General features: G+C 42.1%; 2 protein-coding genes across 2 annotated transcripts; one reads left to right on the top strand and one right to left on the bottom strand.

Moving 5' to 3' along the window:
* The first annotated feature begins 414 nt into the window (after positions 1-414).
* Positions 415-46531, top strand: LOC132992199 (synaptic vesicle glycoprotein 2C-like). Its single transcript, XM_061061383.1, has 13 exons — positions 415-761; positions 10181-11072; positions 22168-22348; positions 25989-26140; positions 34177-34310; positions 35814-35903; positions 35998-36108; positions 36202-36290; positions 37611-37775; positions 39207-39340; positions 41219-41422; positions 41572-41731; positions 42846-46531. Exons 2-13 carry the CDS (start codon positions 10475-10477, stop codon positions 43027-43029), a joined length of 2202 nt encoding a protein of 733 aa, XP_060917366.1. The 5' UTR covers positions 415-761; positions 10181-10474; the 3' UTR covers positions 43030-46531.
* A 2501-nt stretch (positions 46532-49032) lies between these two features.
* On the bottom strand, positions 49033-51892 carry LOC132992264 (proteinase-activated receptor 3). The gene is made up of 2 exons (XM_061061467.1): positions 51767-51892; positions 49033-50494 (listed from the first exon to the last, which is right to left on the bottom strand). Exons 1-2 carry the CDS (start codon positions 51831-51833, stop codon positions 49425-49427), a joined length of 1137 nt encoding a protein of 378 aa, XP_060917450.1. The 5' UTR covers positions 51834-51892; the 3' UTR covers positions 49033-49424.
* Positions 51893-55514: the final 3622 nt, after the last annotated feature.

Genomic DNA, 55514 nt, shown 5'->3' with positions numbered 1-55514 from the left:
TTTAATAATAATAATAATAATAATAATGCATTTAATTTGTAACGCACTTTACATTTTTGCAAAAAAAAGTGCTACAGGAAAAAAATATATATTTATTTTCTTGATTTCAAAAAGAGGCGGCACCTAGAATGTCAGTCTGTTTTGTAACCAGCTATCAAACTCCTCACAGGAACTTGAACTAGGGGGTCCAATTGGTGGATTTAAGTGATACATCCAGATTAGTCAATTCAATTAACTGCATCCTCTTGTATTGTCTTCTGTTGCCTTGGACTCTGGCATTAGTGTAGTAGCTACTCTGTTGGTTTTTACAGTTTCCACTGCAGATCCAGCAGCAGTCCTCCTCATCCCTAAACTTCTTCACTCCTCCTCCTTTTTGTTCTCATCATCTCAGCAGTCTGTGACTCTACCAACCAACCTCCTGCATCACTGCTGCTCTGTATTACACGGAAATGCTCACTGTTGTCTGTAGGATACAGGCCTATTGATTTCAGTCTGCCTATTACTCCTGCTATCCCCCCCCCCCCCCCCTCTTCCTCCCCTCCTCTCCTCTCCCATCGCACTCACGCTTCCCACCTCCCCTCCTTCTCTCTCTCCGTCTCTTCCTTGGACTGCAGCAGAGAAAACCGCTGCATCGCACACAAGACAAGAAAGAAGAAATCTCCGGCGCGATGCCTTTCCTCCCTGTTGCTGTTTAAAGAGAGGCAGAGAGGAGACTCACCGGAGGCTGGGCATGATGCACCCATGGTTCCTCTCAGTACGCTGTAAGTGTTTCTTTTTTTTTTCTCTGTTTAAACGTGCTGCCAAACTAGAACTTCATCATCTCCCTCCGCACTCCGCTATAGTGAAACATAGATCTCATCTTTTAAGATCATTTAAAATGCAAAATGGAAACTGCAGATAAGGGCGGATTTAAACTGTTTTTTTTGTTTTTTTTTTTAAATTATGAATGGGCGCGTGATTGACGCAAGAGTTTGGGAACTTTTTTAAGAGTTTGTCAGAATGAGCATCAGAAAGTGAGTTTACTACATACCACACATGAATGTTATTTGATCAAAATATGTTGGTGCTATTAGGTCAACGTCCATTTGAAGAACCACACCCGATTGATTTTCCTTTTTTGTTTCATATAAATTCAGCAAAATGTTACAAATTGAGAAAAAAATACAAAAATTGCGAGTTTTTCCAAGCTATTTTTTTTTTTTTTTAGACTTTCTACATCTTCCGTGTGTGAGCTGGTCGTGGTGACTGTGTTACGGGTTGTTATCCATCCGGTCGTGCTCCAAAAAAAAAATCGTGTTTAAAATGAGTTGGCACACGCATATAAGCGGCGGTGGAGTGAATCTGCAGTGAGCAGAGAGCGCGCGCACACACACGCACACACACACACACACGCACACACACACACACACACACACACGCACACACACACACACACACAGAGAACAGATCCATCCATTACTCCGGGGCTTTAATGCACGGTGCAGCGCGGAGAGTCATCCAAACTGTACCGATTGATTCTCAGTCTGCAGGACAGCCCCGAAATCTAATTATGGGACGCGACTTGCGTCAAAAGACTCCGCGGTGATTGATGCTCCTTCCTGTACGTGGTCTGTGGGCTGAGCTCTGAAGCTGCAGTAGTGGAACAAAGGGGGAGGAGGGGGGGAATTGACGGATGAGTTTTGCATATAGCTGTCCCATGACGCCGAATGTAAAGTTTGATTGGATCAAACATGCAGAAATTCCAAACCAGGTGTTCGCTTGAAGGCAGTTCTCCGACCGGATAAAAGGTTCACTTTGAATAGTAAGTAAATGAATGTTTGCCTCGGGGCGCTTGTATACCTCAGTGTTTGCTTTTAGCTCAGCATGATGACAATCAAAGCGTCTATTCGCTCTATTTAACCTTTTCTTATTGTGTGTTATCTCTGCTTCATCTATATTTCACTGGAAACTGAACACACAAGAGAGGGGTTTTGGGCTTGCACGGGTCTGCACCACATGTCACAAAGGGGGCCAGGAGGCAATCTGTCAGCCAATCAGTAGCCTGGAAAGAAAGGAGAGGGGAACACCGTCAAGCTGTTTCAACTGTACTAAAACTCTGCCTTCTGCTTTTTGCTGGTCAAAATTGAAAGAAAACGCAAAGCAGTAGGACTTTTGTTAAGTTTCTTTCTTTCTTTTTTTTTTTTAACTTTCCTGCCTGGATTAAAGATGAGGTGGAGATTGTGACCCGTGGCACATCAGGTGCTCAAGAGAGCCGCAACGTTTGCAGGTTTTGACGGAACATTAAGTCATCAAGATCGAGCGCATAAGTTCATGGAAGGAAGTCATTAGATGCTAATTTGCTAAACAGTGGCGTAGCTAGAGTGGTTGGACTGGGGCGGCTGAACATGGCCACCGACTTCTGCAGGACGGCCGGAAGTGTTAGGAACGCACACATTCAAAAAGCATTTATTTCCTGTCTTCAGTGTGAACGAAGGAAACCACTTTTTACAATCTCTCACTTTCTCTGTTATCCACCTACACCACACACACACACACACACACACACACACACACACACACACACACACACACACACACACACACACACACACACACACACACACACACACACACACACACACACACACACACACACACACACACACACACACACACACACACACACACACACACACACACACACACACACACACACACACACACACACACACACACACACACACACACACACACACACACACACACACACACACACACACACACACACACACACACACACACACACACACACACAAATACTTTCCATCAAATTTCAGTTTGGGCATCCACACAGGGACCCCCCACAGCTGCTGGCCGGACTCCAGCAGTCCCTCACAGCCATCATTATATACAGGCAATCAGGCAGCTGTGTGTGTGTGTGTGTGTTAGTTTTTTGCAGCAGCACATTTGAGAATTCATGAATTTATGTTTCTGCTCCTCGTTTGTGTTCGGGGTATCTCTGAGCTCTAAGGCATGATGCTGCTTTATAATGTACTGCGTCTTCATTACTTTAATCTAAACCCCCTGAATCCTCTACTCCACCCCCCCCCCTCCCCCCACACCCCCTGCAGTCATACTTCTTCTCCTCCAGTCTCTTGAGGCTGCACGTTTTAAGTGCTCGTTCATTAGCCATTAGCTTTTTTCTTTTTCTTTAGAGAAGCGCAGAACAAGTTTTTTTTTATCTTTTGGAGGCTGATTTTTTGTTTATTCTAATTTATTTGTTTATTTAACAGGGACACATCCACTGAACAAAAATACAAAGTAGATGCCATCGCTAATTTGCTTTTAGGTTTATAACAGAAGCATTATTGTACAAAATAAATGCATCATAAAAGTTAGCTTGCTTAATCCCCCCTCCACTTTATGCTTATACTGTATTCTACTTTGACTTTATATAAAAGGTGGACAACTCACTCCAGTTGTTCAAAAATGAAGCCAAAATACTCCCAATGACGATTGCTCACATGTTGGGCTGGTGATGTAATTTTGGAGCCAGATATGCACAGTAGAATTTTTTGACTTGCCGCTGCTTTAGCTTACCAAAACACACTTTTAATTTACGGATAAAATTACAAAGACTCCTCAGTCGAGTCCACAACATGACAGATTGTTGTGTCCGTTTGGAGCTGACTCTACGGTTTTTGGAAAGTTCAATGACTCTTGTGTTAGTGTTAATTGCGGTTCTCTCCCTGTTGCTCTGCTACCCTGACAGCTTCTTTCACCTTCTTTGTCCCTCTCTGAATAAGGTACACTGTCCTGCGAAAGTGTTCTCTGTTCTTGGCGTCAACAGCCCCAGAAGAAGTAGAGGCTATTTCAGCCTTTGCTTGTTTTGCAAACTAGCAGCACAGGAGGACAAAATGAAAAGAATGCATTTTACAGTCTTGCAGCTGACGCAGATACTCAGCTGTATTAAGCCTAGTCAGAGAGTAGTAATACAGCAGAGCGAGGCCAGGCTTGGATCTGCACGTATGGGATGCATCCTGGTGCATTTTGACTCTGCAGGCATCGCCATGATAGGAGAAAGAACTCAGTGCTTTTTGGTCACATTGCTAAACTCAAACCCTTGCCAATCGATCTGTCTAATGTCTAGATAAAAAAATATCTCAGTAGACGTAATTAAAGCCACATTCACCCAGACAAGTCCAGATAAACATCTTATTTCAGGAACCTACACAAGGAAAACAAAGCCTGAATTGTTTGTAAGATGTTTAAATAAATGCCAGTGCAGCTATTAATATTGACTTTATAACTAGAAATGTGACAAATACACTTGCTAAGATGTGAGTTTTGACTGCTAAAGTGGTAATTAATAGCTTGTTTTGAATTCATTTCTCATCAAAAATAGGGCTTTAAAGATTCTCTTTAAAGGCTTTATATGTGATTTTTCACACTTAAATGTAGAAATCAAGTATATCCTCTGAAAATAACTCTGTGAGTCATGACTGTCTACAATGGGTGTAACACCCGAGTCCCACTGTCTGTGATGTTTTCAGAGTCCTATCTTCAGTTTGTTTACATCGCCTGGACGGCCGGCTGACTCCTCCCCTCGCGTATAAAAGTTGTTTAATTGAGGGACTGGAGAAAAGAAGAATAACATACTGTACTCACTGCTTAACTGTGTTTCTAGATCACGCTCATTTCAGGTAAATTTACATGCAGTGTGAAGATACGAGCATAATAAAGATCGCTAGCATTAGCATGCTAACACAACAATGCAGCGCAAGTTGTTTTGGTTTCATGCTGGTGCTCAAGGGCGACATCTGATGGATCAAAAAAAATCACATGTAAAGCCTTTAATACGGCTGTTAGCATGTGCAGCAGCTCTCTTGAGTTGTTCACAAAGTATTTCTGAGCTGTTGTACCTTTTCTGTATTTTAAATGTTGGAGAGCATTTTGGAGCTCTCAGCGACCAGAGAAGTAGTAAAGGTGTAAAAAGTAACAATGATGAAAGCTGCAGCAGATCATCTTCTGTGTTCACATAGCTGAGCTAACCTTTTCACTACAGAGAACAAACTCAGGTCTCCATTGATTAAGAAGTCACGAGCCACAAAGAGGTTACATCCAAGTGTAAATCTTGTATGCTTTCTTAGGAAGTCCTGCGTTTCTTCTGTCCAAACTCACAACCTGACTTTGTGTAGCATCTGCCGAGCTTGGCGTGTACTTCCATCCACACGATGTGCATTAGCAAACGCTCACTGCAGCCATCTGTGGGCACCGCAGAAAGCCTGCAGGGCTCTGCACACACCGCTTGCATTTACATATTGCCAACCAGTATGTGGTCCCATGCAGATCACTGGATGTTATGCGCCTTACTTTTCTTTAAATACTGCTATGCCGCACTTCATGATGAACGTCTAAAAAAAATAAATAAATAAGAATGGAACAATGTCCTGCAGAAAACATTTACTCAATCTCACCGTGCACACTGTGAGAGCAGGCCTTCCACTGTTTCAGAGCATGCACCTGCAGAGTGTATGCGTGTGTGTGTCCATGCATCTATATGTGTGTGTGACTCTCTGAGTGATTAATGAACGTAGCCGGACGGCGTCAGCGGGCCATGACAGCAACGACAGCAAGGAAATCATTTCTTCTCTCTCCGCGGACTGCTGATTCAGAGCTCGCAGGAATTTTTTTGCTGATTGCTCACATCACATCATAAGGGTGCTGTTATAATAACCCCCAATCTGTGCATCGCAGCACAAGGCGCCTTCAAAAAGGAAATAAAAAAAAAACGACCGTAAACGATATTAGGGAAAAGGGCAAGGTTGTGAGTAGCTTTTATGTGCATGTATCCCCAGCATCAGCAGGATATGTTGTGTGAATTCTCCATATCTATAGGTTTTTCCTCAACAAAGGGACCGGACATTTGGACCTGACTTTTATGAATTATCTCCGGAGCTCAAAGACTTCTAAATGTCAGCAATAATGACCATTTGCATAAGGAGGAGAGGAGTTAGCCTATCATGAATAATGAAATGTCAACACAAGAGGGATATCTTTCATTTTCTGCCCTGCCATCGAGATGATAACTTTGAAATGTACTCGGTTGAGAGAAGGAAGACAGAAAGAAGGAGGAGAGTGAAGAGATTGGCAGGGATGGAGGAAAAAAAACCACAGATCAAACAGGGATTAAACACAGGTCTTTTCTGCCTGTTTTCCACCATTATTCACTTTTTTCCGCTTTAATAAAAAGGGTCTCTCGGCGTTGCAGCACGGTGAGCTGATTGGCTATTTTCTTCCCAGCCATTTGGTGCAAGAAAAGTCTCCGAGCAAATCATGAGGTCTAACACAGAGTTCACCTTTAGTCCCTGCCGTCAAACGCTAAGTTGGAAGGGTTTGCGTTGCTGGAAATGAGTTTCTGGGAAGTTTTGCATGGAGGGGATTTGATTTGGTTATGAGAAAGAAAAAGGTCTACACAATGTAAGCTCTTTGTGCTGTGCTGAATCACTTCCATGACTCAGGCACAACACTGCATACATGCATGTATCCAAACACTGAATTGACAATTGCTGTTCTTCTTCCAATGAGGCTCGTATGTATGGTTTACTATATTTAAAAAGAGAGAGGTGATGAAAACAAGTAAGATCAAATCAATATGAGCTCTCAAGCAGCACTGGTTTAAAAAAAAAAAAAAAAACTCTGTCTTGAGAAACTTCTAAAACTATTCACTTTTGCTTTAAACAATCATCGTAGGTAATGATGCAGAGTGAACAACTCATTATTGTCCTGAAGACGCAGCATGGGGACATTTTTCTCTCTCTCTTCAGCCTGGTGTTTAGATGCACCCGTGGCCGGCGGCAGTCAGTGTCTCATCATCTGGCCGCGTTTAAAGTTTAGTTAGAACCCCATTTCTTTACTTCATTTCTTTGCTGCATTGCACCAAAAAAAAAAAACCTCTCTCTTGGGCTGCTTTGTGAGCCTCGGTGCTTACGTCCAGATGACGGATTCAAACTGATGTTTTATCTAATCCCGCGGAGCAAAGGTGAGCGGAAACACCATACATCAACCTGCCACTGTCTATTTGGGCACTTAACCCAGTCCCAACACCTCAGTGTATATGCTTTCCACCACAGGGACTGCAGATACTAATAGAATAGCGGGATGAGTCTCATGTAGGTCGATGAAATATGGTTTTTGGACCTTTCCATTTGCAGACCTAATCGTGTTAGACTCGATTGGCTGTATTGTGTTATTGTGCCACTATAGAAATTTAGAAACTTTAAAATTCTAGTACAGAGGTATTTTCTCTTTCGATTCATTCTAAAATACTCCTGACTAATACTAAATAAGAGCTCGGGATGTGTGTTACATCAGCTTTCATGTAGAATATGTAAATGCCAAACGATAATATTAGTAGACGCAGAGTATATAAGATCAGATTTTTCCAGTGAAATGACCGATAATGATCATGTTACTTCCTGTGTTTTTTGCATGTGCAGTGATTTTTTTTTATGTGATCTGTAATTGGCTTGTCAATACCAGTCTAGCTAAAGGGCTTTGGAGTGTAATTCTGTGCAACCAAAGCTTTGCTGGTGTTTCTCCTGCAGCGGTCTCGGGGGCCTGCGGGGACCGCTGGCTGCAGTCTGGAAAGACATGACGGCTCGCGCCTGATGTGCTGACAAGTCTTCTGAGAGGCCACAGCGGAGGGAGCCCTGAGGGGAGTCAAGTCATACATGCTGACATGTACTCCCAGGCTTGAAGTATAACCCCAGATATGATAAGCTCTGACAGAAAACATGGTCCCAAAAGCCTAAATTTCCAAGAATGGAATATTAATGAATCCATAAAACAAATACATTACGGCATGGCAAGAATAGTTTACTTCAGTTTGACTTGACCTGAAACAAAAGTGCAATAAAAGAAGTCTTTGCAGTGTACCACAAACAATGAAAAGGCCGGACATTAAAGCTATACAAAGCAAAACAATGTAGTTACATAACTCAGTGCCGACATACTGCTCCCAAAAACAAAACTTGGATTTACTAAATAACAGAAAAAGGGGATATTGCAACAAAAAAAAGTGCCAGTCTGCATCCATTGAGTCTTTAATTTCACAACTGAGATGCATAGAACTCCAAGAAATCCATTCTGCTTTTATTGACTTTTCACACTCACCCAAAATTTCCTGAATTTAAAAAAGTGGTGCTGTGCAAGTGAACACACACGCATTCATTTTTTTCAGACTTTTACCTGCCAGCCTCCTTTAAAAATGTCTGCAAGCTGTCGGGGTTAGCTGACATGTGAATGCAGCAGGAAAAAGTCTGAGAAATTCCCTTCAAGTGAGTGGGAGTTAGTGGTGTCCTGCGTCCGCTGTGTGACTGGTGCAATCATTGTGCACCAAGCTGCCTCATATCTCATTCTCCTCGCCATGCATGTTGTTTTCCACTTTTTCATTTATACTGTGAATACATCCAATAACACGTAGCACTGATATCAAACTAACCTTGTAGACTCAAAGGTCAAAGTATTCCTGAATTGAAGACTTGGATCTAATGCCTTCTATCTGATGCTTAAGGTCACTGATACGAGCTTTCCGCTCCCACAACTCAGTAAAAGCTTTCACATGGGTCAGAGACGAGGGGGGCGGGAGACGCACTGATGCATTTATCACCTCTTTGCAAGCCACTGTGTTTGAGGACCACGAGGTCCAGAGCAGTGTGGCGGAGGTAAAGGGGTCATCGTGACCTTTTTCTCGATGCAGAGTCGTTGCAGGCCTTGAGATGTCATTATGGGTGACTCGTGAATGTGCTCCTGTTAATGAGGACAGTGATGATGACAAATGCTTGTTTATGTCTAACCGATGGATGTCTACACACCAGGCTTCAAGGTTTTCCAGCCCCCACAGTCCATGATTAGACCTCCTACTGGTATGTCATCAGCAAACTTACAATAGGAGGGGGAAAAAAAGGTTCATCGATAGACTGAGGGCCAATTACTGGAAGACAAAGCTGGAAATACTCAAGATGTACAGGATGCTGTTAGAGGCGTGCAGTTGATAATTTGCAAGCTGATGGTTTACAGACTTATCCCTCCTACCAGTAAGGAGCTTTCAATTGCATTCATTTGGACTAATTTACAATCCTTCTGGATCATCGATTGGTTTGTCTTAAAAGCAGGCAGCAACCTCCATGTTTGAAAAAATGGCGCCAGTGGACCAGTGCAAATAATTACAGTTCCTCGAGGGTCCTTGAGGACAGCTGGGGCCGGCTGCAAAAGCCAAGGAATCCACATTAGGTACTTTAAACAGCGATAGGTAATGCTGTTTTTTTTATGCTTGTGTATTACTTCGTTTTTGTGTGAGGACCCCCTTGAAAATGAGATGGTGCATCTCAAGGGGGCGGGGCTATCCTTTACTAAATACATTTTTTAAAAACTCTCCACAAACAAATTTCAGCAACATTTATTCAACAGGAGTAAACATGGGATCAAACATTATTGATCCTAATTACTTTTTTTCCCCACATTGGACAAGAACAGTAGTCTCCTGGTTAGAAAAAAAGAGCTTTCTGGTAGATCGCTTTGAAGCCAGCTGTGCAAAAACAAATAAATAAAATCACGCTACCATCATGCAATGTGGTCGTGCTGACTGACACAGAAATGCTCTTGTGGTTTGCATACACACAATCTACTCCTAATTGATTGACATATGTGGTTGATTAACTTTTTTTAAAGGTTATATGTTTATGTTTTTATGAGCGGCTCTGCATTGTGTTCATATGTACTGGTATTTGTTTTATGGTTTACAAAGTTGTTGATTGGATTTGAGCTCATCCCTGCTCTGTGAAGCTGGTGAACCACAATTATGAAATGTATTTTTGTCTGGATTTGATGCAAACATTTGTGATTCTTTGACCAATGTTACAATAAAATATCCCAAAACTGAAGAAACTTGTGTTCGGATAACATCCAGCAGCATTGCCCAGCTCATTATCAATGAATACTTTGTGTCATTTCCCTTCTAGTGAAGCTTTTTCTTCTTCAGTAGCAACAGCATTTTGTATCGGCTTCAGAGGGAAGCTTGGCCGACTCAGTGTCCAAATGTTCTTTTTGAAGTTCCTCTCGGTGTGCCAAGAAATCCTGCAGTCAAGTATTTGTGACAGACAGCTTTTACTCCATGCTTTTTCTTTTTCTGTCCCCGCAGGCTGATGGTCTCTTCTGCTGAGCTCTGACAGGACTGAGGATCTGTCCAATTTGAGATCAACCGTCTCCATTTCAGCAAAGTCTGGCCACTCCCGTCCAATGGAACTACAGGTCATTACTTAATCATTACTTTCCTGGCAGCGGAGTGACTTTTCAGCACCAATAAACCGTCTTAAGTCTTGATTTTACTGGGAATAGAAGACCATAAAGAAAGAACATTGGGTAGGGTTGTCGGAGTAAAAGCTCAAGAGGGTTGAGTTAAAAGACTTTTAGTGCCTGATCTCTTTGTGCCAAGATGGATGAAACACAAAACAACAGGACTTCCTTGGCTAAAGGTGCCAAGGACATCGCTAAAGAAGCCAAGAGACATGCCTCCAAAAACTTAAGCAAAGCTGTCGATCGCGCCTCGGACGAATACTCGACTCACCGCAGCTACAACCGCTTCCAGAACGAGGACGAAGACGAGAACAACTACAATTCTTACAATCAGCGAGACGGTCACTACGCCGACAACGCCGCCAACGACGAGGACGGGGCCTCCAGCGACGCCACGGAGGGCCACGACGACGAAGACGAGATCTACGAGGGGGAGTACCAAGGCGTGCCGGCCTACAGCGACGGGAAGGCGCAGGTGGCTCTGGGCCAGCCGGTTTCCGACAGCCTGAAGAGCCACAAGGAGCTGGAGAACGAGAGGCAGTCGGACGAGGAGGAGCTCGCCCAGCAGTACGAGCTGATCATGCAGGAGTGCGGACACGGCAGGTTCCAGTGGCAGCTGTTCTTCGTGCTCGGCTTGGCGCTCATGACGGACGGCGTGGAGGTGTTCGTGGTGGGCTTCGTCCTGCCCAGCGCCGAGACGGATATGTGCGTCCCCAACTCTGGAGCTGGATGGCTCGGTAAGTATTTACACCGAGTGATGAAGCATCAACACTCGTTAAAGTGGTTTGTCCTCTAGAGCAGATCCATTACACACATTACCGTTGGGTTGTCACGATATCACATTTATAAACTTCAATACAATTCTAGGCTAATCAAACGATATGGATTCCTGTTTTACCACAAATAGAAGTCTTAGACGCCCAGTATTGAATCATTTCTTGTTTTTAATAACAGAAAATTGAACGCAAACTCCTACACGATTTCTAATTTGCACAAATAGGTTGGCAACTTACCAAAACATTGTATTTGTGCAATTTAGAAAATGCTCCCTCTCTCTCTCTCTTTCGCTCATGGCAACCGTTTTTGTTTAAGCTTTCATCAGCTATCATGGATCATTAACATAAAGGAGATTGTGTTGTTTTATGAAATGTGGTATTGAGAAATATCAAAGTGTTGAAAATGTTGACAACCTTAAAAATAAGTTTCTCATATGTTGGTAGTGATGATACTTCTCCGACATCAAACAGGAAATGTACATGACGTAATGATAAATGCAGAAGCCTTAAGAGAAACTTACCTTCTCGCAGGTATGTTTTTTAAATGTTTTTATTTAACCTTTATTTAACATGGAAAGAAACTCGTTGAGATTAAAAATCTCTTTTTCAAGAGTAGATGTGTACCTCAGGATGTGCCAACACTACTTTTTCTCTAACAGAGATGGAAGTAGAAAGTCTATAAAAGTATTATTCTCCTTTTTAATTTGGGATGGGGTCCCAGTTTTCCATTTTTTCATATTAAAGTTTTTTTTGTTTCTATTTTTTTTCCCTTAGTTTTCCACCATTTTGAATAGCGAGGCAATGCCACCTTCCCTTGCACCAATCCTACTCCTGTGACCTTTGAATCAAAAAGACAAATCCACAGTTTCACCAGGGAAATGTCAGTGATGTTGTGTCTGCAATTTGGGTTTGTTCTGTCCTTTAATGAGACTTCAAACCCAAGAAAATAATACGTGGAGCAACTTGCCCAACCCATTGGAAAACCTTTCATACGGGGGAATCTCAGGCTTTAAAGGTCCCATATTATGCTTTTTCTGGTTTTATATGCTCTTTAGTGTGTTTTCCAAGTGTCCTGTGCATGTTTAGGCACATCTATGTGCAAAAATTCAAAGTCCGCGGAAACACTCTTCTCCTACGTCCTCCTGTTAGCTGTAGCATTAGCCTCATGTAACGCTCGGTTCTAGCCCCCCTCGATAAAAATTTGTCAGTGCGACGTCATTGTCAGTGTGATATCACTGATCTAAGACCATTGGCTCGTTGTGGCAAGCCCTGCAGCTCATGTTGAAATTTCCGAGACGCGTGCTGAGCAATTGACCAATAAGGACAGAGCGGATCGGCAGACCAATCAGAGCAGACTTGGCCCACGTGGGGTCTAACAGTGTGGGCTCAACAGAGTGCAGCTGACGGACTCAGAGCGGAGAGGGAGCAAGGAGGAGCAGTACATGAAAACAGACACTTTTTTCGGACTTTAGCTATTGTGAACGTACAAAAGTAGGAACATAGATTAAATATACAAACCCCCAAAAAGGGCAGAATATGGACTCTTTAAGGTAAACAGAACATCATGGGTCCACTTTAAGATGCTATAATGAAAATATTACATACTGGTGAACAGAGAGCAGTTTAACTACGGACATCACATAACGGTTGAGTGCATTCAGCCAACAGTCATGCACCGACTGCAGGTAATAAACGACATCACCCCCCCCCCCCCCCCCCCTCCTCCCACTCGCTCGAGATTTCTCATGAATATATTCTGCTGCATTCTTACATTAGCTAACTTGAACTTCCTGCAGAAAAAAATCTACCAACAGGAGAAACTCCAGGTGAAGTCAGACTGAAAAATTAAGCTGTTTGCCTTCACACACGCGGCTCACCCTGAAAACTTCAGTATTTCAGGAGTTTTGTGCAAAATAGACGATATGCATTTTATTAACAGCATTGCTAATTTACTTATAGGGATACACCGACAATCACAAGAAGCTTTTAGTGTGTTCAAAAAAAGCATCTGATCTGATAGATTCCACTGACAGCAGCAGCTTAATTGTATAACTGTACAGAGTAATTAAAGCAACAATTAAGCACAACAGGAAGTGCTCGTCTTCATAAATTAACTTAATAAAGGAAGCCAGCAAGATATGTTTATTACAGAGAGAGAAGTTTAAGGCATGATCTGAAATCAGTGTGGGAACTGACGGAGATTTGGATTCATGGTCATGAAAAGTGCAGCTGTCACACAGTCGACATCCCGACGCACTTATCGGTGAGTGACAGCGAGAAATCTTGACGTGAAGGTGGATAATGAGGCACCTGAAATTCAGGATTCACTGCTCACAGAAACCAACAATTCAGCTGAAAGTTTTCGAGCCTTAAGCATTGAAAGGAAGCAAAAAAAATGATTTGGTAGAGATATTTGCTCGTTCCTGCTAATGATGTGTGTGTGTGTGTGTGTGTGTGCTTTGGGACGTGCTGGCCTGTGTGCATGGAGAGTTCTGGTGGGTGACACTAACAGCAGTAATCTCATTGCTCTAGGAGCTCGCCAGTGGGTTGTCATGGCACCAGGTATTCGGATCCACGAGTAGGAGGCGTGTTAAGCGAGATGGATCTCTCCCACACGAGGGGAAAGTTGTGCGTTTGTTTGAATGTGTGTTGTGTGTGATTTGTTTGCGCACAAATAAAAAAAAATGATACTGGCAGTTTTTCTCATTTTACTGTTTCCATGCTCAGTAATAAATTAGAGCATTAGTCACTGCCCATGCAAACATGTTGATGTCTTCACAGTTTGATTTGTGGTTGTATAACATAAAAACTAAATGTTTGGGTTTTTTTTGGGGGGGGGGAGCAGGATGGATTATTTTTCGTCCATATTTCAGTCGTATTCTGACTCATCTCTCAGCGGGAGACGGCAGGGAGAGAATAGAAAGAATGACTCATTTTAGCAGCTCTCTCTCTCTCGCTCTCACACAGAATAAATAATGTATGTGTGTATATGCTCACTCGTGGATGTACTTAGAAGAGTAAACCTGACACAGTAGCACTGATTGGTGTTTTTTAAGCACAGATTCTCGGTGAAAGTGAAGTGGTGGATAAGAGTGGACATGTGGCTCCAAACAAGTGAGAAATAAAACAACAGGGGAAATGATACAGTCACCATCCTATTCAGTCACAGCACATTCTTATAACCTAATCATTTCAACATAAGGGGCCTAAGTGTAATTATAATTAATGCATAATTACACATAATTAAATTAGAGTCTTTGTGCATATTAAGTAGCAAAAAGGGCTGGATTAAACCCTGCGCAACCCCACTTCAGAAATACTTAACTATCTCTGCAGACGATCCAAAACACAGCAGCGCAACTGGTCGTCAATGTACTCAAAAAAGCACACAAGTCACTCCCCTGTTCATATCCATCTACTGGATCCCAGTTGTGGCTCGCATCAAATTCAAAATAGGGACAAAAACGTCTCCTCCTAACCTCCGGTCTAGTCTTCCTCCCACTACGCTCTGCCAATGAAAAGCGCCTGGTCCTACCTTCACAACAGAGCCCTAAGTCTCCAGAAAGTCTCTGAGGTGGAAGGAGTTACCAAACTTTAAGTAAAAGCTAAAGACCCGGCTCATTTATGTTCACCTATACCCTAAATGAGATTAACAGGATATAGGAAGTGTTAATAAATAAAACGTATTCTTGTGTATGTGCACACAAACGTCTTGACACCCCCTGTTGGACCTTCTTAGTCAGTTAAGTCTAGATCCATCTGCTCCTGTTTGACATGTTGAAATTCTGGTCTTCCATACATCAGCAGTCCTTCGCTTTTCTTATTATTTTGTCTTGTTTTAAATATCAACACATGAATCGAACATGTGGGAATGTCAGTTGATTTTTGATTTTAGAAAGTAAGTGAGTTACCTTCTTCTAAAAGTCGTGTTGATGCAGCTCCTCACTGATGTAATGTCAGGTGTGTGGGGATTTATTTAAAGCTCTTTTATCTGAAATGATCTGTAGAAATGTGTGGAAATATTCCAAGTGTTAACAACTTAGAACATTATCGTTAATCATTAAGAATCGTATGCAGAGAAAAGCTTCTGTGTAACGACCAAACTAAAAAGCTAAACTGATAAAATGTTGACTTCGTCTTCTCTCTGGGGATTGTATGAAGTTCTGCTTTCCTCCTTATTGTGACTAATCACCTTATTTAAGCAGCTTATTCTCCGACCTTGTGTTGAACAAACCTAATTTAAGCAAACAAGATTTACTGGTTCATTAAGCAAATGTTTTAAATATAATGTGTTACCTTTACAATATATCATGAGGGGCGGAGTCAAAGGGGAAAACATTGTAAGGTGGCTCAGTGGTAGAGTCGGTTGTCGCTAAACCGGAAGATCGGGGGTTCGATCCCAGCTCCTGCAGCCACATGCTCGACGTGTCCTTAGGCAAGACACTTAACCCCAATTCCTTGCTAAGTGAATGTGTAAGAATGGATCGTTTAATACTGACGGACACTTTACACAGCGGCCTCTACCATCAGTGTGTGAGTGTGTAGGTGTGACCTGCGGTGTAAAAGCGCTTTGAGTAGTCAGAAGACTGGAAAAGTGCTATGAGCTCAAGTCCATTTACGAGGGGATTCCAGCTTTGGACAAACCAATTTAGTTCTAATTTAGGGAAGTCACTGCTGCTAAGGGATGGTTGCCAACCCTACGGGTGTCGTATCAGAAGTCACACTCATATTCCCACTCCTACTTGATAATGCTTCAGTTTCCTCCAGCTCTCCTTCACTCATCATCATGCATAAATATCAATTCTTTTGAATATGCTGTTGGGATACCGTGCCTTTTCCACTCAAACAAAAAAAGGATTTCCCTGTGATATATGTGCTAAAGGTGAGATGCTATCCAGATTTGGGACCTTCCTGTATTTTTCGCTCTCTGCTCCCGTCCTGTCCTCTGTGTTCCCCCCCCCCCCCTCCCGCTGTAATCCCTCTCTTACACTCTTCTCTGCGACTCATAGCCGTGCAGCCGATCTGGAGATATGTGCCGGAGTTAATCTCTGCAGCATTGTGCTTCACTGCAGTTTAGCCATGGTAGACTGGCTCACGTAGCTCCCCGGAGGAAGAGACGGAGGGAGGGTGGTGCTTTTATACACCTCCTATAAAAGCCCCCCCCCTCTTCCTCTTTTTTTTTTTTTTTTCTTGCACAACATATGGCTTGAATTTGTCTGTGGGTGTTTTTGTGCACCACATACACACTTCTGAGGAGGTTTGGTGATATGGGTTGCTTGCTGGTGTGACTTTTTTTGCAGCTTTTTGTGTGTGTGTGTGTGTGTGTGTGTGTTGCGGGTTATTCTCAAGCACATAAAGCGTCCACGCCTGACGTGATCCAACAAAAAGAAGTGATGAATAGCCTCTGATGCAGCCAGAGGTTAGCTAATTAAAACATCCAGGGACACCAGCCACCATCTCGTCATCCCCTGTCCTCTCTCTCTCTCTCTCCTTTCACAACAAAAAGCACCACCACAGGATGTATTCACACTCTCACTGTCCAGGCAGAGAGGTCACAACTCAATGTGGATATAACATAAAACAAGCTTCACTATCAGGATTACGAGATAAAAAAAAATGGAAATAACTGAAATGAGTTAATGTAAGTCAAAATGAGGCATCTGTAAAAAAAAAAAAAAAAACTTCAACAACAAAAGTTGCATTTTTGCTTCTTGCTTTGCATCCACAGTGCGGCAAGATATATTTCCCATCTCCTTTCTGCACCAAAACACAAAAATTCCCGACTGATCCTGAACTCATCATAATCTGCTCATCTCTGTGATAATTCAATTTAAATTCAGAAAACTTTTTCTATCCGTTAGGAACATGACTTGTGTAAAACATAAAGTTCAGTAGGCATCAAATAAAAAAAGAGACAACATGCAGGTGCAGTTTGAAAAGCTTAAATGTCGCATGATGAGAGTTGAAGCTCTCAGTGATGTGTGTGAGGCTTTTGAGTGAAGTACAGCATTACAACAACAAATCAGCAGGTGTTGATGTAATTAAAACTAGAGGAATGTGCCCTGCTCCCACGGGTGTACCCTCCTCCCCTCCCTCTCTTGTGCTCTCTCATTCTCTGCCGCAACCCACCTGTCAATCACACACAGTCCTCCGGGAATCCCCATCAGCTGTTGAAATCCTGAAGCTCTCACAAAATGTCCTGAACGTCCCGCTGAGGAAATTAGCGGCGGATTCTACCGACTGACTGTCTGAGCGCTCCTCTCATCCATGCCCGGACTCTGAGAGAAAAAAAAAAAAAAAGAGGAGAAAGATGTCAACAGAGAATTACACTCACACATAAGAGCTAATTACTGAAGGGAAATAAAAAAAAAACACAATTTAAGAATTAGCTGAATGAATCCCTCTGGATGGAGAGGAAAGCTGCACAGTGTACCGTTGAAAAGAGAAGACACTGTCTGCTGATTCAGAAACACACGAGCAGCACTTTAGCTCATCAGGTGAGCTCAGTGCAACTTAACTGAGATTCACTTTGTGTTAGCATCAAACTACAATGAGTCTGCTGAAAGGCTTTTATGTATTTAAAAAATGCAGTATCAACAAGTAGGGATGCACAAGTTATCTTAATAATCATAATCATAATAGTTATTGTTGTAAAGGTCTTGGTCTTTCTCGCTCAGCACGTTTACATTTTACCCACAGGATCTGAACCTGGTTCAGCTCAAGATAACTATAACAACCCCTGATTCATTGGTGTTAATTAAGGGGTGGAAAAATAATCTTTTTTGAATGGTTTTGGATTCAGGAGGGACTAATTGCAAAGCTAGGTATTGTGTAAACATGAAGGACAGCAGATAGAGGTAGAAGCTGTGTCAGGATGAGTTTCAGTCGCCGCTATTCACACAGTTTGTAGTGACTCACTTCTCCACATGTGCTTTTGCCTGATGCAAACACCACAGTGCTATACGCTCACACTAACATAGAGCTAAACGTGTTGATTTAGTTGTTTTTCTAAAGTTACCAACGTACATGAATTGGCTTAACAACATCAAGATTACGTTCTTCACCTCCCATCCGAAAAGGCTTCTTCAGTTCTAAACTAACCGGTGGACGGAGCTAGAAATGTTCCTCAAGGATGAGTCACATGAAGAGTCGTTGACCTTCCTGGTCATCTGTGGGGTCGTCGGGGGTCACATGTTCCAAGGTGGGACTGGGGGGGCTTCAGTTGTTTTGAGAGAGAATTCAACACAGCATTGTAGGTGGGTGAAAGATGGTGTCTCAAATCACCACATCGGTTAAGGGATGCTTTTTCCACTCAAACTTATATGGCTTCTTTGACATCACTTCCAAACCAACGGCTTAGAGCAGTTTATTAAGAACGGGGAACCCAGCATCTTCATGTTTTACACACAGAAATGTTCACTTCATGTGCCTTGTCCTCTGAATGATTTTAAAGGATGACCACAAAGAAGTGTGGCTGAAAACCTTTCCTCTGGATACTGATGGAGATTCAATAAATCGCCTGTGGACTCAGTGTTGGAGACGTCCTTCAGCTAGAGCTTTTAAATGAAGATGCAGTTGTCTAATTGATCTCATTGGTGGTGGACATCGGTTATTTAGTTGTTAGTGTGTTACCGGCACAAGGCTAAACATTTAAAAGCATCTATTGTCCCTTTTTCTGCTCCGATGAATTTAACTGACCCTCCAATTTAAATAAAAGCCGCGATCTTTACGCAAGAGGAGGTTTTAAAGGTCTGACCCGAGTTTGAACCCTGCAGGAAATCAAAAATCCAATCTCGGTAAGATTCATGCTGCGTCTCGGATGCCCCATCACCCCTGCTCCCCTCCCCCTTTATTACAGATACAAACCCAGGCTGCAAGGGGGGAGCCATAAAACAAATGAGCCGCTCTCACCCTGATAGCATCTTGCCTTCACATTGCAGTGTTTGTGTAGCTACACAGATCAGACGATGTGACCGGTTTGTGCAGAATGCAGCACTTTTTGATGTTCACTTTGATATTTGGGAGCCGGCAGTGGGGGCTTGTTTGCTCTTCTTTTTTTTTTTTATCCCGCTGCTTATAGGAGAGTCTCCTCTGCAGCAGCTTGTGCGCAGATAGATCCAGTGGCTGTCACCTGTAATGAATCACCGGCTCTCAGCATCATGTCTGCGCTGCTCGATAAGACCCTCTACTCTCAGCGTATCTGTCCCATCACCTCAAACACGAAAGGGAGGGGGGGGAAAAAAAGAAAGAGGTAGAATAAAAGAGTTCCTTTCCTCCGACTGCGTTCTTCCTACCGCCTCGTCAAACAAACACATCTCCCCCCTTCCATGCGCATTAGCATTTTTATTAGCACGTAGAGAGTAAAGTGAATTATTTACTGGCCTGACAACCCCCACCTCTCTCCGTAAACCCTTCCTTTTATGCTGCATGGCGCGGGGACAGGAAGAGAAATGACCCCTGGTTTCCTGCGGAAAAAAAAGAAGCAGCAAAAAAGACACGAGCGCTCGGATTTTATGAGAAGAGCTGCAAGGTGAAAGACGCAGAGGTTTTCTCCTGAACTCCATTGCCACACCATTAAAAGTAACTTGTGGTTGTTTTCCTAGAGATCTCCACTTGTTTATCTCGTATCCCCCGGAGTTGCAAAAGTGCAAAACAAACAAATGGAGTTGACTTACTTCAGTGGTGTTGTCAATGGCAGGACGTCATATTGTTCTTTTATTCTATATCGTTTCAGAATGATCCTGCTTTCATGTGAATACCAGCTTTATGATCCAGAGAGGACAAGAAATATGAATCAGGATCTCAAGAAAACAGCTGAAATTACTCGTTGCCTCGGTAACACTGAGTAAATAAAATGTTTGGATGCATGTCCACATAGGGCGTCGGTAAAATGCTGCTTCATCATTCACTTAACAATTAAACCAGAGTTCCATAACTTAAAGCCTTTAACCATAACTATGAGTGCGTTCACTCAGGGATGCCATTTCTAGTGTCAAGAGAACAACTAAAGGAGAACCAACAGACTTTACAAACCTAAAAATAAATACCTTCTTTGGCCTAATGTATAACAACCGTAGACTGTGATTTTTAATGTTTGAAGCCTGAGTGACGTCAGCCATCTGTTCCTGCAGGGGGCTCCGGAGGCTCATCGGCAGCAGCCGCCATGCTGGAAATCCTGTCTCAGCCTAACTTTCAGTCAACCTAACGACAGGCTGAGAGCTGGAGCTGAGGCGGGTTTTAAGCCTCTTGAATGAACCGTTACATCGCGCCCACCTGTCAATCATGTCAGCTAGGCGCCTAACTATGGATAACACGTACCGTTTTCACTAATCAGACCTATGTTGTTTTTTGTAACAGGCTGTTAACATGTTAATCTATGCTGTAAAAACTGCCAGTCATGTGTATGAAGCTGGCTCCAGGAACACTCAATGAACTGCAGGATTATGCACTTCCGCCTTGGCTTCATTTTTCAAGACCGCTCGGTAACAACCAAATAAACTTTGAGATGCATATCATTACTTAACATATATCGCAGAATCTTGTTCTAGGTGTTTGTGAGGGGGGAGGACCTGAGGGATAAAGGAGGTGTGTTCAAAGTGAGCATTGTTTTGATCTGAAAATCTGCTCTGAAAGTGGCATAACAAGCCTTAAAGAGTGGGGGGGAAAGGAGCTCTAAAAGACTTTATAAAACAACATCCATCACAGCAGTCACTTTGGCTTGAAGTAGAAGAACGCAGAAATCTTGTGATCGTTTTATTTCAATGAAGTTAGAATACATGAATACAAAATGTAAACAAAGTTGCCCTAAGTGGGGGTTTTATTGTGACAAAGTTATTTGATTTAAAAAAAAGGACTGCCTGTTCAAGTGTTTATAAATGTTTTCCGGAGAGTAATTTCTTGAGACAGGATTAAGCTGGAGTCTAATCTGCATCATACCGCAGGTGGTGTTTGGTTTAACAACTGAAATCTCATATTACCGTTTTAGATGCCGGTCAAAGATTAATGAAACACAAACACACCTCACGTGCTTAAGCACATTATCGGCTGTACACAATGAGAAGTTTAGCAAGCAGCTGTTGTAACTCAATCCTTTTTACACTTTTGTTTTTTTTCATGCAATGTGGATCCACAGTGTTTGTTCACAGATCCTGACTCCACCCCCCCCCCCCGGACTGTGGAGCGCAGACGCAGCGACCATCATAATTAGGAGTTGGGAAATGGAAAACTACAGCTCCAGTCGGGGTTGATGTACAGTGTTGAGCTAATCGATTCCAGCTCTGCTATTTTTATGGACGTACACTTTATGTGACCTCTCAGCGTTCTGTCGATAGCCGGGAAACAACACAAGCAATTTCTGTCTGAGCTCTGTGTTACTCAGCTGAAGTAACCGGAACGCACAGCAGGTTAATGTGGCTGCTGTGTGTGTGTCTGCGTACAACACATAAGTTCGTGTTTGATATGCTGTAATGACCGTCATCCATGTGTCATTTTTGCTGTAGAATTGGGGAATAAAAATGTGGCTGGCTATCCAGCTGCAAAACTCACACGGACACTAATTTTAAAAATGAGTATGGAAACATTTAATGGTCAGATATAATGCAAAACGCACTTTACCATATTTTTTCTAACACAGAAAGTTGTCCCTATAGTCCGTCTACAAACGTCCCTATCAGGAAAGTCCATCCTCTCCGTCTTTTGCCCGCTCCACTTTTCAGAAAATGTGTGCTCAAACAGGCCAATTAGAGATTCTCCTTCATGATGTCATGTGGGACAGTAACACCTCCAGCAGGTGGGTTATGCTCCCACAGCTCGGGCGTGGTCAGACACAGTTCTTAATGAAGATACAGCCAGGTTTTCTGACATTTGTTTGGGTTTTTAAAGCTGCATTATGTGTGTTTGGGGAACGATGCACAGCTGAGTGAGAGTGCAAACCGTTTCCTCTTTCCAAAGTGTCATTTGTGTTTTTCTCCATTCAGCAGTTTCTCTCACAAACACTTTCACTCCAGATGGTCTGAGATCATTTACGTCTCCTCCTCTTCCTCTTCTTTGTTTCCAGGCAGCATCGTGTATCTGGGGATGATGTTCGGGGCCTTTTTTTGGGGCGGCCTGTCGGACAGGGTGGGCCGTAAACAGTGCCTGCTGATCTCCATGTCCGTCAACGGCTTCTTCTCCTTCCTCTCCTCCTTCGTCCAAGGCTACAGCATGTTCCTCTTGTGCCGCATGGTGTCTGGCTTTGGGTGAGTCCACTTCTCTCTCTTCTTTTTGAATAATCGTCCTATTTAACCCCGCCACTGAAGTATCTCTGAGGTCTTCTCCCTCTCCCACTGGTTTCCCTGCTGTCTCTCCTCTTCCAAAGTCAGAGTTAATGACAGGAGGGTAACTTTGACTGTCTGGCACCATCCCCATCCTCATCCCCTGAGTGTGGGGAGCAAAAGGGAAAAAGACAAACCAAAGCGTTTTGCAGAAACGAGCCGAGTACAGCAAATGAACATCTGTGCGTTTAAGCGCCGGTGTGGTCTGCTTGGCTGCTCACATCCTTCATAAAAGACACACTCTCCAATCTCTGTGGACTGACATCTCTGCTCAGATTTGACAAATGAAGGTCACCTCAACACCAAGCATTAGGCTATTAAGCATGTCTATGTAGAGCAAGTGCAGTTCCACAAATGTCCACTTGAGAGCGACTGCAAACGGAAAGTACCCCCCCCCCCCCCGTTCCCCCTGAAAAAAAAACAACATTTCATGATTCAAGCCGATTCTGGTCAGATTTTTTCATCTTGAAGTTTAGTCAGATCACAGGTGATTAGTCATTCAGTGTACATGGGCGTCCATCAAGGCTCGATCCTCTTCTCCCAACTGTTTCGATGATTTTCTTGCTTGTTTGAAATTTGGGTCGCATGACTGAGACACGCGGTCACAAAGAGAGCAGAGCAATGAGCCAGTTCCCAACCTTTCTTTTCTGATTTCACCCGATTACGGCGTCCTGAAAGCCCCATGGCATGAAAACTGAAATACACAAATCTCACTTCAACCCGTCTGTGGGAGTTCAAGTAAACTTTACGGACAACTGACAATGCTCTGTCCTGATTGAACTCATGCCAATCAGGACAGAGCTCAGGCCGCTGTGTACCCTCTATTATTTTCTAACTATTAAAGTCAGTATATTCAGTGACAGTAAGGCAAACACGGACAGCTCGGTTACACATTCAGATTCAGACGACTTAATTAATCCCAGAAGAGCAGTCCAGTTTCACAGCCAGCCGAGTAAAAGAAGCCAAGACAATATGAAGGAAACAAAACAGTTTCAGACAATTACATTGACATGCCAGTAACAAGAGATCAGCAGACGAACAGGTCGTCAAATGAGAAGCCAGAGCTAGAAAATGTATTCAATAAATAGATACATCAATGAATGGACCTTAAACAGTCCATTCAGTACGTCAATTAAAGATGTTCAACATTCAACAGCCTGATACCTGAAGGGATAGAAAGAGTTTTATTGGTTGGTTCTCCGTGTAGTCCACATGGAGAACCAACAGATACTCAAACAGGCCCACATGGAACAAACGAGTACTTGATTACTCATACAGATCCCTAACAATTATGCAGCCGAAAATAATTCAAGTGCACAAAATCAAAGTCTGCTCGCTCCAAGACTTTGCAACAAAATCCTCCAACACATTTAGGTATGTAGTGTTAACATGTCTTCATATGAACGAGCCTGTGTCGAGTACATTCAGTAAATCCATCCGTGTTCTGGCAGTCGAGTCATCTGATTTGCACACAGCTCACCGTTTAATCACAGTCGTATAAGCAGTGAGATTTGTCCCAAAAACAACAGCTTCTTCCTTAATGGCTCTGCGTAAACATTTTAATTGGTAGCTTTAGTATTTATACCACCAATTAATTCTCAATCTGTATGCAGGTGCAAAGTGATGGTTTATGATTATGCATGAACCTTTGGGGAATATGTAACGTTTGTTTGTGTAAGGGAATGATTTAGATTTTTTTACATCCTTTAATCTAAGAGAAATACGACGAACTGTTGTTGCAAGTTGACCACATTCTGCTCGTTTCAGAAGATTTTGAACAGCTCATTAAGTCTGTCTTCATAAGATGCCAACTCGAATAGAAAAAGGGAGAGGAAAGGAGAGTCGAACTGCTTATTTGTCAAATCACACAGTTTGGTTTTCAGGGGAACATGGGAGCAAGATGTACTTAAAGATTTTCATTTCCAGAATGTATTATATTTTCCAAAAGGTCAGACAAATACAAGATTCATTAGCGGCAGATATCCGAACAAGAAAAAGGTCAGAATTGAAGGAAAATTTAGTTAATCACTCAGATGTATTGGTTTATGTAACATTGATATTTTTGTTATAAAACAGGAGCAGTGTGCTCGCTCGCTCAGTCTCTCTCTCTCTCTCTCTCTCTCTCTCTCTGTCTGTCTGTCTGTGCCTCTCGCTCTGAACGCTTGAATTAGATGCATACAGTTCAGGGAATATCGTCTGCAGACCATAATATTACAATCTGTTCAAGCTACAGACTTTATGAAGCTCAATGATCAAAATAAAAAAAGTAAGAAAACAGAGTGAGAGCCTTATATAATGTGATACACCAGAAGCTGCAGAGGGATTGAATGGAGACTTGTCTGACACGATCTACTGCTTACAAAAAAAAAGCTGAACGCTGCTCGAACCTACAAAGTGAAAACACTTGAGACTGCAGGTTCTCTCCCCTCTGTGCACGATTCAGTTTATCCACTCTTTATTTTGAATTAGGTGCCCATAAACTTTTTATTTTGGTTCAATCTTTAAGCTCTCTTCAGATTTGTTCCATATTGTTTCAATAATGTCAACCATTGGTTTCTGGAGAAGCATTTTGAAGCCCAACGATGGCGGGCGCCATGTTGGAAATGTCATCCCAACCTAACCGTCAATCAATCTAGAAACAAGCAAAGAGGTCTACAACACGCCCACCTGTCAGTCAGGTCTACCACTCCTCGAGATTACAGTGGGAATCTCATTTTCGAAAGTGTTCTGGCCGAGACAGACATGCAACACAAACACAACAGAAAATTACAAACACAGATCAACCAATCCTGAGTCACAGAGCAGAAAGACATTCGTCCAAACATCTCAAACCTGATGAACCCTCCTCCAAGGCCTTTAATAAAATGGTTTTAAAGAGACCAGCTCCCCCATAGTTTCAGCTCCAAGCTGCAGGATCTGCATAGCAGAAACAGTTTTCTCCATTTCAACATGCACTTTAGGCACAGATAGCAAAGTTTAATGACTGGGTCACAGAGCGGAGAGACTGCAGCTTCCAACATTTTTGCCATGAATAAAATCACACAAGTGTGACGGGGGCAGACCATAGACTAAGTATTCTCTTATAAGTTAGGATATGCAAATTATTTAGTCTGTGAGTGAACAAACTCGATCATACAGAGAACTCTGATGGCCCTCGATGCTCCATGGTTTACAGTGGCCAAAGATTTAGACATTGAGAAGATGCATGCATAAAGAAAATATCCCCATAATTAATCAAAGCCATAAAGTGGCAACAAAAAGTATTTTTTTTAAATCTCCAAAACGGACGAGTTGTAAAACATATTTTTTCCCCGTTTAGTTTTTAACCATTCATTTGTTTCAATGTACCGATTCAGACTAAAACAGTCTTTAGATGTTTACACACATGTTTATGTGGCTGGATGAATGAATTTGAGTTAATAAAGACAAAAGCAACTGCAGCGTCTTCTTCTCTTAATGGTTTTCTGTGACCATGAATCTATCCTGACATATATTAATCCTGTCAAAGTGAAGGTTGATAACTAAAGCACACATCATTAACGACTGCACTTTTTTCCATTTGCAGGATCGGTGGAGCCGTACCGATCGTGTTCTCGTACTTTGCGGAGGTTTTGGCTCGGGAGAAGAGAGGAGAGCATCTGAGCTGGCTCTGCATGTTCTGGATGATCGGAGGAATCTACGCCTCGGCCATGGCCTGGGCCATTATACCGCACTACGGTGAGTAACACAGTCACACCAACATGCTGATGTGAGGGCCGGCTCTTTGGAGTCATGAGGGGGTTTAACAGTGATCTCCTTAGCTCATCGTACGGTCCTGAATTTGAGGAATTTGGATCGAAGAATTTAAAAGTGTGGGTGTATGAGCTCATATATGAGTGTGGGGGGTGAAGCTACGTTTCAGTGAAAGTCTGGGTGTTGCAACACCTACAGCACCCACCAGTGCAACGCGACGTCCTGCAATACATCAAAATCCTAAAAAAAGACTCAAAAGATTCAAGTCTGTCACCATCCATAACATTTTAAGCCTTCCACCTTCCATACACTCGAAGACCTGGACAAAGTTATACTAGGATTTTACAAATACTGAAGATCTTGCAGGGTCACTAAGTGCAAGACTACAACTAGATGCCTCTTGAGATTATTTCCCACCATGCACCTGGTGGAAATGTACAACTAGAACTTTTAAGCAGAAAAAAAAAGAAAGGAGGAGGAAACTGGTGTGGAGAGAGCAAGAATGCATCGTTGACGTGTCCTCCCCTTTGCAGTATGATAGAGTGGAAGAGGAGGAAAAGGTGGACAGAAATTGCTGCAGTCCTTTAAAATCCAGAGAATAATAATTGAGTTTATACTCTCGGTTAGAACTGGGGATGTCACCTGGGAGCTAGCTAGCTTTGGCATACTCATGAGGGATCTCAAGAGCCCCAGCATTTCTCTCCCACACAGGAGTGCACCCCAACTATTCCGACTTTGGAAATGTATCTTTGACTTTGAAATCAAAAGTGGTCAGGTGGGAGGCCAGCATTAGTCACAGAGTAGGATTAAGATTAAAACCCTCTACACCCTGCTCCTTTTCACTTACACTCCGCTGGGATACTTAAAAACAAACAACAAAGGAAACTCACCTAAATGGATCTCAGGCCGACAGACAAATAATCCACATGGCTCAAATACATGCCTTTAAATACTTCCTGGAAAAACTACATTTCTACTATAGAAAGGGTGAATTAAACAGACCATAATACTCATAAATATCAGTAATGTCAGTCTTTCCAATTATTAATGAAAATGAATAATTCCAGTATAATTTAGAGTTAAAGTAAGAGGAAATCTTTCTCCAGCTGCTCAGACACAAACACAAAAAGAAAGAGAAGCTCATTCATCCTCCCCCATCACAAAGTTTCACTTGGTACGGTCCACCCTGCCAACACCTGGTGGAGCATGAGGCGTTCAAGTGCGTGTGTTTGTGAGAGTACTCAGGAAAAGATATCTGAAATCTTACCAAAACTCAAACAAACAATGAAACAAATATTTGCCCCAGCAGTTGTTTAAAAAATATTATGTGCATATTTATGTGCAGGCTGACAAATGCTTTTTTTTTGCGTTTTCTTCCGTGGTGTATTATCTTGAATCGAGCGCTGGTGATAGCCAAGGACTGAAACATTTGCTGCTGTTTTTCTCCCCTTTTTTGCACTGTAGCACTTTTATTTCTGACCTCTAATGTCTTAATTAAAGATATTATTATTGCATGTATCTCAGCCTGTGGACCTTTTTTGTGGCTTTTTCTCCCAGTGGGATTGGTGTGTGGGCGTCTCCTCCAGAACTGACACACCCAAGGGTAACCTTTGTGATGCCCTGAATAGGCGCAGTCCAAAACCTCCTGACATATTTGTTATCTTGAATCAAACCATCCGAAGTGAAATTATCAATAAATCCAATAATTGGAACTTAATTGATTGAAGCTCATGAACACTGACCACCATATACCCTAAACAAAATACACAGACTTATGCAGGGGCAGCATAACATTTAAGTATTTAAAATATATAACATTACTGTGTGTATTTCTAATTTCACAAAAACAGAATGTCAACATTTTTATCTTCTAAGCTTTAAAGATCCAAAACAAGTTGTTTGTTCAAAGTCATACATTAAAGTACAAACAGAAGGGAATGGGCTACATTGAAATGCAAAGAAAGCAGAAATTCTGATTTTGAAGTCCCGCCTCTGACTAAGAAAATAGCCAATCATAGTTCAGGATGTTGGGGTGGCCCCTGGATTGTGGCCCAGCCCCCCCCCCCCCCCCCCCCCCCCCCCTTGAATCCCCCCTGTCTCCCTCAAGCAAAAAAAGGGATTCAGTTTATTTTATTATTATTATTGAAACATACAGTTCATGACTAATATACTAAATATCACCTCAACAAACAGATACAGAGTCAGGATCTGGAGAGTGTATAATGTGGCTAAAATGTCTCTGAATAAATCAGCTTCACAGACTCCGCCTCCAAACTGAAGCTTCCCACTGTCAGGAATCACTCGCATCACCAGTTTAAATATCACAGCAAACAGAAAAAACGGCATTAACTCCACAGAATGGCTCTGCTCTTTACGACGCTCCCCACCGGAGTGATGCACATACGTCGCAACGTTTTGCAAAAAAACAATTCCCTATAGTCGTGAGGCTTAACTTAGAAATGGAGACCCTGCAGGGCGCTCGCAAACACAGAACAGGTGGCGGTGTGGGCGGAGGCTCCGACAATAACAGCGGGAGGAGAAATAACAAAAAGCGTATGTCAACCTACACAGGAGGCATCAACATGAAGGATGGGTTCATGTGGGTTATCGTTTCTATCTTCAATCTCTCCAGAGAAAAAAAACTCTTACTATACGTTTTATGTGAAAAAAATGAAAGAAAGAAAAAGGTGGAAAAAATGTTCCCGTAATGTATTTTGAGGAGGAAAAGAAAGGAGGTGTGTGAACAAAAACGAGCAGAAATGAAATCAATCCAGTGTGGACGAGGAGAAGAGGAGCAGAGGAAGAGATTAGGAGGACAAGAGGGGGGAAGGAGAGGTGATTTATGTGGCCTGTGTCGGGGATAATCGAAAGGTGAAGGGACACAGCTAAAGGGGGATAAAGAGAGAAAGGACGAGAAAACGACAGAGTGAAACAGTATAAAAGGCAGAGGATGAGTGAGGAGGGAGGCGCTCTTTGTTTGGCGTTTTAAAGGCCCATGTTGATTAGTGATAATGGAGTTTGATCCTGGAGTCTGCGGCCAATCAGGTCTCCCCTGTGTCTGCCGCGGGACAATTCCCTGAGTGTGTGACTCTATAATGCCTCGACTGGGTAGTGTTTATATCAAGAGGTGAGTCACAAGATCGATAACAAACTTCCTTATAACACATGAAGAGAAATCAACACAGACACACATCATGACGTGAACAAAAACCAGGGCGGACCAGGTTCAAATCCAACTTGTGGCTCCTTTGCTGCATGTCATTCCCCACTCATCCTTCCTAATGTCCAACTCTATCCACTGTCTCAAAAAGAAAATCTAAAAATAATAAATTAAAACTTGATCGACCATTAAGGGGAGAATCTGAATCCTGATATGAGTTACAGAGACAATAAAGAAGAAGAGTTGGATTGTTGTCGATGGTCCTCCTCGCAGGTAAACATCCACATGCCTGTGCTGAATGAGATCAAATGTGATATAATCAGATAGAATTTGCGAAAGCGCACAAGGTCTTTTGTAAGTGTAGAATAGATTATGTGCATGTGTGAAAAAGTGTAGCAAACGGAGACTTAATTTGAACATTTAAATTATATCTTTGTGCACAAAAACCTTTTCTACACATGCACATTATATTTCCACGGCTAGGAAACATTTTTAAAAGCTCAAAATCTTTATGATGCTTATTTGCCTCCAAGCATTGATCTTGATTTCATGCAAGCAAATAAGTACTATAATAAAAATAAAACCACATTAGCAGGTTTAAGAGTAACATCTTTTACCCAGAAACAATATCCATTTTTTGTTTGGATAATTAACCAAACTTAGAAGCTACAATTTTCTCAAAGACTATTTTTTTTGTTTGAAGCTCTCCCTACCTTACACATTTTCTGAGACACAAAAAAAGTCAAATAATTGTGTCATCTGTGGTTATTTTCCTTTAATAATTAGTCGATAGGTATCAAAAATAGATTTTAGTCCTCCATAGTGTGTGTGTCAACGGGCTCAGAAGGACACCATAGCTGGTTTAAAGTATTTAAAGACGTAAGTTCCCATCTCAAAAGCTCTCTGCTCAGATCTATGTGTGCGTCTCTCTTACTCTCATCACAAACTTTATTCTTGTGAGCGAGTGTGAGCGCTCCGGCTGAGGCTCATAATTGAGGTCAATTGATTAGACGCCAGTGTTCTAACACATTTTTTCTGCAGGACGCAGCGGTGTGTGGGTAATAGGTTCCGCCGCAGTGCTCTTTGCATTGACTGGTGGACAAAGGCCAGGGAGCTGAGTGTGTGTGTGTGTGTGTGTGTGTGTGTGTGTGTGTGTGTCACTTTGTCTCTTTCCAAGATAAAAGAAGTTAAATTCAAAGAAAAGAAAATTGTGCATCCTTTGTATGTGAGGTGCTTTTTTTTCTGTATTCCTTTTCTGTAGCTGTGTTCATGCACATACCTTTGATTTACAATTTCACAGCATTTAACACAAGCCAAGGACTGTGTGTGTGTGTGTGTGTGTGTGTGTGTGTGTGTGTGTGTGTGTGTGTGTGTGTGTGTGTGTGTTTTGTCGCAGTGTGAGATATCTGTGTGTTCATGCACATACCTTTGCTTTAAAATTTCACAGCATTCAACACCAATGGCATGTGTGTGTGTGTTTGTGTGTGTCTGCTCATGTGTGTGGCATTTTCTTTGTGATGTTTAAAAGAAAAGGTACATTTTTTTTTTTTATTTCGAGATGATACAAAACAATAAGATAGGAGGACAGTAAAGACCAAAAATCAACTAGTATAGACTTCAACAAGCCAAGACCATATGAACCAATCAGGATTAAATATTAAAGACAACTAAGAGAGAAAGAAAAGCAAAGAGGGAGCTGGTATGTTTTATCCGGTGGTCTTAGGAGGGATTAGAGAGAATTTAAAGGGGAGTTTGTGTGTGTGAAGTTTTGCCTATGGATGTGTCCACGTGTGTATTCATGTTGTGGTGTGAAAGGTAAGAGTTGGAGTTGTGTTTATGTTTTGCGGCAGAGCTCCACTGCCAAGGTACGAGGTTATGGTGGAGGGAGAGGGTGAGGTATCATTTCTCTTTGGGGGTCTGGTCCAACAACAGCAGCCCCCCCCCCCCCCCCCCCCAAACCCTCATGAGGGGACTTAGTGATGGCAGGTACCAGCCTAGTTTAAGGTGTGCACATGAACCCAGAGGAGGGAGCCCCAATGTGCCACACCGCAATGTTTCTTTAAACTTCAGTTATTGGTTTCATTTTTTATTGTTGTCATGTTGTTGTGTTGACCGGCCCCTCCCTCCTGAGCATCCTTATATGTGACCTCAGAAACGATGGTGATATTAGTCTGTGGGTGAGTTGGAGAGTACGACAGTGTGACTGAAAAAAAGGGAAAAAGAGGTAAAAATATAAGACGATGTATATTTTGTGAATCTTGTGCCTCGTGTATTTGTTGCAGCATGAGCTGCTTTATTCTTTATGAATTCCTTTGCATGGGTGTGTTCATGCACATACCTTTATTCTATAATTTCACAGCACTGAACACAAACCAAGGACAGAGCATGCATGTGTGTGTGTGTGTGTGTGTGTGTGTGTGTGTGTGTGTGTGTGTGTGTGTGTGTGTGTGTCTCGGCCGTGCTCACTTACTGTAGAGTAGGAACATAAATCTTGCTGAGTATCTGAATCAGTCAGCCGTCCCCTCCAGTCCATTAAAGCTATAATCCCCCTAATGAGGTTTGTACTGGTACAGGCTGGAGCAGGCCCGCAGGCCGCGCACACACACACACACACACACACACACACACACACACACACACACACACACACACACACACACACACACACACACACACACATACACAAACACACACACACTTCTCTGTCCATGAAAAACCTACTTTCTGTGATACAGTTTACAGATTCTATGAATGATGCTGAACATTACACACTTAAAGTGCTCCGTCACATGTTGTTACTCACAGCTTGTTGATGAACGGTGTGCTGGGACAGCTGTGGAGAAAAAAACCTTACGTTCAAGATTTTTTTTGTTATTAAGCAGATTTTTTTTTCCTTCAACACAGAAAAAGACTTAAGCTCGGGAACAATGCTGCAAACCACCTGCAAGCTTCAAAAATTCCCTCAAACAATTTTTCAAAGAACGCTTTAAATCTAATTCATAAAGAACATTTTTTTTTTTTTTTATACTAATCATTTCTGAAACAGTTGCATGACATTTAAGATTTGACTTTTAAAGAGATCAGTCAAAGCGTCATGTGTTTTTTCTGGAGCTTTTCCCCAACTTTCTAACGGGCCTCAGAGGACTCGTTTCAAAGCTGTTGTTGTGGATAGCACACAGGCGGCCATTGTTAAGTTTAGTGGCAACACCTGTGCTTTTATTTTAACACAATAAAATCCTTTGCTGTAAAGAAAGAGGCTCATTAAAGTCAGAAACTGTCCCTAACATTATCAACAATGTGCACTTTTATGTTTTTTTATATTTATATATAATTGCTTTTTGCACAGATAGGCCTGAAATACACACATCTACAAATAGGACCTATGCATGTTTGGGGTTCTGAAGCTTGCTTAAGGGCACGTTGGCAGAACTCAGGAAGTGATTTGTCACCTCTCCAGCTACCAGTGGAGGAAGTAACTATGTTTTAAGTTTTTAGGGTTTTAAACTACATTATATTTCGATTGTAATGCAGACTTGTAAAAAACACATAAGGCTATAAATCGATCCTGAAAAGGTTCTTTGTGCGTTTATTTAAACAGCAATTTGACCAGAAACTGATGACCACAGACATTAAAACAACACAGTGTAAAAAAGTCAATACAATATGTCATTTGGTGTTTTCTAGCTTCTTCTTTTTTTGTATCGAAAGGCTTGCAATTCTGAACAAACCCTAAGAAAACCCAATTACACTTGATTTTGGTTACCTTGGAAACTTTGCTCTTCCTGTTAAATGTTTTTTCTCAAAAAAAAAAGGAGCTCCTTCAGTCGTGTTTGTGCTGATGATTTTTGACATACAGCCTCTGCCCTTTTGGTGAATAAAGCCTTTAAACGCAGACCTCTCAGGATCAAATACGCCTGTGTCTCTGTGTCTCTCTCCGTGGTGCTGAAATGCTCAGACTTACAATCTTCTGCGTCTCTAATCCAAGCAGCAACCTCAAGTGTAGAAAAATGAAGCCGATGTGAAGGTGGAAAAAAACTGCAGTTGAGGCTGGCTACAGAAAGCCAAAGAATCGGCCTTAGTTCAATATTAAAAATTAAAATTTTAACAGCAAAAAATAAACACATTTACAGCCTGGAACAAAAGGGGGACATGTATGAAGGGTGTAGTCCACTAAGCGGGTGGCCTGGGTTTGAATCCAGCCTGTGGCTTCTTCCCATGCATGTCATTCCCCACTCTCTCTCTCTCCCCAATTTCTGAGTCTCAAATCTCAAATAAAGGCATTAAAAGCTCGAAAAAAAATCCCCCCAAAAAATATATACAGTCAGACTGACACTGCAGCATAGACAGTGAACAAAGTGTTTCTATTAACAACCGTAGGAGCTTTGTTGTTGATCCAACCTTCATAGAATCTTGATATGTTGTACCAAATATTCACACCTCAGTAATAACTTAGTCCAAGGATATTTCACACAGAGAGAGAAACAGTTCCTTTTCTCATCTCTGCTGGAGTTAATAAGAACGATCCCAGTGAGAGAAGGACAGAGAGGAATAAGAAAAGACAAAAAGAGAGAGAGAGAGAGATTAAAGGCAGGACAGTGGACGCTGACACCGGGGCGTTAGCCGACCTGCGGGGTTAATTTCATAAACTCGCGGCAGAGAAACATCATCAACGTTTGTCGATACGTTTTTCAAACATAAAAACCTCCGAGCTAACCTCGAGGGACGAAAAAAAACAAGTTCATAAAAGTGAATCGAGTGTTCATTCATGTTTTATCTGCTTTCATGTAACTGGATTGAACTTTTTATGTGTGTGGCTTTTTTTTTTTCTCCCCCCCCCCCCCCCCCCCCCCACCCCGTGCAGGCTGGAGTTTCAGCATGGGCTCGGCCTACCAGTTCCACAGCTGGAGAGTGTTTGTGGTGGTGTGTGCGCTGCCGTGTGTGTCTGCTGTGGTCGCTCTCACTTTTATGCCTGAGAGCCCCCGCTTCTACCTGGAGGTAAGAGAGAGAGAGAGAGAGACGCAGAGTATTGTGATGCCAGCAGCTCGATTATAGACTGTTAATGACTTTGATAAGGATCCTCAGAGACATCAGAGAAAATATCAAAAAAACCTTTGTGATTTTAAATTGCCCTGCCAGCAGATGTGCTGATGTTTATTTATCACAGAGCATCTTCGTGTTAAAGCAGAACTTTGTGGTACCTTCCTAGAGGTGTTAAGGTGTGTTGGGGTTAGAATCGCAGAGGCATACTTAATGTCGCTTTTCTTTATCCTTTAATGTTTCAGTGATAATCATGAGGTCATGCTTTTTGCTACTGACTGATGTTACTTGATGAGTACTCCTGAAAAATGAGCTGAAAAACCAAGTAGATAAATAGTTTGTCTTAAGAAAAAGGAGGTCATTAATGTAGTTTGACAATAAAGGTACTCCTTCTCAGTCATAACCCGGTCAATTGTTTGTACACACATACATGATTTATATTTTTTAGATTGAGTGGGACTAGTAGGTCGATTTGATCCCTCCTCTCCCCTCCACTCCTCTCATCTCCTCTCCTCCTTCCCCACTTCTCCTCTCCTCATTTCTCCTCTCCTCTCCTCCCCTCTCCTGTCCTCTCCTCTTCTCTCCTGCCCTCCTCTCCTCATTTCTCCTCTCCTCTCCTCCCCTCTCCTGTCCTCTCCTCTTCTCTCCTCCCCTCCTCTCCTCATTTCTCCTCTCCTCTCCTCTCCTCTCCTCTACACTCCTCCCCTCTCCTCTCCTCCCCTATCCCCTCCTCTCCTCTCATCTCCTCTACTCTCCTCCCTTCTCCTCCCCTCCCCTCTCCTCTCCTCCCCTATCCTCTCCTCTCCTCTCCTCTCCTCTCCTCTCCTCATTTCTCCTCTCCTCTCCTCTCCTCTCCTCTCCTCATTTCTCCTCTCCTCTCCTCTCCTCTCCCCTCCTCTCTCCTCCCCTCCCCTCTCCTCTCCTCTCCTCTCCTCTCCTCTCCTCTCCCCTCTCCTCTCCTCTCCTCTCCTCTCCTCTCCTCTCCTCTCCTCTACACTCCTCCCCTCTCCTCTCCTCCCCTATCCCCTCCTCTCCTCTCATCTCCTCTACTCTCCTCCCTTCTCCTCCCCTCCCCTCTCCTCTCCTCCCCTATCCTCTCCTCTCCTCTCCTCTCCTCTCCTCTCCTCATTTCTCCTCTCCTCTCCTCTCCTCTCCTCATTTCTCCTCTCCTCTCCTCTCCTCTCCCCTCCTCTCTCCTCCCCTCTCCTCTCCCCTCCTCTCTCCTCCCCTCCCCTCTCCTCTCCTCTCCTCTCCTCTCCTCTCCTCTCCTCTCCCCTCTCCTCTCCTCTCCTCTCCTCTCCTCTCCTCTCTCCTCTCCTCCCCTGCCCTCCTCATGTCAAAGCAAACCTGAGTAACATTATTGAAGTTTAAAACCCAGAAAAGAGGTCGGCAGGTTTTAACTCCTGATAAGATCCCGGTGTGTGTTTGCAACAGCAACATTGAGTATGTGTCCATCTACAGACGGGTAAACATGACGAGGCCTGGATGGTGCTCAAACAGATCCATGACACCAACATGCGAGCTCGCGGAGAGCCGGAGAGAGTCTTCACTGTGAGTACACACACACACACACACACACACACACAGATCCTCCTCGGTGCTGCAGTGCCCTCAGCAGGTGACAGATCAGTGTCTCCCCCTGCAGGTGAACAGGATCAAAATCCCCAAACAGCTGGACGAGCTGGTGGAGATGCAGAATGAGTCAGCCAACCCGGTTCTCAAGGTCCTCTTCAAGATCAAGGCTGAGCTCAGAGGAGTAAGATACTATTTCTCTTTGACTTGTCCCAAGTTCTTTTGCTTTGAGTTACTTCAGTTGAGTAAAAATCTTTTCCCTTTTTTTTTTAAACAGATCTGGTCAACTTTTATGAAATGCTTCGACTACCCGGTGAAAGACAACACTATAAAACTGGCTATCGTCTGGTTCACTCTGTCCTTTGGGTGAGATATTTCATCACAATCTCTTTTTTTAAATGTTATTTTTGTCCACTTCCTTCATGTTAAGTACGCCCTCGGCGATACTTTGCCGAGTCACCGTTAACTCTCCAGCTTAATGACAGTGTCAGTGAAGTGTTGAGCACTGAGGCAGATGCTCCTTCACTTGTGTCGTCCTGATGAATGTCGACAGGTGAGATTGGAAAGAGAGAAGCGATTAGAGAGAAGGTGTCGTTCTGCGTTCTTTCAGCTGGCATGCTTTAATGAAATACAATACGAATGTGTCGGAAAGTTTTAGCCTTAAGGAGAATCTTTCAAAAGGAGACACGAGAGAGGCCGTGTTAAGCTGCAAAAAAAATAAGCTGTAATTTATTAAATTCTATTATAGCAGACTTTGTTTCAGGTTGTGTTTTTATCCTCACCACATCCTGTTTTCAGGTCGTCTGACCTTCTGACCTTATGAGTTTGTTTTTTGTAAAATGTGATACCTCAGGAAACAAGTGGAGGGAAGGTCTTCACTTTTTGGATAGCTGAAGGTTTTTAGATGGAATCAATTTCTCACAAAAAACCCCAAAGTTGTGATATATTATTATATGTTATTAATGTGAAAAAGATGTGTGCAGTAAGAGATGTAGAAAGTAGAGACAAGAAAACATATTTATATTTTCATTTCATTGTACAGTGTTCCCCTTTGTTATTTCTTTTGTATTATATATTTGCTTTAATACAGTGTATAACTTCTGTACAGTTTATTTTAATTTACTTAGCTGTTACTACAACTTATTTTGTATTTATGTACTTTTATACTCTTTTTTTTTCTTATAATGCTATTCTATTTTATATATAATTTTAACTTTTTTTTGTAGAAGCTGACTCAGGGAAAAACGCACAAAAATTCCAATGTACCTGTCCTGTCCTGTACCTGTGCAAATGGCAATAAACATCTATTCTATTCTATATAATTCTAAACAAATGTCTACAATGATAACATGATAAAGAGATGGCATAGATACCCTAAAGGTCAACTTCCCTCTGATATCATACACGGCTGTGGCTCAAGAGTCGGTCAGCTCTTAAACGGAAGGTCAGGGGTTCAATCCCCAGCTCCTGCAGCCACATGTCTGTTGTGTGCTTGGGCAAGACACTTAACCCAAAGTTGCTCCCACTGCTTTTGTCAGCGGCGTTTGAATGTGTATGAATGGTTTGTCAGACATTGTGAAGAATTCAAACAGACCGGCATCGCAAAGTAGAGTCAGCGATAACAATCGGTGACTCAGAGTCAGTGACGTCATGTTTTTAATCCACAGAAGATGTTTGTGTGCGCAGGTTTTACGGACTCTCCGTCTGGTTCCCGGACGTCATCAAGCACCTCCAGGCCGACGAGTACGCGTCCAGAGTGAAGATCCACAACAACGAACGCATCGAAGACTTCACCTTCAACTTCACCCTGGAGAACCAGATCCACAGAAACGGGGCCTTTGTAAACGACAGGTACAGAAAACACAAAAACTCTCCTCTTCTTCTTCTTCTCTGAGTCAGAAAAGGATTAAAAAACGACTTAAATGTAACACGTTGTGATCCAAACCTGTGAGCCTCCGCCCGTGCACAGTTCTGTGGTTAAAGCTTCTTTTTTTTGCATTGCAGCACTATTCTTCATTCCCGTAAACAACACACAGCAGCCGGTAATATTAATCCTGCCTCCTTTTATCTCCCGCACCGCCAGGAAATTAAAAGCCTTATCTCTCTTTCTCTTCTCTTTCCATCCTTCTTTCTTCCTCCATCTCACCCGTACACACACACACACCCGTACACACACACACACACACACACACACACACACACACACACACACACACACACACACACACACACCAAACGTCTTTTCCTGCTCCTCCTGGTTATGATTCTCTCTTTTACAAAGGCCAGAGAGAAGATGCATTGATGCATTTGTTTTTTTGTTCTTTGCCTTCCTCACTGCAGACCAGAATGCACGTTTAATAAGAGATTGAATCACGACCAAAAGCACGATACTGTGTCGAGCAGCATGCAACTGATTATAGAGCTCATCAACAGAGTCTGTAAACTCTATGAAGTTAATCTTTACAGTTGTACACACTTAGAATATTCGATTTTTAATCATATTATTGTAGTCACAGCAAGGACTCTCAATGAGAGCTCAGATTGTTTAAAGACAGCAGGATGAAAGTTTTCACCAGACAAATCTGCTCACACATGGACAGGACGAGATCAGCACAGAGATAAGAAGTGCTGCTTTGACCACAAGGGGGAGACAAAATCAAAGCAAACCAAAAGTTCCTCAAAGGAGCTTTAAGGCTGCTTCTTAGTCTCTTTAAGTCTTTAAATTTCTTCCCCTGCTGCCTCCATCCATAGACTGTATGTATTAATTGACGAAGCCTGAGTGACGTCAGCCATCTGTTACAGCAGGGGGCGCCAGAGGCTCATCGGCAGCAGCCGCCATGCTGGAAATCCTGTCTCCGCCTAACTTTCAGTCGACCTAACGACAGGCTGAGAGCTGGAGCTGAGGCGGGTTTAAGCCTTATTACAAACCGTTACACCGCGCCCACCTGTCAATCATGTCAGCTACGCGCCTCACTATGGATAACACGCATCGTTCATAAAATAAAAACAGAGACGTTTTTAAAAAATTCACCCCTCGTACAGTGTGTGCCAGTGATGACAATAACTAATCAGACCTATTTCGATTTTTGTACCAGGCTGTAAACATTTAAATTTAAGCTGTAAAAACGTCTTTTTTGCCAGTTGTGTGTATGTGACTTCCTGTGTTCCTGGAGCCAGCCTCGAGCGGACACTCAACGAACTGCAGGATTTTACACTTCATTTTTCAACCCCGAAGGTTTGCCGCTCGCCTCCATCTCTTACCTTCTCTCCTCCTCTTTCCAGGTTCATAAGTATGAAGTTCAAGGCGGTAAAATTCATCGACTCGTCTTTCATTAACTGCTACTTTGAGGACGTCTCCTCCGTTGGATCCTCCTTCACAAACTGCACCATCGTAGACTCCTTCTTTTACAACACAGGCGAGTCTCCTCTGCACCTACAAAAAACATCCAGAGCCATAAATCCTGTTTTACCTCACACATAAGTCTCACTCAGCATCTATGTGTCTTTCTGACAGTTCATTTTGGGTCTGAAGTTCGAGCTTCCGGCTAAAGGGGAATAAAGCTGGAGCATTTATGGCTTTGCTTTTATGCCACTAAATTACTGCTTGATCTCTCTGGCCCTGCACAGATTGCCTCTCTGAACTCAGGCGACTGTGGTTAACAGAGAAACTGAGCCAGTCTGGGCTGCAGACTCATGAAAATGGAAATATACAACTACAAAAACACTCTTGGGATAATGGCTTTTATTCAATGTGTTGTTTTTTAGATGCTTGCTAGAATTCCAGATACTGATGTGCATAAATGTGATTCTTTGAGCAGCTACATTGAAGTGAGTTTTCTCTTTTTACTTGCTGATTAATTTGGAACAAACCTATCAGCAATAGGCTTTCAAAACATCCCGTTGTTCCCAGCGCCCGTGCTGCTGTCTAATCATTTTGGCGCTGACAAAAACACCGGCAGGAAGAAAAAAAAGAGAGGCAGGATGTTCAGAGAGAAAGTGCAGCTGATTCAGACCATGTGGGAGCACCGGGTGGAAAAAATAAAAATATTTCCCCACAGCACTCAGGAAAAGAGCTGAACATGGAAACAGTAAGGGCACGTCAGGTTGCTGGTAATGCCCCCTGGGAAATGCAGTCTCTTTGCCGGCGGCAATGAGTCTCGAGAGAGCGGAGGATAAAGACAAACGAGGAGAGACAGACGGAGGGAGGGAGAGCAGAGGTGAGAGAGGAGGAGGTTGGTTCTCCTACAGCTGCTGGAGTTTATTAATAAACCTTTGCTTTAGCAGGACAGAGACGGAACCGGTATTTCAACTACACAGAATAAACTACAGGCAGCACACGCATGAAGTTAAGAATGTACGTCTGAACAATCAAATGGAAGAAGTCAATCAGTAAACAATAAATGGACTTGAGCTTGTTGACGACTCAACAGGCTGTTACACCACAGGTCAGACTATGTAAAGTGACCATCAGCATTAATAAAATCCATTTATACACATTCACACACCGCTGAAAAAGCAGCAGGAGCACCTTGGAGTTAAGTGTCTTGTCCAAGGATACTTCTACCATGTGACTGCAGGAGCAGGGGATCTAACAGCCAACTTTCCGATTGAGAGACGACCGACTTTACATCTTAGCCACAGCCCAAAATGTTTTGGCTTCACTTTTGTGGTGCTGTCAAGTTGTCCATCTTTTTATACAGTCTTTGCTAAAAACAGCAGGAGGCTTTGGACGCAGCCTAGTTTCCTTTAAACCCTGTGGCTAATCACGGTATTGCAGTGAAAAATTCCCGACTGGCAAAAACTGCTGCTGCTACAACTGGCAGAAGTCTTTAACTTTTGTTCTCTATTAATATTTAATCTCTTTCCTTGAGTGGCAAAAAGTGATTTAAAATTCTGCCACTTTTTCACAGTTCAAAGTCTGTGGGCAAAGCAGGATCTCAGGGGCTTTACATACTGAAAATATTCAAGGGGTTGCAAACTCTGGAAGTTGAGCCCAAGGCTTTTTTTTTTTAACACATGCATCAGGTGGAGACATTTTGTAGTCCGTCCTTAGGCTACCAATAAGATAAAAAAACCGTCTTCCCTTGTGATTTGCAGCACTGTTAGCATTAGCAGCAGCAAGAACAGAATCCAGAGCATTAAGTCCCTGCAGCAATATCTGAAACAACAGAATAAAAAACGGATGAGCTATTTTCAGATCTTACAGTAAAAGAAGCCTTAAAGATAGAAAATTCATCCTTATGCATAATTTAAACAGAAATCTAAAACTGCACTCTCGTCTCCCACCTTCACAGACATCGATGACTCCAAATTAACTAATTCAAGGATAATCAACAGCTCCTTCCATCACAACAAGACGGGCTGTCAGATGACGTTTGACGATGATTACAGTGCGTACTGGGTCTACTTTGTCAATTTCCTCGGGACATTGGCTGTACTGCCTGGGAACATCGTCTCTGCACTCCTCATGGACAAAATCGGACGCCTCAGCATGTTAGGTATGGTATAATATCCTCTCTGGTTATTCAGGATATCCTCTGCTTCTTCCTTGGGGCCATGCATAATGTTTCTACATTTCCTGAAGTATTTGTAGAGACCTCTGGGGAATTAAATGAGGCTTTCTTTGACGTCGTGTTGTGTCCTGCAGGAGGCTCCATGGTGCTGTCAGGCATCAGTTGCTTCTTCCTCTGGTTCGGCACCAGCGAGTCCATGATGATCTTCATGCTCTGTCTCTATAACGGCCTCAGCATCTCTGCCTGGAACTCACTGGATGTGGTCACTACTGAGCTCTACCCGACAGACAGGAGGTAAGTGCTGCAGTCACATTACCCGTTATGAATGAACTGAAGTTGAATACAGAATTCATATCTTTACCTTATCAGAAATATGGATTTTTAGATGATATCAAAGGGAATGAGTGCTTTAAGGATGGCCTTAATAGTAAGTCTGCACACCAATGATCCACATATGAATCCAAGCAACAACCTTAAGTTTTTAAAAATAAAGCAAATGCAGAAGTAAAGAAACTGCAGTTCCTAGAGTGTCCACTTGGGGTGGGCTCAATAGCCAAGGAATCCCCATTAAGCCCCATGGTAGATGCCGATTTTTACAGCAAAAATAAAGATATTTACTGCATAGAACAAACCAAGTTTTGACTCAGACTTGTGTAAATCAGTGTAATGAAAGATACAACAGAAAACTCAAAGTACTTGGTCTTTTTCGATTCTCTGATTTTTTTGAAATTTCAAAAACAAAACAAATCCAAAACAAAAAACGCCAACCAGAATTGACATTTTTAGACACTTCAAATCCATTATTACCCCTTTACCTTTTCTGAAGATTATTTCCTTTTTAAATACACAACTAGGGGCATGGCTCAGCTGACAGACAGGTTGGCGTGTTGAAGCTGTTGCCCAAGAGTCTTATGGTCAATAGTAATGGTATGTTTTTTGTGAAAAGGCTTTGCTCCAATACTTTGTTATAAAAGCTAGACTAAATCTCATGAGCGCAGTAAATTGGATTTCAGTCAGTAATACATCAAGTCAGATCCAGTCTAGTGGTCGTGCCATTTCTCTTATTTCTCTAAAACAACTGAATTGTTAAAAAAAAAAGTAATTTAAAAAGTGTGGGTGACAAAGTTCTCTGCAGTTGTTTTGTCACTTTCTCACTTAAGATTTATTCAGACAATAAGATCAGTCAATTATTCAAGAGTAACATGACAAGGCCTCTAGGACAGCTGCCATGATTTTAAGGTATTCAAAGGGGGGCTACATGTGGGAGATTTGAATTGAAGCGGTCTTTACAACATCTACATTTTAAACATTAAAATATACTCAATAAATATACTATTTCCCAAAAATAAAACTAAACAGCAACATCTGAGCCTCTCCTTTTTTGTGTCTCTGCCTTCTTGTTTTTCAGGGGTACAGGTTTTGGCTTCTGCAACGCGATGTGTAAGCTGGCAGCGGTGATGGGCAACCTGATCTTTGGCTCACTGGTTGGCATCACCAAGGCCATCCCCATCCTGCTGGCGTCGTCTGTGCTGGTCTGCGGCGGGCTGGTGGGCCTCCGGCTGCCAGACACACGAGCCAATGTCCTCATGTAGACCTCAACACATCGCAGTATGTTGTTTACCAGGTATTCACTCAGCGTACTGAAGAACCATTGTGGTCTATAATTTAACCGAAAACATCGCTGAAACGAGCATTGCAGTCGTCTTCTTGTAATTATGCTTTGAAAAATAAGATTGTTCATACATTCATTACAGGACAAGTGTTCTGTTATTTCTGAGTAGAATACCTGATAAATAACTTTGTATAAATAAATGCAGTTTAACTTCAAATGAGCTGTAGATATAAAGAGTTATTGGACTACAATCAAAGGTTAGAAGTGTCAATGTCTGATGGCCACTGGCCTGAATCATCTGACAGGAATATCTTCCAAAATAACCAGTCAGATATAGTTTCAATAAACTCTGTATATCAGCAGCTTATGCAACACTCAAATGCACATGTCACTGCTGCAAAAGGTTTGGACTTCCAACAACCGTCCCAATCCTAATCCTGCTGAATCATGCTTAGATTAAAGGAATATTCTCACATTAAAGGAAATGCACTGAGTTAAGATACAACTAGCCACTGTTTAGTTTAGATTATAGAGTGGAATCAGAGGGGAAACAGCTGGCTAATCGCTAACTTGTTCATTAAGTCCTTAACCAGAAACTGAAGAGTCCAACAGATGAGATTGGCCGATGATGGGCCCATCACAAACATTGGAACGTTTTCCACTTTGCACCAATTGTATTTTTTTTTCTCCGAAGAATACAGTTCAGATACTAGTTTAGATGATTCAGAAATGATGCCAATACAGAGTGTCTCCAGCAGAGGGCCCTACTACCTGGTATTCACTACAATCCTCTCAGCACTGTCTGCAGCACATATCGCCATAAAGCTAAGCAGACACTTAAATCATTTTAATTCACGATTAAGTTGTTTGTTTTGGAAAACAGCTTCTTGGTCACTTTTTGTAATGCCATATCTGTGTATATTTATAGTTATATTCAGAGATAAGATCACCATGACAACCACCATATTGGTTTTTCAGCAAACGTATCCCCTTTAAAATCAACATCCATCTCAAATACCCAATATCGTTGGGCTTTACTAACTTGCACCTAGCCAGGCCCTAGCTCAACTTGACGAAACTTAAGAGAATTTAACTTAACTTAACTTAAGGAAAAGATTACGGGCAGATTTACCGCCTTCAATTCTTACTAATATTTGATACAATTGGTCCTTTTTTTCAGAAAGGTACACAAAATCAGGCTAGGATGCTTAAGCTAACAATAGCTCCAAAAGTCAGGCTCAGACGAAATTAGTATTAAACACAATTAGTTTGAGTTTCATGAAGGATTTTACGGACTTTATTATCTCAATGTGTTGCTTTCATTCCCTTTTATTATGTAAAAATCTAAATAAACAAAACATATTTTGACAGGGCTAGCTATGTGTCTCTTCTTCCAGTCTTTACGCTAAGCTAACTAGCTGCTAGCTGTGGCTACAAGATTATTTAAAAACAAACAAACAAGAGTGGTATACCTACTCTTGTCTAACTTCTCTGTAAGAAAATCAATCAGTGGACAATGTTCAACAACATTTTGAACTATTTCTTTAAGAACAAATCATTTGATAACAGGATTATTTATGTATCTGTATTTATATTATAAGTAAATTATTTAAGTTATTTATTGCTGTAAGGATATGCTTTATCGTTTGTAGACTTAAGATCGTCCTCAGTTTCCGTACATGTGATCTAACGGTTGGTGAAGTTCAGACCTTTTGCAGCAATTTCCAAGAATGACAAGGCCATAGGAAAAAAAATCTAAACGATGTAGTAGAGTAGTGAAAACCGGCAACTTCAGCAGCTACATTTCTAAAGTGAAAAGAAGTTTACATTTTCTGCTTTTACAGTAAGAGACTTTTGGGAATTGGAAACCTTGTGTCTGAATGCTTCCTATCTTCCTCTCTTGTGTCTGTGTCGTGTTCGTCCCGTGGCGCCGAGCTCACCATGAAGGGCTTCGCTTTTTCCTTTGCAATCTGATCTGTCGAGAAGAATTTATACTCCGCTGTTATTATCTGCTTTCCTCCATGTTTTTTTTTTTTTTCCTCCTTTCTGTATCGGTTTCTTTATTGTGTCTGTCATCCAGTCTCGTCCTCTTGCTCTGTTTTTTATCTCCTCTTGCCTTGCTGCTGCTCCCTCCAAAACTCAAAGGCCTTTCTCAAATGTCGTGCCTCTCTCTCTCTCTCTCTCTCTGTCAAGCCCGCCTCTTCTTCCAAATCTTGCTGGAAGCTTTGCTGCCCTGTCCTGCTTTCTTTTTCTTATCTCATCTCTTGAAACTGCAGGGTGCGTGAACTTCTGTGTGTGTGTGTGTGTGTGTGTGTGTGTGTGAGTTTGAACATGTGTGTCCAGACAAACCCTTATTAGATACAGTGATCGTCGCTGAACGTTTTGTTGAAGTCTATACCAAGGAACCTGGAGGATTTGAAACCCGTGCTTAAGTGAAATTAAAAGCCATGCTTAAAGGACCATTTCACCCAAATCCCAAAAGAAAACATGCCTACCAGCCAGGATGACAGCAAAAGGGACCTTCATGGGGAACCCAAAAAGGTCAAGGAACCATCGAATGTCCTCTGGGTGAAGGTGGGGGATTTAGGATTTAGGTGAAGTGAGCCTTTAAAACCTCTAAATGAATGCGACTCTTGCTGCTACGATGTAATTGTTTCGATGTTTCATGCATAAGGGAATTTGTAAAATAATCTCTGTAACTTGTTCTTTTCTGGAGAAAATTCAATCATACAAAAAAAAAGAAACACACAAGTACAGTACTGTTCATTTCAATAATTTAAATTCTCCTATTCTGGAAGATGTATTTGTGCAGTACACGACCTTCTACATGCAGCTATTCCTTCTACAGACTACTTTATTATTCTGACTAAAAGGGAACTGTTTCAAGATATGTCTCTGGTTTCTTGATGTCACATGCTTTATTTCTGCTTCCAACACCTTCACCTGAGCTGAACAAAACTCTACTTCACTGTTTCCAAACAGAAATCCTGCATGTTTGTTACTGAAGTCCTTCTCTTGTGTGTGCTTTTTCCATTTTGGTGTGTTCTCTGTTCCCCTCTGTGTGGGGGAGGGGGGGGGGGGGAACAGAAGTGATTTCCGGGTCAAAAGTGAATGTATCATTCTCGTGTGTCGTCAGATTGGTTATGGACAGATTCAAGGTTGTTGTAAGAACGTGTGCTAGTGGTGAGAAGGCTGTGTGTACATGGTGTTTAACAGCAGGGGGTGGTCAAATCTGCAGCAGGAAGGGTTTTCCAGTTATTATAGTTAATTCACTCTTAGGGGGGACTGAAGTTGCCAAAAGCTTCAGATTTGAAAACCTCTGCTGTGTAATCTCTGTGTGGAGGTGTGTGTAAAAAAAAAAAAAAAACAATTACCTGTCCTTGATATGATTTATTTTTCATAAGAAAGACTCAAGTGAATGCAGTGTATAGTTGGATTCCTCTGGTGTCTCCATATTGAATAAAAAGTTTCATTTGAAAAGCCGTGGGACTTTTTGTTATTCATTCATGTTGCACTCGCTGTCACCAGCAGATGGCGCCATTGATGCAAAATAAACAAAGACAGGCTCCAAATGTTTGTCTGTCAGGTTTTTTAAGAAGTTATTCAAATACTAGTGTGGGGCCTTATTTAACTTTAAATGATCTTTAAACTGCTCGTTGTTTGTTTTGAAGGAGATTTGAGAGGAAAGGTGACAAGCGCCAAAGTCAAAGAGCGTTTACACCGCAGGTCACACCGACACATTCACACCGACACATTCACACCTACACATTCACACCTACACATTCACACACTGATGGCAGAGGTTGCTGTGTAAAGTGACCATCAGAAGTAACTACTGCCATTGATACACATACACAAGGTCTTAAACAAGGACACATCGGACATGTTACTGCAGCTGTGGGAATCAAACCCTCAACCTTCCTGTTGTGAGACGATCGACTCTGAGTCACAGCCGCCCCATAAATAACAGCAACTTTACACAAGAAACTTTGACAAGTACTTTAATAATGTTTGCAACACAATTAGATATGCTGTGTTCAGTTTACTGATATATCGTTTTAAGTCTGACAATTTTACATTTTCATTTTTACAGTGTAGAATTATTTTATATTTTTATTTGAAATGTATTTTTTTGGTTTCCAGATTTATTTTTTCTATCTAATTCTCTTGATAATATTAAAATCTTATGGACTTGATTTTGTGTCCTTATATTAAAACATGTTGTACTTCTATTTACTTTTAATGCATCTGTGTTCCCTTGTATGTTTTTAATTTTTTTGGTAACCAATTATTCTTATTTGCCTTTTTATTTTCTTGTAATTGATCTTATACTTTCTACAGATTTATTCCTTTAATGTCTAAATCTGTCCTTGCCCATTCAGGCAACAGGCTCCAAATTAAAGCAGATGAAGCTTTGTAAATTTGACTCAAATGTGATTACATGTGGCTAAGGGAAAATGCTAAATGCTGATAGAAAGAGTGAAAGTAGCACAAGCACACATGACTCATGTTTCTGTTTTAAATGGAGCAATGGTGAAACAAAGCAGTCAGATGGAGGGTGTGCCTGATGTCAAAGTCCTTTCTTTGATGGAGATGTATTGGTCAGTATAAATATTATAAGAGGGATGACAGCATCTCAGGCTCAACTCAATAAAATCCTTATTGCCATTGTGGACTTTGATATGAAGATTCAGCAGTGCAGTGACATCATTCTACGGAAGCCCAAAGCAGACAAGCAGCCAAACATTTTATTTACTTCATTCCGCCTGATAACAATGTATTTGGAGTTTCTTCTGTTTCCCCATTTCATCTCTGGATAACAGAGCTTGTTTTCATGTGATAAAAGGATCATTTTATGGCAGTCTAGGAACAACTGTGATTGGCCAGAACATGACATGCCATGCTGCCATTGCCCACACTAATGAGCTAAGTTAGGCCTGTTTGTGTTGTGCTGCGCGGATCTCGTAAAACAACCTGATAGTACTCATTAATGCAGGAAAACAGAATAAATAAAATGTTTGATGCATGGCCACTTTGGGCTTCCATATCATACCACCAGAAAACCAACACAAGTTATACATAATGTCAGAATTATCCTCAATAAAAACACGATGAGGCGTGAAGTCAAGCAGGCTAAGAGTCTCAAATTAGACATTGAAATAGACGAAAAAGAAATTCCACTAGATTCAAAATCTTATCTTATAGTGGACTCTCAAAAGGTGAGTCTGGACCAAACCTGAAGATGTTACTGTCGATAACCCTACACAAGTTTTTCTTTCTTTCCAGTTTTCAGTTTAGATTTTTTCTCCTGATAACTCGTCTATTTCGATTTTATCAACTGACTCTGAATTATTTTTTCCCACGCAGATGAAGTCAGTTAAAATTATCTCAGGGAAACTCAATGTGTGTGTGTTTCCACTGAGGTTTGGTTTTGTGTCACCCTGCATCCTGTCAACGCCTTGGCAGGAAATTCCCGCTCACTGAGAGAGGGGGTAACAGGGGCAATTAAGTGAGTTCCTCTCTTCAGGGGGTCAGAGCTAAAGTTAACATCTCTTAGAAAAAGATAAATATATCTGGAAGTATCATATTGTTAAAGTTAAGTGCTTAATTGTGGGGATTGGCAAATAGACAAAAAGTCAATAAAAACATGGTTGGGGTCTTAGTGGGTAATCTATTGGTTGTTGAAAAGGCATTTCGAAGGGATGGTGGTAGCCTACATAAGAAACGCTATCCCTAACTTTCAGAGAACCTCTTAACAGATAAGGAGCAGTCAGTCCCTTGGCAAACAGTAACAATGCACCCCACCTGTTGGTATTGCCCTTAATAAAATCATAATGAGTGGGTTATAAAAAAAAAAAGCCCCACCCCAACCAGAAAAGTACAAAAGAGCAATAGAAACCAAAACAGTTTTCTTTTAAACACTATTTTGGGGGGGACTTCCGTATTGGCTTCATTTTCAAAAAACAGAAGTGTTTGGACAAAGTTTGGAGTATTTTTTAATCAGCAGACATCCCAGCTTAACATGTAATAAGAGGAATACAGAAAGGCATAGTTTACTCACTGTCAGCTATACATGTCAAACACAAATGCTTCACCAGGAAGACTTCTCATTATTATAAATCAGTATCTTCAATATTTATGTACAAGTATTTACATTGCATCGCGATAACCATCGTAGGACTCCCTCTCTCTGTCACAGATTCACGCTCACTTCAGCAAGATGTCTGCATATTGCTTGTTTTTCATAAATACTTAAAAGGTCTTTTTGCTTTCTCTTTTGGATTCCAGCCAAAGAGAACCCCCCCCCCCCCCCTCTTCATCTGCTGCAAACTCTAAATCAAAGCCAGTTTTTTTGGTCGCAGTTATAGGCCTTTCTCACAAAGAAATGCTCAACGTTTTGCCTTTAAAAGGCCTGAAGTAGAGGCTGGATCCTGCAGACTTGGACATGAGCAGAAAGAGGAAGGGGTCAAGGCAGGCGTGGACGCAGCACAGACACACCGCTGCTTGAAAATAGACGTACAAACTTTCCGTTCCATCCGCAAATAGCCGCACGTAGTGGAGGAAGTGCAGCACTCCAGCGGGGGTGAAACACAGCAGGAAGATGCCAAACACCAGAGAGCTGGCCTTGATGTACGTCGCCCAATCGTTGTGCGATCGCTGCAGCTCGCAGATTATCCGGGCGAAGCAAATGACCGTCACCACGAGAGGAACCAGGAGGCCAAAAAAGGTTAAACACAGGTTGTAGTAAAGCAGGTAGACATGGGAGTCGTAGTCCAGAGGTAGGACATCGTGGCAGGTTTTGCGGCCCACCTCGGGGAGCCAATAGCTTTGCTGCACGAGGAGTTCAGGGACAACCGCGGCGCCAAACACCCCCCACACGGCGAGGCTGACACACGCCGTGTACATCCTCTTGGGGAGTCTTTTGTACATGAACGGGTGCACCACGGCCAGGTAGCGCTTGACGCTGATGCAGGCCAGCGTCTGGGCCGAGCAGTACAGGTTGCCATAGAAACAGGCCGTGACCATTCGACAGGCGGCCTCCCCGAGCACCCAGTGGTTTCCATGGAGATGGTAGTGAGCCTTGAAGAATAGGGAGAGGAGGAGGAAGAGGTCTGAGACCGCCAGGCTGCTGTAGAGGATGGCCGACGACACTTTTCTGATTTTGGTGGCGAGCATGCACAAGATGCCGACATTGGCCGGGACCCCGACAGTGACGACTAGAACGTAAACGACGGGGATGATCCGCGTGCTCAGAGCGCCAAGGAGGTACTCCTTTGTGCTGTTGCTTAGAGACCGCAGTGCTGGAGGGGAGTGAGATGAGACGGGAGCCTGAGTCCCGTTTAGGACGACAATAAATATGCCCTGATGGTCCGGCTTGCCTTTAAAAGTTCTGGGCTCGACGACAGAAATCTCATTCTTCCTGTGCCCTTTATTCTTCTTTTTCCCTGCAAGAAAAACAACAAAATGCAAAAGTTCAGGATCATTTCTGCACGTGAGAATGATATCTGAGAAACTCGGACGTTTTACTCCACTTTATTTATTCAACAATTTTAGTTACTTTGCAAGTTCAGCCCGAAGCACAGTTAAAGGCAGGGTTGGTCATTTTCCAAAACTGGCATGATTTTGAAAGTAGCATTCCCTCAGTGCTCCGTCTGCACACCAACCCCCCTCCCCTCTGTGCTCCCTCAAAAGCCACGCCCCCTCACTTACATGAACGAGCGCCGTTTCTCCAGAAGCGGACCTCAGCTCATCGTTTACATTGTGTAGAAACTACGTCGTCTCATTCAGCGGTAAGAAAACACTAAACATTATCATATTCATGTCACATAAACACGACTATTTCACTACTCACAACGGCCGTCGACAAACTCACAGTATAAACTCCGTCATCGGTGACGCTCTTTGAGTGTGGGATAGTTTACGCACGGGGTAGTGAACGAGCAGGGTAACAGGGAGGCGTGTGATTGGTTCATCAGATTGGTACCTCTTGGCAGACATTGGTCGACGTTTTTTTACAGGATTACAAACTGCTCAAGGTGATGGATTTTCTCCGTTCATCTTTCAGAGAACATGAGTTATTAATTTCTGTCAGGACCTGAAGACAATTTCAACCGAAATCTTCAAAAAGTGGATCTGGAGGAAATTACCAACCCTGCCTTTAACAAACGTTTTATTCTGCTGGTTCATTTTTCTTTTACTATTAAATTGTGTTTAAAGTGAAACATGTTTATTTCTTATATTAAATGAACTGGAATTTGAATGCTGGAATTTCTTGTAATTAAAAGATTTGATTTATTTTTCCATAACTGAGTATAAACTTGTAATGGTACACAGTCACTGAACTTCAGACTAAACAAACTTTCATTATTGATTAAATGTTCATCATTTCCTCAAGCAATTTACTGACATTTTAATAATTACACCATCAGATCCCTTGTTTTTGTCCAACCATCAGTCCTGAGGTTTAAATTCTAATGATGAAACTAAATGTGTCATATGTACAGAATGTGTTAGGTGTAATAGTGAATCAGTGAATCACCAGTGTGCAGGTTGAAGCGTACTGTTATTGATTAAAGCCCTCAGAGCTGTCAGCAAATACTACGCAGTTTCAACATTGATAAATTGATAAAACGACACAGTCAGCATTGTCAGAGCGAGTTTAAATGATTGGTCATTTTTTAAATAACATAAAGAAGTATTAAAAAAGAATCTCTTACCTTTCTTTTGAAGTGTAACACTCAGACAGAGGACCAAAACAAGGAGAAATAAAAGATGTCGCCCCATTGCTCTTATCGGTTAACAGTTAGTAAACTCTGAGTGTCAAATCTCTCTCTCGCTCTCTCATTCACATTTCCTCTCTGCTCAGTGTCACTTCTGCATTGGACTACCCTCCTCTGTGGGAGTAAACTCTCAAGTCACAAACACCTCCCTTAAAAACAAAACATCTTCTCTGATTAAGAAGGAATGTGGGTCGATGTTTGAACACGCACAGAGTGAACCTGTGAATGCGACGCCCCCTCACGTCCCTGCTGTCACTGTTATTGCTCCACGCTTTGTTTTATGAGCTTCAAAGGTGACATGTGTAGAAAACGCTGCGTGCTGTGTTCTTTGTTTTCTTCTTCTCTAAAATTCACCTCAGAGTTCTTCAGAGTTATCTTTACTTCCATGTTTCCCCTTGTTCAGACTCTGCATCATATGAAAACGTACAGCTAGTCTACATTTACATTTTGGCTCCACATTTGGAAACTTTGGGATCTTCCTGTCCCATCTCAGTGAAACGATGCCTGCAGGGATGTTTGGTGACGTCGTAAGCAGGAAAGGGGCCACTGGGAAAGATAGGAAACGTCTGTCTGAAGAAGATAAGCCCGTCTGAACACGAGCATCTCTGTTTAGTATTCACTTCCTCTTTATTTTGTCCTTTAAACATAGACATATTAGTCATTTTTCAGTTTATAAGACCGTTAGAGAGTCAGATGTTAAAAATATCAAATGTGCTCACACCCTGCTCAAACTGGTTTGTGGTTATGTCTGTTATATTTATCACATTATGTTAAACTCTATTTGTAGGCTATACTCACTCACTGTGATCCACATCTACCTAGGGGTACATATAAAGTTAGCGTTACCTTTTTCATGTTTTTAATAAGCGGACATTTATTGAAGAAACAATAAAAAGACACATTTTAAAAAGTGCAAACACAGCACAGAATAAGTATAAGAATAGCAAGATGGGGAATAAGTAGATTAAAACGTTGTTGGAGTTTCTAAAAGCTCATTCAAGCGTATTACTTTTTTCTTTTTATTGGTGATGATATAACATGACAGGAGACCAAGGGACATTAAAGACAACCAAAGAACCCTCCCTCTGGAACTCACTCCCCACACACATTCAACACTGCACCGACCCTCCTACTTTCAAATCACTTATCAAAACTCACCTCTTTAAACAAGCTTTTAATGTATGACTGTGATGTGTTTTCTGTCTTCTGTAGTTTACCTTTATGTTGTTATCTTGATGATTTGTTTGTAATACTGCGATGTCCGTTAGTCTGTCCTTCTGTGCTATTCTTTATGTTTTAACCATTGTAAAGTGTCTTTGAGTTTTTAAAAAAGCGCTTATAAATAAAATGCATTATTATTATTATTAAAGGGAGACACACTAAGGCCCCCGTGTCCACCTAGCGCTACACGTCTGCCCGGTCTCTATGACAACAGTCTGTTGACAACGGCCGCTGTATGAGCGACACTGCTCCGTTACTTTTTAAGGCATGTTTTATATTTGAGATCGTTTTCACCGGATGAGACACGAAGACACGATCTGGAGGCGGCAAAACCTACAGGGAATATCAAACATTTGGAAAAGAGCGCCGGTGACGTCAACAGCGCCTTTCTGAAAAGTTGAAAGATTTTCAACTTGAGCGCTCGCAGCGGCCGCAAAAGAAATGCAGAGCTTTTTCTCCACGCCTGCTGCTGCGAACGCTCTCTACTCATTGAAAACAAATCAAAAGACTCTGGCGCTCAGAAAAAAACACTAGGTGTAGTGGCTTGATCTTGCTTTTCAAAAGTTTGAGCCACTGAGGGGCTGATAGCCTACCGTACTTAATTGACGCGTTGTTTCCGTGTTTCGTGGCAATAATTCAATCAACTCCGTGCTGTCACACTCAAACGGGTTTATCTGAATCGTTCGTTTACAATACATGTTCTGGTCGTTTACATACACTTATTCCATTATAACTTGAATGTAAAACAAAGCCAGGATAAATGTTCCATTCACGATACATTTTAACAGCGGTCAAAAACTGTGTGCCTCTCACGATGGGCTGCTCACCTGTCCGTGATTAACTCTTCTTCTACTTGTAACCTTCCCAACACCAAAGTGAATGTGCCCCCTACTGTGAGCACAAGGAACTACCACAGAGCACACATACATACTGAACACACAAATGGCTCTAACACTAGGTAAATGGTAAATGGACTTGAGCTTATGAAGCGCTTTTCTAGTCTTCCGACTACTCAAAGTGCTTTTACACCACATGTCACACCTACACATTCACACACTGATGGTAGAGGTCACTATATAGTATCATCCATCAGAAGTAACTAATCCCATTCATACACCGCCACCTTAGCAGCGGGAGCAATTCAGGGTTAAGTGTCTTGCCCAAGGACACATCGGACATGTTGCCCAGTAGGGGATCGAACCCTCGACCTTCCGGTTGGACACGGGGCCTAAGACACAGTACAGAGACAAACAATAAAGTTTACCATGATGCTGTGAGTAGATGCTAAATGATTGATAGGAGTTGAGATTTGAGGCAGATGAAGGAAAAGAAAGGAAATTAAAAATGCTAGAGGGAGGAATAAGTAATAACAATGCTAATGAAATTGGTGTTTTGAACTTATGAAACAGACTGGAATTCATATTGATGACTGTTTATGAGTTTCAAGACCATAGAGGGTAATGATTAGGGTTGTCAACATTTTCAATACCTCGATCATTTTCTACACCATTTGTTTGAAGATGATGTAATCTCTTGTTATTTTAATGATTGATGATATAAGAACCAAAAATTTAAAACAGACTTTCAGTCGTATTTAAACCAAAAGTCGCTGTTGTCATGATTTACTTTTGTTTAGTTTGTTTGTTCCACGTTGTTGTTGCTTAGTCGTGATTTCCTGTTTAATTTTGTCATTTGTATCCTTGTGTTTCTCTGTTTCCTGTGGAATTAAAAAAAATGCTTTAAACGTTTGCTAAATGTCACGAATGGAAGAAAAGCTGCTTTGGTCGGAGCCGCCTTCTCATATCTCCGTTTCTGTAGAGTTTGATATTTTTTTAGGACAAGCTACGTTTGAAATCTTTCACCCATATCTACAGGAAACATCTGCATTCTTTAGTGCCTCAACCTTCAGTGTAAAGCATTTCTTCATTTGCATGATCCAGTGATCATTTCATAACTCGATCTCTAAGCACGGCAAGCTGCAGCCGCTGATCACAGATGTGACCTTTGTCTTGTTTTTGTCTGTTCTGTCGGGTTATACGACAGGAGATGTTTTCAGTCCCAGCATCCGTCAGACCTCCACAGACAGACCCCTCGCTGTCATGTCACATCCCCCTCTCCGCCTGTGACGTCACTCGTGTCATCCAAAATACACAAACATCACCGATGACTCATACTGAGAGCAGATCAATGTAACAGCTCTGCGGGGTTCAGCATCATCTCAAACAACATAAACCTGTGGTTTTACATGAGTCAGCGTAACGTCAGGGTGTTTGTGTTTTCTGTCAGATGCAAAAATTATAATCTAGGTCAAATGATTGCTGCGAGTTATACGTTACAATTTAAAGCAATACGTTTAAAGCAAGTTTGACTCGGTGACCAAAGACAAACCGCAGCTGTAATAAACATTTCCATTTGAGGCCTCAGATACTGAACATGATTCATCTCTGTTCCTCGTCGATTCACT

The sequence above is a fragment of the Labrus mixtus genome, chromosome 17 (assembly GCF_963584025.1).
Source record: "Labrus mixtus chromosome 17, fLabMix1.1, whole genome shotgun sequence".
Lineage (NCBI taxonomy): Eukaryota > Metazoa > Chordata > Actinopteri > Labriformes > Labridae > Labrus > Labrus mixtus.
This window is presented reverse-complemented; position numbering and strand designations above follow the sequence as displayed.

Excerpts from the sequence above, each read along its gene's own strand:
- LOC132992199 (XM_061061383.1), top strand. The coding sequence starts at position 10,475 with ATGGATGAAACACAAAACAACAGGACTTCCTTGGCTAAAGGTGCCAAG. Across the intron at positions 36,291-37,610 it reads TGGTTCACTCTGTCCTTTGG|GTTTTACGGACTCTCCGTCT; the intron begins GTGAGATATTTC and ends TTGTGTGCGCAG. Across the intron at positions 39,341-41,218 it reads CTCCTTCTTTTACAACACAG|ACATCGATGACTCCAAATTA; the intron begins GCGAGTCTCCTC and ends CCACCTTCACAG.
- LOC132992264 (XM_061061467.1), bottom strand. The coding sequence starts at position 51,833 with ATGGGGCGACATCTTTTATTTCTCCTTGTTTTGGTCCTCTGTCTGAGT. Across the intron at positions 50,495-51,766 it reads TGTTACACTTCAAAAGAAAG|GGAAAAAGAAGAATAAAGGG; the intron begins GTAAGAGATTCT and ends TTTTTCTTGCAG.